The sequence below is a fragment of the Pseudorca crassidens genome, chromosome X (assembly GCF_039906515.1).
Source record: "Pseudorca crassidens isolate mPseCra1 chromosome X, mPseCra1.hap1, whole genome shotgun sequence".
NCBI classification, from domain to species: domain Eukaryota; kingdom Metazoa; phylum Chordata; class Mammalia; order Artiodactyla; family Delphinidae; genus Pseudorca; species Pseudorca crassidens.
In genome coordinates this window covers 29,193,422-29,265,510 of record NC_090317.1, presented here as the reverse complement: position 1 = coordinate 29,265,510, position 72,089 = coordinate 29,193,422, and the positions used below count along the sequence as shown (strand labels likewise).

Below are 72,089 nucleotides of genomic sequence, written 5' to 3'. Positions count from 1 at the left end.
GATGTCTTTCAATGGGAGAATGGTGAAAGTGCTGTATGTACATACCATGGAATACTACTCAGCAATAAAGAGGAACAAACTATTGGTACCCACAACAACTTGGATGAATTTCCAGGGAATTATGCTGAGTAACAAAAGCCAATCCCCCAAAGTTACATACTGTATGAGTACATTTATATAACATTCTTGAAATGACAGCATTATAAAAATGAGGAACAGATTGGTGTTTTCCAAAGATTAGAGACAGGAGAAGGGGGTAGGAGGGAGATGGATGTGTTATAAAGGGGCAAGATGAAGGATTCTTGTGGTGTTGGAACTGTTTATTGTCTTGACCGTGGTGGTGGATACACAAACCTGTATGGGTGATAAAATTGCATAGAACTTAATATACATTCACACAGACATATACACAAAAATGAATGTGAGTAAAAATGGGGAAATCTGAATAAGATCAGTGGATATTAATATCCTGGTTGTGATATCATACTATTGTTTTTGCAAAATGTTACCACTGGAAAACTTGGCAAAGTATACAAGGTATATCTTTGTATTATTATTTACAACTGTATGTAAATCTAAAATTCTATCAATATAATTTTTAATTTTAAAAAAGTAGCCAGAGAGAAAATACAGATCTCCCACAAAGGAAAGACAGACTGCCAGCAGACTTCTCAATAGCAGCAATGAAAATCAGAAGATAGTGCAATGAGGGACTTCCCTGGTGGTACAGTAGTTAAGAATCCACCTGCTAATGCAGGGGACACAGTTCGATCCCTGGTCTGGGAAGATCCCACATGCTGTGGAGCAACTAAGCCTGTGCGCCACAACTACTGAAGCCCACGCACCTAGAGCCTGAGCTCCGCAACAAGAGAAGCCACCACAATGAGAAGCCCACGCACCACAACAAAGAATAGCCCCCACTCGCTGCAACTAGAGAATGCCCATGTGCAGCAACAAAGACACAATGCCGCCAAAAGTAAATAAATAAATAAATAATAAAAAGAAGATAATGCAATGATATCCCCACAGGGCTGGCAAAAGTCTGTCAGTTCTGAATTAATACCCAGGAAAAATGATCTTTTGTGTGCGATGGTGAAATAAAGGCATTTTCAGATAAAAACTTAGAGAGTTTAGTAAAGGATGTACATCAAGAAAATAATGATATCAAAAAGAAGGTCTAAATCACAAAAAGAAATAGTGAGAAAGAATTGGTGATCATGTGGGTAAATCCACAACAAACAAGGCAAAACAGTAGTGTACAATTGGTAATATTTTAAAAAATAATACAATGAAAATACTAAGCAATAATTGCATGAAAATAATTAGAGGTTTAGCAAGGTTGCTGGATACAAAATCAATATACGAAAGTTATTTGCTTTACTCTACTTTTGCTAAATAATACAGCCATTTTAGGGGCTGGGAGTGGAGGGAGAACTAACCCAAGAAACTTTTGAACACAATATATTGACTATATAACCTAGACTTAAAAGCAAAATAATTGTAAACATATAGTGTACTCTAGGTAGTGGGTATGTTTTTTGCAGTGGTATGGGTTAAAAATTCTGGAGCTGCTTTATGTGTGCTGTCTCCTTCCTTCACTATCCATCCTAAATTCCTCTCACCCTCAGATACCACCTCTGCTAGTCCTGGTGGCTTACTTGGTGTTGTCAGTAAAACCCTCATTACTGCGAAATCTGAGCCCTTGGCAACCATACACACCTCGGTTTGGGGTTGCTGCACTTGTCCATTCACAGTTAAAATGCAGCAAGGCAAAGGAGTACCAGGAGTCGTCCAAATGGATTATGTAAGCTCCATTCATATTTCATCTTGTCCCCATTTTGTAACAGCAGCCCACTGGGACTTGGCATAAACTCTACAATGCATATTTTCTCACTCCTTATTCTTCCCACTCCATAGGGTCTGCTGGATCATATGGTTTGAGCAGCAGCGCTGCTTTTACTTCCTGGATCTGTTGAAAAGAGCCCTTTCCTGCTCTGTGACTTATTCAAAGGCGGTAGATTTCCATGTCTCCAGGTATATGAGTGGATCGGTGTTCTTAGGTATGGAATGGTTTGCTCTAAAACCCAAACAGTTCTTCCTGGTACTGTGCTTTTCTTCTTTGTAGTAGGCATTATAAGATGCCACAATTTGTCTTTTACTTTGGCAGGGATTTTCCTGCATGCTCCTAACCACTGGATCCTTAAAAAAACTTCATTAAATCTTTATAGGTTTTATCTCCTACAATGTGGAGCACATGTGTCTTACCAAGGCCTCCAGAGCACTAGCCATCTGCTGCTGTCCTGCTCAATCAGCATGATGCGGTCATCGATGTAATGGATAAATGTGATGTTTTTGTGGCTGTTCAGAGAGGCCAGATCTCTTTGAACTATATTATAACAGAAGGGAGAAGAAGTAACATATCCCTGGACAAAACTTTAAATGAATATTGTTATACATTCCACATAGATGTGAACTCGTTCTGATCCTCTCTCGTTTGGAATAGCAAAGAACATATTTGCCAAATCAGTGGCCATATATCATGTACCTACAAGCCAAATTAATATGCTCTAGTAAAGATACCATGACCGGCATAGAAGCTGAGATTGGCTACTACTTGCTTAAACTTTCGGTCATTTCCAGTCATCTTTCAAGTTCTACTCATTTCTGCATGGTCTATACTGGTGTATGTGTGAAATGGGGAACACCATCCCTTCATGCTTGAGATCCTTAAGGTAGCACCAATCTCTGCCATACCCCATCCTGGGGCAGGGGATGGAATACTGATTTTTATTTATTATCTTGACTGTCAGCTGCAGCTTTAGAAACTTCAACCTGGTCTTTCCACTACTGTAGCTCTTACACCACAAGACAAAGACCCAATGTGAAAGTTACTCCAGCTGTCGAGTATGCCAATCCCAGTGAAGACACAGTGACCAGGGAAATGAGCACCTAGTACGTGTAAAGACCTAGTGGACCTTCTGTAAGGTGTCTTTTTGCCAGGACTCTATTTATTATCCGGTCTCCCTATAATCCACTCTCTAAAGGGAGCCATGATGACACTTTCAGTCTCTGGGTATCAATGTCCAGTATTCCTCTAAATGTCTCCCCTTTCCCCAATGTACAGTCACCCAAATAAACGGCAATAGGTCCCTTTGGGAAAGACCTGGGGTTAGTATTATGGTCTGTAATTGCCATAGTGATTTAGGGTCCTTCCTCCTGGGGACCTGGCCACCTTTTCAGCCAGTGGGTTCTAGGTCTGAAAACTGAGTCAGGTGCAGGAACTTGGCAAGGGATCATGGTTTTCTCAGACTGCTGCTCATTCATTGCAGATATATATATATGTGAATGAGTACTCAGCTTCCTAGTAATGCTACTGCCTGTCTCACTAGCACTTTCCTCATGGCCTTGCTGAACAGTGTGTTCCCTGAGCCCTTGCATGGAACATAGTCTCCAGTGGGTCTTTTGGTCTCACATAACATATACACTGCAGCATGCCTACTTCCTTGTGCCTTTTAATCCCTTCCTCCACTGTCTCCCGTAGCAACTCAGGCATTTTTACCGCACTCAGTGTGGGTCACCACGTTGCCCAGGCTCCTAGGAGTCACCCTAGCAGCAAATGTGCATCTTTCTCCTAGGGTCCTGGCTGGAGTATTGCCTCAATCCGTTCAGGCTGCTATAACAAAATACTACAGACTGGGTATCTTATAAACAATAGAAATTTATTACTCACAGTTCTGGAGGCTGGGAAGTCCAAGATCAAGGTGCCAACATGGTCGTGTCCTGGTGAGCGCCCTCTTCCTAGCACACAGCCAGCACCTTCCCACTGTGTACTCACTTTGCAGAAGGGGCTAGGGAGCTCTGTGGGGTCTAATCCCATTCATGAGGGCTGCACCCTCATGACCCAAGTACCTCCCTAAGGCTCCACCTACTAATACCATCACCTTTGGGGGTTAAGATGTCAACATATGAATTTGAGGGGAACACAAACATTCAGACTACAGCATTCCACCCCAGCCCTCCAAAATTAATGTCCTTCTTGCATGCAAATACATCCATTCCATCCCAACAGCTCCAAAAGACAACTCGTTTCAGCATCAACTTAAGTCTAAAGTCCAAAGTCTCATTTAAATAGCATCTAATTGTTTCCCAAAGGCGCATGATGGAGCGAAAATCTGGTATACAACCGTTTCTCCAAATGTAAACTCTTTTGTTATTGGAGAATCTCTAAGAGATCTCTCAGATCCTTGGTTTCTCTCTCTTTTAAATGACAGGATTGGGTTATACCTAGGCTGCCCAATACAGAAGCTACATGTGGTTACTGGGGACTGGAAATGAAGCTATCCCGAATCGAGATGCTCTGTGAGTGTGAAACAGACCAGATTTTCAAGACTTAGTCCAAGAAAAAAAAAAGGGAATATAAACTATCTCATAAATATTTTGATATTGATTACAATGATAATACCACATAGGCTAAATAAAATACATTATTCAAATTAAAATAAAATAAATAGCATCTAAAACCAGATATGGATGAGACTCAAGGTATGATTCATTCTGAGGCAAATTCCCTTCCAGCTGTGAACCTGTGGAATCAAAACAAGTTATGTGCTTCCAAAATGCAATGGTGGGACCAGCATAGGGCAGACGTTCCCATTCCAAAAGGGAGAAACAGGAGAGAAGAAAGGGGTGGCAGGTTCCAAGCAAGTCGAAACTCCAAGGCAAACAATATTAAATCTAAGGCTTGAGAATAATCTTCTTTAACGTAACTCTTTGCCCTCTGGGGCAGAGGTCCTGCTTTCTGGACACATTGGGGTAGGCGTCCTGCCTTCAGGACACACTGGGGCACTCGACCTTCATGGCTTTGATGAACCATGTGGCAGCTCTCTCGGGCTGAAATCACATGCTAGTGGCTCTATCAGTCTGGGTCTTGGGGGTGACCCTACCCCCCATGACTCCACTGAGCAGGGGTCTAGCACCCACAGCTCTGAGTGGGACTCATCTGGCTTGTTGAAACTCTGGAGATGGCCCCCCGCTCTTGAAACCAAGGAGGCAGCCCTGATAATCTCTGAATTGCCTTTGGGTCCTTCTTCTTGAAGAATATTGTACTTTTGTAGGTGAATAGCTCTATGGTCCCGTCCTGCAAAATCTAAGAAGTCTAATAACAACTTTCCTTTCATTCTTTCTTGTCTCCTCCTTCAGTTCAAATTGGCTGTTTTCCTGCTGAGGTGGCTGATTAAGTCCATGGCTGACACCCCTACTAATCCCCTTATCAAAGCATCCCTTGGTCATGCTTATTAGTGTTCTCATCTGAATATGCTTTCTCATTTTTTGCCATATGGATAGGCTGAGAATTTTCCAAACTTTTAATTTCTGTTTTTCTTTTTTTTTTTAACATCTTTATTGGGGTATAATTGCTTTACAATGGTGTGTTAGTTTCTGCTTTATAACAAAGTGAATCAGTTATACATATTAATTTCTGTTTTTCTTTTGATTAACAATTTTAAGCCATTTCTCTCTTCTCTCATTTTACTATGAGAATTCAAGAGAAGCCAAGCTGCTCCTTCAACACTTGGCTTGAAATAGCTTCAGCCAAATATCCAATTTTATCGTTCACAAATTCTGTCTTCCACAAAACTCTAAGACATGAACACACTTCAGTGAAGCTCTCTGCCACTTTATAACAAGAATGGCCTTTCCCCCAGTTTCCAGTAAGATGTTCCTCATTTCCATCAAGACTTCATCAGAATGACCTTCAGTGTCCATGCCGTGACATACTGTGACCAGGCTGTTTATGACCACTTAGGTATTCTCTAAGATTGAAGCTCTCTCTACACTCTTACCTTCTTCTGCGCCCTTATGCAAATTGCCTTTAATGGTCCATTCATGGCAATGTCAACTTTTTCTAGCATGCACCTCCAAACTCTTCCAGCCCCTACCCATGACCCAGTTCCAAAGCCGCTTTCACATTTTTAGGTATTTGTTACAGCAGTACCCCACCCCAAGTACCAGAATCTGTATTAATAAGGGCTCTCCAGAGAAATATAATCAATAGGATATATATATATAGATATATATAAGAGGAAATTTATAGGGATTGACTTACATGGTTATGGAGGCCAGAAGTCCCATGATCTGCTGTCTATAAGCCGGAGACCAGGTAAGTTGGTGCTATAATTTCTTCTGAGTCCAAAGGCCTGAGAACCAGGAGCTCCAATGTCTGAGGGCAGGAAAAATGGACATTCTAGCTCAAGAAGAGAAAAAGGAAATTCGCCCTTCCTTCGCCTTTTAAAATGATGCTTGTCCACATTGGTGAGGGTGGATCTCTTTGTCAGTCTACGGAATTAAATGTTAATCTCTTTCAAAAACACTCGCACGGACACACGCAGAAACCATATTTTATCAGCTATCTGAGCATCCCTTAGCCCAGTCAAGTTGACACATAAAATGAACTATTACAGGCACAGGGATATCGGCTTGGTGCTTTGTGACTGCCTGGAGGGGTGGGATAGGGAGGGTGGGAGGGAGGGAGACGCAAGAGGGAAGAGATATGGGAACATATGTATATGTATAACTGATGCACTTTGTTATAAAGCAGAAACTAACAAACCATTGTAAAGCAATTATACCCCAATAAAGATGTTTAAAAAAAAGAACTATTACAACGATTAGATCTTGTAACCCAAGAGAGTACCCCCAGATCAATAAACTCTCCCTTATCCAGTCTTACGACATGGCCCCCTTGATTCAGCACCCTCAAAATCAAGTCCCATGAATACCCTTCTGACTGCTGCTGACACATTCTAGCTAATTTGTGTGGATCCCTTGGGCTATAGGCCCTGTCCTCTCCTATCAGGCCCATGTCGTTCTTAGATGGGCTATGCAGCTATGCCTGCCCAACAGGAGAAGAGGTGGGGGCAGATCCTGAGGGGGGTCTCCTGTTGCCTTGAGGGAAAGAGGCCTCTGCAGTGTCTTCCCACATGGGGGTGGGCTGGAGTGCTATTTCTTAATAAAAAGGAATGGGGGACTTCCTTGGTGGTGCAGTGGTTAAGAATCCGCCTGCCAATGCATGGGACACGGGTTTGAGCCCTGGTCCAGGAAGATCCCACATGCCGCGGAGCAACTAAACCCATGCGCCACAACTACTGAGCCCGCATGCCACAACTACTGAAGCCCATGCACCTAGATCCAGTGCCCCGCAGCAAGAGAAGCCACCACAATGAGAAGCCCGTGCACCTCAAAGAAGAGTAGCCCCTGCTCACCGCAACTAGAGAAAGCCCACGCACAGCAACGAAGACCCAACGCAGCCAAAAATAAATTAATTAATTAATTTACAAAAAACAATGTGGATAAAATTTGTATTAAAAAAAAGAAGAAGAAGGAATGGGCCATCTGTGCAGGTTCTGAGGGTGCAGAGGGGCCTGGGGTAGTGGTGTCAGATAATTGACAGGATGCTCAGTTAAATTAGAATTTCAGATAAATAAATAAAATTTTAGTATAAGTATGTCCCATGCAATATTCTAATTTTTGTTATATTTTTATTTGTTAAATCTGGCAATGCTAGTCTGGGGAGCTGCTATGATCTGAATGATTGTGTCCCCCCTAAATTCGTATGTTGAAATCCTAATGCCCAATGTGATGGTATTAGAAGGTGGGGCCTTTGGGAGGCGATTAGGTCATGAGGGTGGAGCCTTCATGAATGGGATTAGTGCTCTTATAAAAGAGACCCCAAAGAGCTCGCTAGCCCCTTCCACCATGTGAGGACACAGAGAAAGGTCTGAGACCTGGGAAGAGGGCCCTCATCCAACCATGCTGGCACCCCGATCTCAGACTTCCAGCCTCCAGAACTGTGAACAATAAATTTCTGTTGTTTATAAGTCACCCAGTCTGTGGTATTTTGTTATAGTAGCCCAAACGGACTAAGGGAGACGTCAAAATGTTCAGGGTCACTCATCAACACGTGTCCCAAGTTTTCCCAACCAAGACTCTGATTTTAACAAAATAGACTTGCCTCCGCCAAACAGTCATCTTTGAAGCTGGATTCGAAGTTTTAAACCTGGATTAAAGAACCTGGATTCTTTAAAATCCTGAGTTTGGTCTTGAGATTTTTTTTCTGTTCTTCCACCACAGAAGATAAGAGCTTCGGTGTAAGCTACCAAAGAGACACTCTGGATTTCACAGTATTTGTTTGTTAACGGCCCTCACCTTTTCATTAGCCTTCTGTAGGTATCCATGCAACTAAATGATAGCTGGCAAATCTCATTGTCTTTGTAGGATTCCCTCTTCTCCCCTCCCACCCGCCACCCCGCACCAACCCATTTCCCAAAAGCCTGAATCACTGCACTGACAAGGCATTCCCTTCCACAGAACATTTCCCCAAGACACTGCTTGTGAAAGTTTTAGCAAGTGCGCCACCATCTGGTGCCTGGGACAATCCATACCCCACATACCACTGGGGATGGGGTCTATGGTGACAGCCTGCTAGTGAGTAATCCCATCCCCCAAATACCATTTTACTGCCTGGTTTCTTGGATCACTCCTGGTAGCAGCTGTGTTAGTTTAGGTCCTCTGGTAAGGAGACACTGAATTGGAGTACAAAGTACAAGAGGTTTATTGGAGGGTAATGTTTGAAAGGAAGGGAAAGCAGGATTGGGCGTGGAGAACCTCAGATCGTGAAAGTTTTGGCATCCTGGATGAAGAGTTCATTAGAGGAATCCCTCAATGGGCAGAAAGGATCAGGCCTTAGTACGCCTCCCATGCTCACTCATTGGCTAGGGGCTGCGTGGGAAGAGCTTGGCTTCTGCTTAAATGCTTTAGCGATCTCAAAGGTGCTGCACCTTGAAGCTGACATCTAACTGCACTCCTTGCAGCTGGATGGCAAATTCTTTTTGAAAGAATAGCCAAGAGACACAGATGCTTCTTTTCAAAAATGGTGCTGGGACAATTGGGTACCAATATGGAAAAAAGGAAAGAGATTGGACCCTTACTTCAATTAATACCCCAAGATCAGTACAAGTAGATTATACATCTAAATCTGAAGGGCAAAATTATGCTTTTACAATGTAAATGATTATGTTCACAGCTTTGGAAGTTTAAGAACTTCTTAAACAGTACACAAAACTATTAACCATAAAAGAAAAAACTGATACTTTGATTATATTAAAATTAAACAGTTCATTAAAATATACCATGAAGGGGCTTCCCTGGTGGCGCAGTGGTTGAGAGTCCGCCTGCTGATGCAGGGGACGCGGGTTCGTGCCCCGGTCCGAGAAGATCCCACGTGCCGCGGAGCGGCTGGGCCCGTGAGCCATGGCCGCTGAGCCTGCGCGTCCGGAACCTGTGCTCCACAACGGAAGAGGCCACAACAGTGAGAGGCCCGCGTACTACAAAAAAAAAAAAAAAAAAAGATACCATGAAGAAAATTAAAATTGATCCATACAGTAGCAGAAGATATTTGCAATATATATGTAGCAAATAAAGTTCTAGGACTTGGGACATATACAGAACTGCTGGAAAATGATAAGAAAAATTTTTTAATGGGCAAAAAGTCATAAACAGTTACTTCACAAAAGTAGAAATCCAAATGGCCAATAAACATATGAAAATGTCCTTAACTTTATCAGAGAAATGCAAATTAAAACCATTATGAGATACCACCACACATCTACCAGAATGGCGGCTGGCTTTGTGTGTTTTTTTTTTTTAATCCTTACAATACCAACTGCTGGCAAGGATATGGAACAACAGAAAGTCTGACACACTGCTAGTGGCAATGTAATTTGATTTAACCATTTTGAAAAAGTTTGGCATTATCTAGCAGATTTGAAACGAATGCATTTTCTGTGACCCAGCAATTCCACTTCTATATATATACCCAACAGAAATTTGTGTATATGTTCATCAAACGACATGTACAAGAATGTTCTTAGCAGCACTGTCTTAATAGCCCTTATACTTGAATAAGCCAAAATTCAAGCAGTTGAATTTTGACCAACAGTTGAAAGGGTAAACATCGTGATATTTCCAAACAATGGAAAACTATTCAGCAGTGAAAATTAATGAGCTACAGCTATATGCAACAACATGAATGTACCTTACAAACATGACACTGATGGAAACAAGTCAAGAACAAATATTACATACTGTATGGCTCCATGTATATAAAGCAGAAAAACAGGGAAAACTAATCTACATTGTTTAGGAACTCATACATAGGTGGTAGAACTATAAAGAATACCAAGGACATGATTAACAAAAGTCAGGATATTGGTTATTTCTTGGAAAAGGAAAAATGGGAGTGATCAGGAAGGGACACACTGGAGGACTTCTATTTTTTTTCCAGTTTTCTATTATGGAAAATTTCACAGATACAGGAAAAGTTGGAAGAATAATACAAGTAACATTCATGTACCCTCCAGTTAGATATAACAGTTGCTAACATTTTGGCATTTTGCTTTACATCTCTCCATGTATACTTACATATATTTTTAGCAGCTTTATTGAAATGTAATTCATATCTCATACAATTCACCCATTTTAAATGTACAACTCAATGGTTTCTAGTATAATCATGGATATATGCAACCATCAGCATATTCAATTTTAGAACATTTTCATCACCTCAGATGTAAACTTCATACTTTTGGCTATCAATTCCCTATCCTCCCATCCTCCCAGCAAGCACTAATATAATTTCTGACTCTATAGATTTGCCTATTATGGACATTTCATATAAATGGAATCATATGTGGTTTCTTGTGATTGGCTTCTTTCATTTAGTATCTTAAAGGTTCATACATGTTGTAGCATGTGTCAGTAATTGTATTAGTCTGTTTGGTCTGCTATAACAGAATACTACAACCTGGGAGGTTTAAACAACAAACTTATTTTCTCGTAGTTCTGGAGACTGGAAGTCCAAGATCAAGGTGCCACCAGGGTTGGTTTCTGGTGAGACCTCTTCTTGGGTTGCAGATGGCCACATTCTCACTGTGTCCTCACGTGGCCTTTCTTCTGTGTGCCTGCAAAGAGACAGATCTCTGGTATCTCTTCCTCTTCTTACAAGGATGCTATTCCTATGGGATTAAGACCCCACCCTTAGCACCTCATTTAACCTTAATTATCTCCTTAAAGGTTCCAAATTCAGTCACATTGGGGGTTAGGGCTTCAACACATAATTTTGCGGGGGTGGGGTGGGGCATAATTCAGTCTATAACAGCACTTCACTCTTATTTATGGCCATATAATATTCCATTGTATAGATATGTTACATCTTGTTTATCCATTCACCACCAGTTGATGGGCATTTGGGTCGTTTCTACCTTTTACCTATAATGAATAATGCTGCTATATTATAAACAGTTGTATATAAGTTTTTGTGTGGACATGTGTGTTCATTTCTCTTGGGTATGTACCTAGGAGTTGAATTGCTGGGTCATGTGGTAACTCTATGTTTAACCATCAGAAGAACTGCCAGACTATTTTCTGAAGTGGCTGCATCATTTTACATTCCCACCAGCAGTGTATGAGGGTTATAATTTTATCAAGTCTTTGACAACACTTGTTATTATCTGACCTTTTATTATAGTTATCTTAGTGGGTGTGAATGGCATCTCATTGTGCTTTTAATTTTGCATTTCTCTGATCAATCATGATGTCAAGCATCCTTTTAATGTGCTTATGGGCTATTTGCATTTCTTCTTTGCAGAAATGTTTATTCAAATCCTTTGCCCAATTTTTAATTGGGTTATTTCTCTTGGTATTATCAAGTTGTAAGAGTTCTTTATGAATTCCTTGTTTCGTGTTTCCTTGCATTTCCTGTTTTTGTCTTGTTTTGTATTTACTTACAGTTTATGGAGCTTCCTGGATGTGTAGACAAATGTTTTTCAATAAATCTGTGAAGTTTTTAGCCATTATTTCTTCAAATAATTTTTCTGCTCCTTCCTCTCTTCTGCTTCTAGGAGGTTAGTATTCGGTGGAATGGAGGGCAGTAGCCTCAAGTTTTCTACGCTTGCTTCTCCCAGCACAGAACCACCACCTTACAAGCCAGAACAAGGGTAATGGGGCCCCAGTATTTTCAGCGGTGCCATGCCCAGGGTAGAGTCTCCATCCCACAAGTGGTGGCTGGGTAAAAGAAGGAAGCCTGTGCCTCTTGGACATGGTCACTGGATCTTAGCCTCAGCGACAGGTAGCTAAGGGCAAGATGAGAAAAGCTCACATCCTGCGCCTTCTAAGAAGATAGCCTTCCAACTGGGAGCTAGGGAAAGGTGGAGCCCTGTGTTCTTGCTTGCAATCCGGAGAGGAGTTTCCTTCTTGCAGAGCTAGAAAAGGGGGAGGAAGGGAAAGGGTCTTGGTTCCAATACCACATACTCCCCATGTTCTTATCAAATTTTAGTAGACTTTTTATTGAGTAGATGTTTCTTCATTTTCTGTATGTCCTTAGGATAATTTCCAGAGATTTTTTAATGGTTGTACGTATTTTTTCATAATTTTCACCAGTTTCACTGGAGAGCTGGTCCACAGAGCTCCTCACGTTGTCCTGCCAGAAGTGGAACTTCCATATATATCCATATATATTTTTTGCTGAGCCATATCAAAATAAGTTGCAGACATCAGGAAACATCCCTAAATACTTCAGCATGCATCTCCCCCAAATAAGGACGTTTTCCTATATAACCATAATACTATTATCATTCTTGAATAAATTAACATAATTTTATACATCATCTAATAAACAGTCCATATTCAAATTTCTCCAAGAATGTCTTTTATGGGCCTTTTTTTGGGTGGTGTGTGGTGGGGAACCAATAACCAAACAAGGTTGACATATTGCATTTTGTTGCTTTGTCTCTCTAGATTTCTTTAACTTAAAACAAACCTTCCACTTTTTCTTTTCATCTTATTTATATTTTGAAGAGTCCAGACTAGTTGTCTTTTAGAAGTCCACACAGGAGGATGGTTACTTCTTGAGTGCTGTCAATCTTCTATTTCTTGACCTGGGTAGTGGTTTCCCTATGGCATTAGCTTTTAAAATTTTTTCATTAGGCTACACGATATTATTTTATGCGTCACATTTGTATGTAATCAATACTAAAAAGAAATGAGCTATCAAGCCATGAAAAGACATGGAGGAACTTAAACGTATATACTTTAGTGAGCGAAGCCAATCTGAAAAGGCTACCTACTGTATGATTCCAATTATACAGCGTTCTGGAAAAGGTAAAACTAAGGCGACAGTGAAAAGGTCAGTGGTTGCTAAGGGTTAGTGGAGAGGGAGGGATGAATAGATGGAGGACAGAGGATTTTTAAGGCAGTAAAACCATTCTGTATGATACTGCAATGGTGGATACATGCCATTATACACTTGTCAAAATGCATAGTATGTACAACACCAAGAGGGCACCCCATTGTAAACTAAGGACTTTGGTAGATTCTGATGTGTCAGTGTAAGTTCATCGATTGTAACAAATGTACCCCTCTGTGGCGGATGCTGATAGTGGGGGAGGTTGTGTGTGGGGGAGGGTAGGGGGTACATGGGAACTCTCTGTACTTTGTTCAATTTTGCTAGCAATCTAAAACTGCTCTAAAAAACAAAGTCTATTTTAAAATCTGTATGTATATTATATTCCACAGTCTTTTGTTAAAGGAGGAAATGTCTGGAGAGAAGTGATTACAGTTATAGTGCTCTAAGTTGCTCACATGTTTTAAGAGGTATGTCAATATATTAACTTTAGACTTAATTAAGTACAGTGGGCTATCAAAGTCAAAATTCTATGCTTTCCCCATTACACCGTCTTCCTCTCTAGAACCAAGTAGGAATTATTGACTTTCCAAAGTCTCCTACGTTCAATCTTGATAAGTGAACTGCCAGATTTAGTGCCTGGGCTAATTTTTGCAGTTGTCATAGCTTCTTCTTCCCGTCTTGTGAGGGTCTCCTTACAAGCATTTCAAAGTTCCCTCCAATCTCATTCTCTCCAATGAGTTGGATTCTCCCCTTGACCTCCAAATTACAATAGCTGAGAGGTAACAATCTTCTCTCTCTTGCCCTCCCCTGAAGTTAATCATGGCTTGCCCCCTGCCCTGGGGAGAAACAGTGACAGAAGTCTTGGCATACCGCTTGGAAAGGTCCCTGACTCATGATCAAGGGGATTAGACTAAGAAAGAGACCGAGCTAATGATTAAAGAGAGTTAGGGATAATGTTTCCTTGCTTCTATTCCTAGCAGTACTGTACTAGCACGGGATTGGTTCAAATTAACACCTGACTTTCTATCTGTGAAACTAGGGAGACGGATCTGTTTGGGCTAACAAAATATACTTGGGAAAAAAAAATGTTTTTGCTGATACCATAAGAGTGACTGACCAGAGAAGTCTGGGAATTTTTATAAATAAAATAACCATGAATGTGCTTGTAAACACCATGCCGTTCCACAGCATCATTCCTTTTTTTAGTCAGGTTTTTGTTTTTGTTTTTGTTTTTTGAGAACAGATTTTTGTCACTGAACAGATGCAGGCTTTGCTGGGAAGGGAAAGAGTAGAAGTGGGTTACAAGAGAAGTGTAAGGTACAGGCCTTGCCTTCAAGGTTCTTACGATCCTATTGGAGAAAAAAAAATTCAGCTAGGAGAAGGAAGAGAAAATATCTCGCTGGTTTGGAGTGCATGATCATTTCTTTATATGCCAGAGGTGAAGTTGACCTTTGAAGAAGGGGAGGAAGGTTTGTGTAGCTAATTAATTGTGAAAAATGAGGGCACTGTGTAGGTTCCTTAAAAGTGAAGGCCAACAGATTTGCTTTCAAAAACACCTTTGGGGAATTCCCTGGTGGTCCAGTGGTTAGGACTCAGCGCTTTCAACCCGGGCCCAGGTTGGATCCCTGGTCAGGGAACTAAGATCCCACACACCACGCAGTGCAGCCAAAACAAACAAACAAAGAAACAAAAACCACCTTTGGCAGCTGTATTTTCTCTTAAAGAATGTCTCTTAATGTCAACTGGGATCTGTTCTTTCAAGTCCTCTGCAGATTATAGAAGTCTTATTTCTCTGACCCTACTTTCTATCACCAGTACTGCTGCCTGTCTTGGAAAGTAATAGGACTCCACTCCTTGGACAGTGTTCTACATCCTAGCTGGTCCACAAGTTTAGATTGACCTTTCACCTAGTTAGGGCCCAGGAGTGACGTTGACTCCATCAAGGAAAAGTGGTAAGAGATATGATCCTACGTGGACAGTGTCTCTCAGTGAGGCAGTGCGGATCAAACGAGGGAAATGGGGATAATGCTCTCTTCCATATGTCATGCTTTCTTGGTGACCAATAATTTCTGACTTATCTGTTTAATGTCGATCTCCCCAATGAAAGGGCATGCTCCATGAGGCTGTTGACCGTGTCTTTTTCATTCTTGGTTGTATCACCAGCACCCAGCACAGTATCTGACACATAGTCAGTGTCCTATAAATAGCTTTTAAATAAATAATTAATTAATTAGTTAAGCAGGACTTAAATCCTGACGGGATGTAGATGGAAACTAGAAAATGAGTGAGAAAAGGTGGTGAGAAATAAACTGAAGTCTTCGTTGGGAGCCATGAAGTGACTGCAGGAACAAACCAGGAAGTGTGGAATAGTAGGGCTTTCTAGTAACAGTGGTGAGAAAGTGAGAGTGAGAGGAATGAAATTAACACTTGTTGAGCATCTTCTAGGTGTCTAGTGCTTTAACATGTATAAATTCATTTAATCTTCACAGCTCCATGAGATAGGCAATATTATAATACATGTTTTACAGGTGAAAAAAAAAAGAGGTTCAAAGAGGTTCAATAACTTGCTAATGATCATTATTGTGAGATAATTTCCCATGGATCTCTCATGTTTTTCCACATCTTGTGAACAGAGACACTGACTGACATGGTTCTGGACTATTTTTTCAAGGATACTTGTATAGTGAACAGCTTTGGAAGACACAGTGTCTCCCTGTGGAGCAATGGAAAGGCAAACTTACTGCCCATCATAAAAGATTCAGACTCATTAAGCTCAGTGTTGCTCTCCTGTAACACAACCCACTGCATGTGCAGGTTCACCTGGCCCTTTCTGAGTAGCTCCTATGAGACTTGGGGGCAAGGGGAACTGACACAAGAAAAAGCTTATACTCTGGCTACTACTATTGCTGACCCAGGAGTCTCATGTCTTCTGCCAGCATCCATGAAAAAAATGTGGCAGGCTAACTTGTTAGCTTGCAAGTAAGATAAAATCTCAGAACCATCACAAGTCTTGATGGTTACACAGGTGAAGTGTCAGAAATGGGAACTGTACCCATATCTGTTTGGCTCCAGAACCCACACTCTCTTCCCAGGATGCTGTTGCTTCCTGAGCCATACACAGGAGTAGCTGCTGCATCGTATGATGTCATTCCTCCCTGCCCTTCTCCGGTACCTATGTGTCACTAGACCTGACTTTACTTTTCAAGTTGGATGATTTGGGTGTTCCATTAAGCAGAGAAGAGGTTTAAAGTATCTGATTATAATTGTCTTTCCCTCTGTCTCCTAGATTAATGGAAGTCTTTAATCTATCATCCTATCTGCTTAATCACGCTATTTGCCCAGGGTTATGGTTCTTGTAACAGTCAGGCTTTTGTCAGGCATATTCATCCTGATGAACAAAAGTTCCCAGAGGACACAACAACTGGAGCACCTTAGATACTTCATAAATAACCGGCTAGTTTTAGCTCTTTGGGGGTTACTTGCCAAGCTCTACATCAAAAAGCACTGGGCCTTCTATATCCTTGTTGGGCCACCTAGGGGGTATACAATGGTGGGATCCCAAGATCACATTTTCCATATATTTTTAACCTGCAAATTAATTGTATAAAGTGGTTTCGGTAGACATTTCTAATCTCAGGAGTCCCAAATACCCCTTTTGTTCATATAGGTCTTTTGCTCTTGTTATCTACAAACTCTTTTTAGCTTCAACAATGTTGGGATGTCAGGCAATCATTCTCTCTGTTCACTAAAGCTGGAGCTACAGCTGCCGCTACAGCGTTGGGGAGAGGGGAAACAGGAGGTTGTGGTGGAGTGAGGCCACTCCCCCTTATCATGTCCCCAGAGGACTGCTCTACCAGAAGGTCTGATGATTTGTCTAGCATTTGCACCAGAGTGATCGCATGCTGTCCTCACAACAGCCCTTTGAGGAAACAGGTCCAAAGAGTTTAAGTGACTAACTAGTCCAACATTATACTGTACATTCCTAGCAGATCTGAGGCTAGAATTCCTCTCTATACCTTGAGGAATGCTCCATGAGGCTGTTGACCGTGTCTTTTTCATTCTTGGTTGTATCACCAGCACCCAGCACAGTATCTGACACATAGTCAGTGTCCTATAAATAGCTTTTAAATAAATAATTAATTAATTAGTTAATTAATTTAACTAATTTAGTGAGTTCAGAGGCTAGTGTCCTAGTCTTCAGGTGGTAGAGGAGTAGGATGAGGAATCTTCCTTTTGACAGCTTCTGGTCATCCTGCCATAAGACAGAATCCCCGGAGGCAAAGGGCAGGACAACGTCAACGCCTAGCCACATCATGCTTCCTTCCACAAAGGCAGGGTGGAAGGGTGGTGGAAGGACTGATGTACTGCAAAGAGCTGAGGGCTGGGAGTCCTAAAGTCTGACTGGACCATGAATTTTTCTTTCACCACCCTGCATCCAAAATCTACAATGTGCTGGTGTCTTTGGGTCTGGGAGTCCAGCCAGATAACCAGTTCTCCTTGCCGAATGGCCCACTGGCAGTTTCGAGCAGCAGAATTAACCTCCCCACAGCCTTCGGCTCTCCCCTTCCTGACCCCCTCTAGCAGCTGTTGCTCTTGTCTGAACAGAGGATGATTGTTTCACTTCTTGACTTCTAGGCATGGATTTACCAAGCTGGGCTCCGCTTGGGTTGGAGCCAGAGTTGATGGGAAGCAAACAGTTCAGAAAAGGGCTACATAACTTGGAGTTTCCACCATGGTGAACCAAGCAAGGAGGACTGGGGATAGGAAAGGGAGGCATTTGGGATGCAGGCATGTGTGAAATAAGGAGGGTCTCGAGAAAGTAGACTCGGGGTCTCTTTTCTTGAGCTGTATGTCTGTTTGAAGAGGCAAAAGACAGGGAAACAATTAGCTTATTTCTGTCCTGCCAGCTCCTCAGGTGAGCAGCAACATGCCCCAGAGACACTTTCTTTTTCAGTGTGGGCATTAGCAGTTCTCTAAGAACTGGGAACCTCATAGAAGGCACATTAATTTAATCCTTTTATCACAGATAACAGAGGTCCATTTAGGATACCTCAAGTAAAGAAAGATTATGATGACGATACACATAGCCTGGAAGACCTACTAGATTCCAAAGCAGCACTAATCCTCAGCGTCATGTTCCCTTCCTCTTGTATAACGTCCCTGCTTCCCTCTGTAAGTCGGCTCTATTCTCCTCTTGCCAGGGACTAGAAAATTCTCTCCGTAGTCTATATGAACAGTTCCACAGGTTGCTGGTCTGACTGCCCTAGCTTGATGCCATCAATCCTGTTGGACAGAACTCTTTATGCCTGGCTACCTTATCTGTCACCAAATCTTGCGGCCCATTCCTGGTACAGTCAAGGTCACCCCTATGCCACAAATAGCTGGATTTGCTTTCCTGACCAGGAGGCAGTGAGGAGAGTATTGGACACGGCAGACACCGTGACTAACAGGTCTAGTACAGAGGACTTCCCCTGAAGGTTTACATCAGCCTTGGTGACAATTCACCTATGAGAGATTCATAGGTGAACACGAGAGGGACAGGTCCAGTTCTGTGTGTATGTGGAATAGGCAGCTGCCCACGCCAGTGTTTCCCAAATCATGGTCCTCAAACCCCAGCAGAAGAGTCATCTTCGTGCTTTAAACCTTCAGATTTCTGGGCCCAACTTCAGGCTTACAGAATCACAATTTTGGAGTCGGGATCAAAGAATCTGCATAGGTAACAAGCTCCTCACATGACTCTGTGTCCACTAAAGTTGAGGACCTCTGTTCTATATTCTTCGAGCTTCATTTGAGTTGTTGCCTCTTTCTTCCAGTTCTTCTCCTGCTATCTCTGTTTAGCAAAATCCTGCCCCAACCCTGGAGGCCAAGCTCAGGTGTAGCTGCCTTCATGGAGCTCTCCCTGATTTCATGTCTCCTTAACTCCAACTATTTCCTGATGCTATGCAGCAGGGGATATTAGGCATCTAAGAACTGGGGTGCAAGGGAGTGTTGAGGCTATGAGAAGGCACATGTGGGATGGAGCTGTAGGAAAGAATTTATGTTTTGCTCCCAACTTTTTATTTGGAAAAATCTGAAAATAAACTATGATAAATAACAGCATATCCTTCACCTGGAAATTAACATTTTAGATTTGCACATATGCTGTCTCTCCATACACACATACACACATGTAATAAAAACATGTATGTGTTTGGCTACAACATTTGAAATTAACTTGCAGGTATCATGCCACTTTGCACCTAAATACTTCAGCATGTATTTCCTACAAACAAAAGCATTCTCTTGCATAATAATAACACCATATCACATCCAAGACATGTAACATTGATAGAGTAATATTATTCAATATTGAGTCCATATCAAAATTTCTCAAATTATCTCCAAAACATCCTAGCTGTTTGTGTTGATACAGGATTCAGTCAAGAATCATGGATTTCATTTGATTGTCTTTTCTTTTTAGTCTCTTCTAATCTAGATTCTAGAACAGTACCTTTGGCTTTTTTTCTTAATGAGGCTGATATTTTTGAAGAGTCCAGGTCCTTTGTCTTGTTTACAGTCTGGAGTTGTCTGATTGTTTCCTTACGATTAGGTTCATATTAAACATCTTTGGCAAGAATACTACAGAAGTAACGTTGTTTACTTCCCATTGTGTCACATCAGGAGGTTCACATGCAATTGCCCTGTTATTGGTGATGCTAAATTTGATCACTTATGTAAGGTGGTGTCTTCTAGAACTCTTCATTGCAAAGGTACATTTTCCCTTTGAAATTAATAAGTAATCTGCGGAGTAATCGGGAATGAGCACATTTAACAAGCTCTTATGGTGACTTTTTAGTGCACTGAAGTTTGACCTGCTGTTTTACACGGTGTGGTGTGAATGAGGGTCCTCAAAGGCCTTATCTGCCTCCAAAATACCTCAGGCTTAGCATGTCTGCCTTCACATTTCACCTCTCACTCCACCTCCAAATACCCTCTCCCTCTTGCCTGGCCCCAAATCCCTAGCATGAGAGACACTAGTAGGCCAGATGGGGTCATTGCCTACAACCCGAGGGAGCTTTCTCCCCTACTCTGGTCATTGGCCTTGTGAGGAAGCGCCCTTGAAACAGACAAGGTATTTTTGTTTGGTTGGTTTGTATTATTATCAATAATAATAATAATAATAATAATAATAATTGAGTGAACTAAGCCAAGCACTGTACACAAATTACATCATTTGATCCTATGCCAATCTGATGATTTTACAGATGGGAAAACTGAGGCTCAGAGAAGTGAAGTAACTTCTCTAAGGTTACACAGCTATTAAGAGTGGGAACTGGATTCAAATCCAGTACCACTTATAAAGCTCATGCTTTTAAACACTAAGCTATATACTACCTAATGAGCAATAATTTACCCAACTTCAGAATTCTCTTGCCATTTTCTTCCGAAGAGTTCTAGGCCCACAGCATTCCTGAGAGTGAGGAAGCAGGGACACTGGACTTATTATCTTTAAAGGTGGAGAGATGGTTTAATAGAGAAATCAATTGGCATTCCTGTGGTCTTACAGCAAGTGAGTAACCAAGCAGGGATGTTGATGGAGAGACCTTAAGCTCTTGCTTATGAATTTGATTTTGATTTAAGAGGCCGCTGAGAGCCACTGTGATTTCTGACTGGTGCCTGCTGAATCCAGAGTGGGTTCAGGTTGGATTAATATCATTGTCCTTTGTGTGGGGAAATGCTGCTGCTTGATAATAAACAGGCTTGCAGGCTTTGGTGGAAAAGACCGGTGTTGCCTAACAGCCCCTTTCTGTGCTTTGCACACTTGATTGACTGTCTTTATGTTTACACCTCTCTGTCCAGCCTGTCACAGGGGAAAATGCTACCTCTTAGATTCTAGTTAGCTCAAGAAAACCTCTTCCCCTCAACCTACACCCTCCATTCCCAATAAACAGAAAGAAAAACCTTGTAAAGGTGCTCTGAATCTGTGTAGCCCACAGTTTTCTCTAGTCTGCCAGTTCTCCCATGAGGATGCCCAGTCAAATGCTGCAGTGAAATGGAAAAAAAAACCCCACAAAAACCAAGACTCTCTCCTGCTAGCAAGAGTCATTTGTAATTTGGGGGGTTATTGACCGATTTATCTTTAAGCTTCAGGTTGCCCATTTCTTAGCAACAGGGGTGTCAGGAAAATACCTCTGCACCTGTTGCAAGGTTTCATCTATGGCTGGAGATAGACACAGACAAACACATATAGAGTATCATCCCAATTTTAGCATTTGCGCTGTTAAAGCAAGCACATGTGCATATAAAGTATCACCCAAGTTTAGCATATGTCCTGATAAATTAAACAACATCATATATAGACACACAAGATTTCAAAATTGGAAGAGTCCTACTCTTCACCCCCTGGCTGTGCACGCTTAGAACATCTTAGAACATCTCTATACTGAGAGACCAAAGCTTGGGCAGCTCATGTGACAAGTTACTTACTAAGTTTCAGAGGCAGCTGGTCTCTGTGACCAGCTTCCAGCTTTTTTTTTTTTTTTTAAACAAGGGTCTTTGAGAAAATAAAGTGAAATCCATCCTCCCAGTAACTTCTAGCTTTTGGTGGCTGCTCCCTTCCTCTGGAGTCACGAAGAACGAGGGATCACCTTTTCTACCCAGGCCCTTCCCCCTGACCCTAGAGAGACTGAAACTTCCAGCACCACAGTTCCCAGCCAGGACCTTCTCTGCAGTGACTCTTCTCCCCTTCTGACTGCTCCCTTTGGATGGCATGTGTCTCCAAGGTTCATGCTCCTGGTGGGTGCTGTCCCACCTATATTGCTCTGCTTCTCCCTGCCCACCAAGCAAGCTCAAAGCTCCTGGGAGGCTGGGCCTCTGCCAGCCCACTGCAGTGCCATCGCTCCGCTTGCCAAAAGCCATCTGATGCATCAGGTAAGCAAGTGGTTAGAGAGGTACATTGGGTTTCTGAGAGGCACTAGTCTAGCTAAGGCAGAAACAGGCTCGAACTTAATAATCTGCTCATCACACACAGTAAGAGACACCCTGACTTATTCAAAGACACCGTGGGTGGTGCAGAGGATGAATAAGCATGATTCACTGCCACTCTGGCACCCGGGGCATGAAGAATAATAAAACCCAAAGAATTGTAGCCGCCTGAGTAGTAAATTAAGAGATCCGGGGCTCAGCTAGACTCTCGACATCAATGTTACCATGGCAATAAAGGGCCCCAGCATTCAGCAGCTATTACAGAGCAGACATCTAATAGGCTAGTCTATGTCACAGCCAAAGCCCAAGGGGCTAGCAAAGAAGACCAATTAGCATATCCATTCATTAGGGGCCTCTGCACACTTCTTCTCTTAATTCCAATTAGTTGTTTGTTTGAACCAACGTCGCTTGCCTGCATTATACTCATTAGTGCCTTTTAGCCACTGGAAATAGGCTTGAAACTCCACAAGGACCTCACTATTTCCCAAGCCTTCATTGTTTCCCTAGGGGTCTAAGCTTATATAGTCACCAACTTAGAGCCCTCAGTCCCTCGAAATGAAAGCATCACTCACTGTACAACTGTACTCGACAGATGGAAACTCTGCTCAGGAATGTGATGTGCTAAGGGTTCTTCCTGGAACTCAGCGAAATAAGGATCTGGGGCCATTATCTGGATCATTCAGGTCAAAGAAATCCTCTGGCCTTAGCCAGTGAGCCTGCTGGCCACGCTTGCTGGCCACTACTCAGAGGCTAGCTGTTCAGGAGGGGAACTTTGGGCACTGGGGACCATACTGGCATCATCAAAGTCGAGCAGTAGCTGTTCCAGCTTGAAGGACTGCCCTTCAAGGTCCAGCCCAAACCCCGCCTATTCTGGGAAGCCTTCCCTGATCTTTGCAGTCCCAAATGAGTTTCCCCTCCTCCACAAATTTTGAAGATGACACCCTATGCTGGGCAGCATTCATGGGAAGCCTCAGGTCCTAGGCCAGCCTGGAGTTTCCTCACCAGTGACTTCAGAGTCCTCAAGGTCACTACTTCTGGAAGGGACTGGGGTTCTAGAGAGCACTCAGCAATGCTTGGGTGACTCCAACGGCAAACAACTCTTAAGCTCCACTGCACATGACCTCCTAGAGACTCCCTGAAGACTTAGCCAATCCCTAGGCAGGGAAAGTACATAACCGCTCTTTGATGGCTCTAGGACACTCCCCCTTACACACACACACACACACACACACACACACGATTGTGTAAATAGCCCACAGGAATAGATACCTTAAACTAGCCCCTCTCAGAAGCAAAGAATCTCTCAAAAGTGCTACCTTCTCTTCCTTCCTTTGGGAACAGGAGAACCCAGTCCATAAGACTGTTTCTGTTCCCCGTCAGCCACCATGTGGTTTTCCTGAGGCAGGCAACCAGGAAAAGGGGCTTATAGAAGCAGCTGCTAACATCTGTGCACAAGGACTGGCCATATAGTTTTAGGGACTTGAATCATTTGCCTTTGAACTTGCTATCAAGTTCAAAGCCTCTCCTTTCTCCCTCCTCTCTTGCCTCTGTAGCCACTGCTTCATTTGCAGCCCCATTGGCCACTTCTGGCTCCAGTCTGCTACACTGTTAAGCAGATTGCTTTTTTCCAAAATTGGCAGGAATGGTTTCTCCTCTAGTCTTTTGAGTGTGAGCTCATACAGATTTCTGTCTTTGAGATCCTACGGGATTTTGTTATTTTACCCCACCCAACAGCTGGCATTCCAGAAGCCAGCCTGGGCTATAGTCAAAATACACTGCAAATATATTAAGGATATGGCAAACCCCAAATTACCCAGAATGCTAGGGAATGAGAGATTCTGGAGAATGGAACATTTTGTTACCTGAGTTCACATTGCTCCAAATCCTCTTTTATCTCCCACTCTTAGTTTTTTCTCCCAGTTTTATTGAGATATAATTGACATACAACATTACATAAGTTTAAGGTATACAATGTGATTTTATACACATATATATGTGTATATATGTGCACTATATATGATACACATATATATTGCAAAATGATTACCACCATAGTGCTAGCTAACACCTCTAGCATGTCACATAATTACCATTTATTTTTTATGGTGAAAACACTTAAGATCTACTCTCTTAGCAACTTTCAAGTATGCAGTACAGTATTATTAACCACAATTACCATGCCATACATTAGTTCCCTAGAGCTTATTCATTTCAAAACTAGAAGTTTGTACTCTTTGACCAACATCTCCCCAATTCCCCCACCACCCCCCAGCCTCTGGTAACCGCCATTCTACTCTCTATTTCTATGAATTTGGCTTTTTTAGATTCCACATATAAATGAGATCATACAGTATTTGTCTTTCTTTGTCTGACTTATTTCACTTAGCACAATGCCCTCAAGGTCCATCTATGTTGTCATTAATGGCAGGATTTCCTTCTTTCTCATGGCTGAATAATATTCCGTTGTATGCATATATACCACACCTTCCTCGTCCATTCATCTGTTGACAGGACACGTATCCGTATCTTGGCTATTGTGAATAATGTTACCCCCTACTCCTAGTTTTTTAGATCTTGCTAACACGACTGTACTGTCTTTTCTGCCTTAGTAAGACAAGACCAATTTATCTATCCTCTGTTTGGTTTTTGAGGCTCCCAAGGGCTTCAGGTTTCTTATACTTAACATAAGGAATCACACAAAAATCTCAAGTGGAGAAAGTGTAAAGATAAAGCTCAATGTCTACTGAGACCAGGTTATCCCCTGGAATACATTTTGCTTTTATTAAAATCCAAAAAGAGGAATGAGTTTCTCTTTTCTTTGTCAGTGTTCTCTTTCTCTTCAAATGAGGGTATCGGGGGAGACTCCGTAAGAAAGAATCCTGAGTAATAACGTTCTAATAAATGGAGTCTATATTTAAAATTAACCACTATTGAAGCTGTCTTCATCAGAATAGCCTAGGCTTGGCATTATGAATAAATCTGTCTATCTAAGAGGTTGGGTTGGCTTTCTTGGTTATGAATGTGCCCAGAATCTCAGTACCTGCAACATTCTCAGTCACCTGGGTGTAATGGGGGGGAGGGGATTTGTGAAGGATCTCACATTCCTCCTAGGCCTTTTGGCCACCCAGGCTCCAGTGGGGTGAACCAAACAAACCAAAAATGCTATACAATGTTCTTGGCTGTTTTTACTAATTTTTCTTTTGTTGGATCCCACATTGGCTTCAGGAGTTATATATGTCTGGGAAACTGACACTGCAGAGTTCTGGCTTGTTCCCTGCCCTGATGCTAAGGGATAAATATAGAGCTCAACCACTACAGAAATTTGGCCAGGATTCCAAGGGGTGTGTGTGTGTGAGGGGTAGTGCTGATGGGGTCATTCTGACATGTAGGCTAGAAAAAGGCTTCTTATGTCCAAGATCCTCTTTGGGCAGGGAGGGGCAAAGCAGGAGCCTGGCCTCTAAAATCAGAACGCATAATCCACCTTTAAGGGGCTGGTGGATTGACACAAATAAGGAATATCGTAGGTGGCTTGGTGTGTGTGGAGGGGGAGGTGGGGAGAGCAAAGGGAATCTTTCCTGACACCCTAGATCCTTTTGCATGAGATCAGCCTTATGAAAAAAGAAAGTTATTCTTGGCCAACTCCCCTCACCCCCAACTCCCACCCACGCCCCACCCCCTGCACACACTGATATCCAACTCTCAGTTGAGAAGAACACAACTTAAGATTTCCATTGGGCCCATAGTAGCTCAGGTGCTAGAGAAGAGCAGGGAGTGAGAAGAGACATGAAGTTCGGGGCGGGGGGGTGAGTCGCTCATCCTCGTGACCCAGAATATCTCCCCCTCCCTGTAATGATGAGCTTGCTTTTCCATAAGGGCTTTCCTTTGATTCAGGGAAGGGGCCAACCAATGAGAGAGGGGCATGTTAGATTATTTTGGGGAAGGGCTCATGCCAGGAGGGTTCACTTTTACTAGGCGCCAAGTATCCCCAGCAACCAGTGTCTCCTGTACCAGCAGAAGCTCCAGAGCTCTCAGCCACTTGCCTGCCTCTGCCGCGTCTCTGCCCACTGAACAGCCATGAGAAGGCAGCTCCGGTCCAGAAGGGCTCCGGCCTTTCCATACGGTTATCGCTACAGACTTGTGAGTCCCAGGGAGCAGAATATTTTGCTGTCCCTTTTTAGTGGGGTGGGTTGGGGGATGTGTAGGTGGTGGCTTAGGGCTGCTTCTCCTTAAGATGGGCAGGAACAATGAAGTTTAAGGAAGCCCATTGTTTCAAGCTCGAGCAGTGACTCCCAGTACCCCACTGCACCCTAAATTGCTGGATTGAAAGAGGAAGCCCCTCTTCCTGTGCAACAAACATAAGGGAAGGGGAAGATGCCAGAGAATAAGGGGGACTTCTAAAATTTTTTCGTGGGAGTCTAGAATTTGAACAGACCTTTTGGAGTCTGGGAATAGAGGTTTCATTCCGAGAGCAAGAAATTTAGCCAAGAGAGAAGGGAAGGGGAAGAGGAAATGAAAGGCGCTGCCTACCCAGCTGTCTCAGTCGCTTTGGGTGGTAGCTTCTTAGGAACCCAGCTGCTCTTTTCTAAAGCAGAAATTCCAAACGATGGCTAAAAGCATGGAATCCTAGATAGAAGTTGGGAGCAGTCCTAGACATCATCTCTCCAGAACCCCTCATTATGTAAAGGAGGCTGCTGGGGCTCAGAGCACAGGAGTGACTTGCAAGTTACTGGAAGAGCCAAAGTGAGAATGTAAGTTTCCTGACTTCTGATCCTGTGCTCTTTCCATCATATTTGCAGCATGCCACTCCCTAGCCCTCTGATTCTCCACCACCCATTGCCTCCCTGCCTGCCACCCTGCCCTGCCCAACACTCACGCACCCCGACTTCAATGTCACCATTTATCTCCAGGGTGCGTTAGAAATTTTTTTGAACCCAAAGTTTCTTTGCGTTTACTTTGCTAGAAATCATGAATATATGCCGCATGCAGTAGTTTTCTTTGCGGGGAGGTATATTCTGAAACCTCCCCCAGAGAGGGTTGTGATCTGGGCCCCAGGAAGAAACAAAGCTTAATCCATTTTTGGGGGGGAATGTCCACTTATATAACCAGGGAGCTAAGTGGAGACTGTCAACAGCCAGCAGAGGCAGACACGAATTCCTCCAACCCCGTATCAACCTGCGGAGGGCTTCTCGTAACTTTCCAGCCACAGTTTGTAGAATCTCTCTTTTGACATCCCCAAAGTCCCTACCAGGTCTCAGAGCAGTCACAGTCTGTAGGGCATACATAACTATTCCTTACTCCGCATCTTTTCTCTATAATGCTGCTAAAGCGTTGTGTATAATTTCAATTATTTGTCAACTGGTTTGGATTTTAAATGCATCAGGGGAACTTGCTCTTTATAGGGGCTACTTGATCAAATTTAAAAAGAAATTATTTGATGCAGTGAATAATCGGGTGCTAATGTCTCTGACAATTAACCAACTGTTCGAATGTTTACAGGGTGTTACTCAATGCAGGGCACAAATTTACCTTTCGGGTCATACTGTTTGTTTATATATTTGTTTATATGTTTATATATTTAGAGTGCTCAAAATGGAGCCACCTTCTGCCCTTCAGACTCTTTCCTTTTAGGGCAACACGATGGCCCCAGCACACTCACATACACTATCACATGAGGGCAGTGCCACTTTAGGAAACTGACAAAAACAGACCCTCTCATTACCAAAGGATTCCCTGCTGGATTCCGTTAAATAGTTAGTTGCACAAAAGTGCCTCTCTTGTACAACGTGAGGTTCTCCTATACCTGGAAGCAGGGGAGAGGGGAAAAGATATTTGCGGTTCCTGAAGCTCAGGCAGTGTGAGAGCCGTGGGGAAATTAGCTCTGAGAAGGTTAATTCTTCCCGGGAGGGTAAAGCTTTAATGACAAGCCATCTTTAATGGGATTATCGTGAGAGCTCATATCTACAAATAAGATCAGGCTGAGGCCAAAGCCAGCTGCCTCCTTGGTGGAGGGCAGGCAAACAGGCAACAAGGAGAGAAAAGGAAGTTTTCCAGAAAATATAAAGGGAATATAAATGTCTCCACGTTGAAATGTTATACTTCAAATTCTCTGAGATTCTCAGTTGCATTAGATTCTCTGGGGGCCATGATGACTACCCACTACAGTCCAAATGAGCGCTGAGGCCAGAGCAGCAAGCTCTGTGAGATCATTCCCCCAGAGCTCTGGTTCAGGAGTTTTCAGTCAGGCAGTTATCACTGACGTTTGTTCAGTACCTGCTGGTTACCTAGCTGCGGGCTCCCCATCAAGGAGTTAGAAAATATGGACCCTGCCCCCGGGTGCTCAGAATGTCATTCTGGAGGTCAAATGGGTACATATGTTCAAACACAAGGGAAAGAGATTTAAGAACATTTATGAATCCATTCAACATTGAGTGATGAGGTTTACTTTCCTAAGCCTTACTCTGTGAGTCCTTGTCAGAGTTAGAAATCTTTGACTATAAGCACCTCCAGTCTCTTGGGAACGCAGAATCTAACACATCGTCATCCTCCATAAACCACCTCTGCTAAACCGCCTCTAGGCACTTGTGCTCAGTGTGAGAAGCATCACATTGTCCAGGGTATCAGGAAGCATGGTTCTGAGACTGTCAGCTCTATCATGACCTTGCTGAGTGATTTTGGCTAGATCCTGTCCCCTCTCTGGGCCTCACATGGAGAAGTGAATCTTCAAGGTCCCTGTCAGTGCTGATATGGCACGTGACATAAAGCTGTACATTTGAACAAACTAGAGAGCGATTCAAGAGCGCTTATAATCAAGAGCTAGATAGCGCCGGGCAGACTGAATGCTGAGAGTATAGCCTTGTCACGCTGTATCACTTTTACTGATTCTGAACAATCCAGTTTTCTGACCCTCCCCCCCAGCCATGGCAGCCCTTTTAGCTGAGTGTCCTCTAAACGGCCTTTGAGGAATCAGGCAGGGAGGGTGCAGCACAGAGCCCCTGGCCTCTATCATTTGACACATCCAACCCCAACAGGTGCACAGGCCCCGCCACTCTTCAGATTTGGACAGCAGAGAGAAGGGACGGTGGCCTCAGACCCACAAAGAGCAAAGATCCAACCCTCCAGCCCGTGGCTGGGAGGCATTGGAAATACCATTTGGTGAAGTCTGGGTCTTTCTTTTTTTTGTTGTTGTTTTTTGTTTGTTTGTTTAATTTTCTTAGAACCACTCGGAGAAGATTACAGTTTCAGATCTCAAGTAATGGCTGCAATCAGTCAATCAACAAATATGTGCTGAGCATTTGCTGCGTGCCCAGACTTCTGCCTAGGGTATGGGGTTGGTGGGGGGAAGATGACGTATCAGTTGCCGTGCCAGCCCTCAGGTGGTCTGTCCAACCTGCTTAAGGCAGGAGGAGGTTCCAGTGTGGGCAACAGTCAGAGAAGCAGCAAGTAACGCCCCCATCTCTTGTTTTCTGTCGGGAAGGCAGTCTAAGCTTTGAGGAGGGGTACAGCAGCTGGCCTCTCCTCCTGATGTCTGTCCCAGGCTATTTTTAGCCACAAGTTAGGATGGTGAGGTTGAGCAGCTGAAAGTGTACAGGGTGTTAGGACAAAGCTGGCTTGGACTAAGAATTTGCCATCACGGACACGAGTGTCTAAAACTACTCCATCCTCCAGTGTTGAGCTCAGCTCTGCCCTGACAGGCCAGACAAAGTTAAGTGGGAAGCCAAGACCCCAGGACAGAGTAATGACATGAGCAGTCCTAGGGGAACAGCCCAAATGCCTGAAGCCGATAATAAAACTTGCACCTCTATGGAAAGAATATTGGGTCAAAATGGGTCATAGAAAGGATATTTCCTGCAAAAGAACAGAGAGAAAGAAATCTGCCTCTTGTAACAACAGGTATGTTTATGGGTAAGTGGACATCTGAAGCATCTCCAAATATTGAGTCGTTTTCCATTTATTTTGGCTGGTGGGATGTGCCATTGGAAATCTTCTTCTCCAAAAAGGGGATTGTGTTTTGTCACTGTTTCAGGATGATCAGGATGAAGTGAATCAGAACTACTTAGCAGATGAAGAGGAAGAAGCAGAAGAAGAGGCTCGGGTGATGGTGGTACCTGATTTGGAGGAGGAGGAGGAGGAAGAAGAGGAGGGGAAAGAAGAAGAGGAAAAGGAAGAGGAAGAGAGTCAGGCTCAGGAAACAGGCAGTGCCTGGTGGCGGAAATGGCAGATCGTGAACGAGTACCTGTGGGATCCGGAGAAAAGGATGTCTCTGGCCCGAACAGGTCAGAGTTGGAGTAAGTCCCAGTTGTCCCAATGCCCCAGTCAGGTGTCCTTTGCTTTTGGCTTGGTGTCCAGGACTCCTTTACCATACGTTGGATGGGCTTGTCTGCAAAGTTCTCTAGCACTTCATGTAACAGGATCACTGCCTAGGGAAATTAATGGGGAGATCTCATCAGAACAAACTCCCAAGTGGGTGAACAAACTTGATTGTATAGCTGAAATACACTGGGCTCGATAGCATTTGCAGTGCAGAGAGACAGTAAGAATGAGTTGAAAATGTGCAGATTTCTTTGAAGCCCCAGCCCTGTCACTTTCTATCTGTAACTTTGGGCTCATCATTTATCTTCTCTGAGCCTCAGTTTCCTCACCTGCTTAATGAAGGAAACAGTATCTGCCTTACCTCTCTCACAGGATCAGCCTGAGGCTCCAATAAGATGTTAAAATTGTAAAGTACAAAGTACTATGCAGAAGACTATTCCTAAGATACGAGACCCAAGACCCTGCTAACCTGACCAAGGGTTTGTACAGCCTCACCATTTCACCTCGTAATATCAGTGAAGGAGAGCCACGGCTGCCCCTGGCCCCAGCTTGCATGTGCTTTGCGATCGATCCCATGGTGTATAGAGAGAAATGGGTTAAAGGGATCATTTCTAGCAATTTAAGGCTGAGTCCCCATATTGCTTGATCAATGGCAGAATTGCGGTCCCCAGCATTTCCTCTTTGTACCACATGCTGCCACCACCTTTACTTCACAGCTTCCCCAGCACGCCTCTCCCAGGGTCCTACTCACCTCTTGAACTATTAATGCTGATCCTTATCAGGAGATTCAGCTTGTGGTAAAATTCACACTCGCCATAGTCTCTGAACATCCCAGGAAAAGAGCAGCCGCTGGTTTGAATTCAGTTAACCCACAGAAGAAAACAATAGATAACTCTATGGATAAAATAAGAGTCCCCCAGTGCCAAGGGTCTAGGTTGCTAAAGTCGATGGTCATGCCTTCTAAAGGCCCCTTTGGCTGAGAATTCCCTCCTTTGTAGTTTATGTTTCTAATTCAGCTCAGTCAGGGTGAAACAGCCAGCCCTGCTGCCTGGAATTAGCAATAGCAGGTGTGGGGCTCTGAACAACACCCACCTCCCTTCACCCCTCTTCAGTTCCCAGCCCCACCCCTGCCCATCCCTCGAACTCTCAACTGGAACAAATGTACCATTCAAGGAACATTCCGACGTTCTGGAAGCTGCAGACAAATGCTGGACACTCACTGGGGCTCCAAAAGGGGGCACAGCTGTTTCTCCCTTGCCTAAAGAGGACTGGAAAAACAGGCCTTGTGAAATGCAAGTGTGATTCTGGGAGAGGGAGCCCTACGTTAACCCTTAAACAGCCAGCCATTGGAACTTAACCAGATGAGCTGATCCCAACTGCGCCTGCAGAGAACAATCCATAGGCCAACAAGTGGGGATGAGGGAGGAAGGTGCAAGTGCCCAGGGAATATATGGCAGTGGGGACACTGCACGGTAGGCCGTATCCAGGCCTCGGGGTAGCGGGTCTAAGGAGAGCCCGGGCTACCCCTGGGCAAAGGGCAAATAGTGATGCTAATGCCTAGGCCGCCACATGCCTTGCTGCCCTCCTGCTTGAGAACTAGGTGCCACTTAGCACTTACTAACACTGTCCCAGCCTGGACATCAAAATGACCAACATATTCACCCAGCCTATTATTATATTCTGGGCTTTTCCTCTGATAGCTGGGCAACTTCTATTCTTAGGAGCTTTATGTTATTTTATTGGGTACTGACAAGAACTGTATGAGGTAGTAATATTATTATCCCCATTTTACAGATGCAGAAACTGAGGCTTAGAGAGGGTAAGTAACTTATCTAAAGTCACACAGTTAATAAAGTGGCAGTACTGGGATTCAAACCCAGCTTGGATGAACACTGGAGTTCATTCTCTTGCCAGAACATCATGCTGTCTTCATGAACTCTAGCAATGAGCAAGGCCCTGATGGATAGGGCCTCAGGACTTGATGGGGTGTTTTAGTGGAAGGACTGAAGAGTTGGGATCGTGGGTACCTAGTCTATTCAAGATATAATGGTCTATCCAAACTTGGGTGGGACATTCAGGAGAAAACCCTGGATTACCTAGAGGAGCAGCCCAAGTAAAACTTGGACATTTGGAGCAGAAAGGGTTGGAGGGATCAATGGGTTCAGGTGGGTACAGTGCTTGGTTTTGCCGGGGGCAGGGGGTGGTGTAGCTGAGACAGTTAGCCTATCACAGACTCCAGGGCACAGACTCCTGGGCAAAGCTGAGGGAACTCCTTGCTAGTGCCCTTCTCCCATCTACAGCTTCCTGGCCACACATCCTGGGCAAGAAGGAAGATATCTCCAGGGGAATGTACCTGTATTCTATTGCTTTCCTCTCATCCATGAAACTGAGCCTTCTGGTCCCCCAGGATGGCTCCAGCTGTTGATCGGTTCCCAGGATGGGGATGGGGGTAGAGGGTTGGAGGAGGAGTCACAGGGCACATCCCATCAGGACAGCAGGCGGGCAGCAGCCAAGTATCACAAGCACACGAGGTGCTGCTGTTTCTTCTCCAGGGACTCCAACTGAATCAATGTGTTCATATTCCAGTTCTGCTTTAGTTCATCTTATAAAACATAAAGGTTCACTTCTAGTTAGATTAGTAAGAATTTTTTTCTCCTTTTCCCTACTCCTTTTTTTCTATTTTTTTTTTTTTGGTTCATTTTATTTGGTTCATGGTTCAACTTAAAATTTAATATTTAATAAATAAATAATAATTAAAATGAATATCTGCTTATAAAAAATTAATATTTGGATTTGGTTTGGGGTACAGCAAAGCTATGTGGTTTGTTCCAGTTTCTGGTTCATGATTCGGTTCAAATCTGTAGCTCTGACATCATGTCACTGCTGTGAGTGGAGCTAGATATTATTTTCTGAGAGAGCCCCGAGGAGGACTTGAAAGAGCTTCTCAGCAGCAATCTCATGCTCATTCACTCATTCTGTGCTGCCTAATCCTGGGGCAAACCTAGTGCTAATCCAGCCCACAGAGGAAGAATTCACACAACTGTGCTTCTGGTCCTATGGCAATAATAATATTAATAATAACAATGATGAAGACTGCCACTTACAGAGCACTTAGTATATGCCAAGCTCTGTGCTGTGCTATTTATATGCATTATTCAATGTTAAGAAGTAAGTACTATTATTATCCTCATCTTACAGATGAGGAAATTGAGGCCCAGAGAGGTAAATAGCATGTCTAAGATTAAACAGTTAGGAAGTGGTAGAGTCAGGACAGGATGTAAGGAAAGGCTGAATTTCAGATAGTGTTAGGGATATTGATCAGAATATGAGGTAAGTGCTGAACTTATCCCCATTTTACCTGTGAGGAATCGGGGGTGCCAGGAGGTTCTATAACTTATAGCTCACAGGCTGAGCTCACAGGTAGCAGGTGTCAGTAATTAAGTACAGTTTGCCCCTCTTCCCTTCCCCATCCTGCGTCAGTGTTCTTTTTGAAAAGCAGAGTCACTTAGAGTTTTGCCAAAGATAAAGAAGATTTGAAATACGTAAAGTGAAACCTCACTTTGCCTTCATTAGAGGCACACCCAGTGGAAACGAATCAAAGGTTTGAATTATAGGCTATGTGAAAAGAAATGCTGTTTTCATCACTTGCAAATACATATAATCACTGGAACCAAGCTGCTAGGACTCTTTAGGGCACCTACTTTAATGAATAGCGAAGAATGATTTGTACTTAGGACATCAACCATTGCCCAGAGGACTCCCAGGCAATTTGCCCTCTGCAGTACTTTAAACTCCACGCCCCTGTAATCTCGTTCACGGTCATCATTTGCTCAGCAAGCCCTTCCATCGGAGATGCTGTAAAGGTAAACTGCAATCAGACCTCTGACGCAATTCTCACCAATTTCAAATTGGTGAAACCTGAATAAGCAAGGACATGCTGAATCTGGGGAATTAAACAAAAAGCCATGTCACGTGTTTGGGTTGGTTCTGGTTCATGAGTTCAAATGCAGAGGCAGGGCTTGTTGGCCAGCACTGACCACCCTCATCTGTGATTGTTCTGCAGGCCTGATCTTAGTCATTTACTTCTTCTTCTATGCTTCCCTGGCCGCTGTGATCACCCTCTGCATGTACACGCTATTTCTGACCATCAGTCCTTACATGCCGACCTTCACTGAGAGGGTGAAGCCTCCTGGTGAGTGCCCAAATACCCTGTGCTGTCAGAACTTGCTGGACAGAAATCTGCTTGCACAGCATGTTCAGCTTCAATTAACTTTGGCTCTTCCCGGTAATGACTTAGGGATTCAATTATTAAGAGTAAAAGTAAAATGGTACTTAGCAAATTATGGTCCTTTTCATTTTGATTGCCTGGGGGGAAATGGTTTCATGGGAATCGATACAAAAAAATTATCCCAAGAATGGGTTAATATATCCAAGACCTGTTTTCATTGCCAGGAGTTATGATCAGACCCTTCGCCCATAGCCTTAACTTCAACTTCAACGTTTCTGAACCTGACACTTGGCAGCATTATGTGATTAGTCTAAATGGCTTTCTCCAGGGTAAGTTCCTCTGAATGGTGAGAATCTCTTTGGAAAGGTGATGGGTGGGAACTCAAAATTCAAAATTCACTTGGCTCAGAAATCCCAGTCTTACTAGCACTGCCCATTCTGGTTTTTCCTTACCATGCATCCCCCTCAGCACCTGCAGATACAATCAAAACTGCTGTGGTTTGTGATTGTATGTTGCCTTGCAAGCATATAAGCCAGTAAGATGATAAGTTCATTGGGGCAGAGAACTTGTTTTCTCCTCCTGAACACCCTATAGCACCTAGTTATGTCCTGGGCACATCCAGATGGCTCAATAATGATCAATTATAAAAGATAATTCGGGGGCTTCCCTGGTGGCACAGTGGTTGGGAATCCACCTGACGATGCAGGGGACGGGGGTTCGTGCCCCGGTCCGGGAGGATCCCACATGCTGCGGAGCTGCTGGGCCCGTGGGCCATGGCCACTGGGCCTGCGCGTCCGGAGTCTGTGCTCCGCAACGGGAGAGGCCACAGCAGTGAGAGGCCCGCATACCGCAAAAAAAAAAAAAAAAAAAAAAAAGATAATTCAGGGGGAGATAGTGGTGAGAAAAGAAGAGTGTTCTCCAGAACAGGAAGATTCTTGCCTCCTATGTTTTCTCAAGGTAAGAGAATTCATTTCTTGGAGATGATCCATCTTAAAGGAGGAGAAAAAGTGTCTTCATTTAAATAGCAGTCCAAAAGGGAGTTAGAGGAAGAATCTCTGGGTGGCACTCACTCCAACATTTTGATAGCAAGTGTTTTCTATAGCATCATCAGATACATTTTCAGGGGTGAATGAATGGCTCTCTGAGAAGCCCTTACACAGGGTGAAAACTGAGGTAGCAGCTTGGTTAAGGTTAAACACAGAGCACACAGTCTCTGTATTTATCCAGCTATCAAAGAGGAGCCCCCATGGGTTTACTGCACCTATTATTTGTGGAAAAAAAGCCAGGTTTGGTTTCCCTGGCCTGGCTGAAGTGGGGTGATGGGGGTGGCCAACAGAATGTGCACTGAATTAAGAGGATTCTCTTATGTGATAGGAAGTGTTATTTAAATGTGTAAATGTTGTCACTGAACTTTAACCCTGCATAGCAGAGTCTATCGTCCCCATTGGGGGAACTAAGGCTCAGAAAGGAGAAGAAATGTGATCAAAGTCTCCCAGTAGCAGTAGTGTTTAAATTTAAACCCTTGTTTCTGTTCTCGACACCCTTGCTACTCAAAGTGTGACCCATCAGCATCACTTGGGAGTTTGTTGGAAAGGCAGAATCTCAGGCTCCACCCAGACCTGCTGAATGGGGATCCGCAGGTGATCTGTATGTCCATTAAAGCTCGAGAAGTTCTCCTTTTCATAATTCTTTGTTGCTGCCACATGACCAGGAGTTAGAAACTCAGCTTTGTATTGGTAATGCTCAGTGTCATCTTGCTTAAGTCTGAGCTTCAGATTCCTCACCTGTAAAATTAGAGGGGCTGGGTTCTTTTTGAATCCATGTAGTTCCACTTTTGGCTCCCCAAAATGTTTTGGGCATCATAGGCAGCACAATATCTTCTTTTCTTTCAAAATGTTTGTGAGCTATTGCAAATGTACTGCCAGAATCTCTGGCGAGGAAATTCCTCTGAGAAGGTAGTAGATGCAGAAATATCAGTTCTGACCTGATGACACAGGTGGGGAACATTAGGAAAAGCATTGGGTTTTTTACTTCCTAAGTGTAGATAATATGCCCTGTTAAAAAGGAACACATCTCTGAAATAGACATCCCAGAGTATCAATTTCATTCCCATGAGGACAGGGATTTTGCAATAAGGGTCATGTCCATGTCACAGTATTTTTAATGGAACTACCTCAAGAGAAACAAGGAGCACATGATTAGAGCTTCTATTTAGAAAGTTGCTATTTGAACATAGTTTACTCTAAAAAAAAAAAGAGAGAGAGAGAGATTAAAACAAAACCTTGAATTGAATGTAGCTTTGTCAAAGGACAAATAAAGGCTTAGCCATAATTAGAACAGATTTAAAATTCCCAGTTACGTTTGGAGTTTCAACACTGGTGGATTGTAGGTGCACAATCTCCTCTAAAAAACTGAGCTACTTGGAACATGAATGCACGGGGCTGGATCTAACAGGACTAACTGGATTCCATCATTTAGAACCAAACTGGAAATAATGCAGTAATTTCTAAAGCCCAGTTCTCTGGCATCTAGTAGCCCAAAGAGTCAGCTCACAGATAGCCCTTTTCAGCTCTCTCCCTGATACATGTACCTTGGGCACATGTTAAATTCCATCCAATGTAAAGGGACACTAACTCTGAGTGCCTCAGGTCTCAGTAGACAAGATCTCACCCCCTCACCCTCTCAGTGGAGACCCTATGGTTGTCATTGTTTTCTGTCTTTCAACCTAAGCTTCTATTTTGCAGTGCTAACTTCCCTCTGTAAAGAATGAGGAGCTGGTTTATCTCCTCCTCTTTGTCCTCCCCCTTCCTCCTGTCCCACAACACACACTCTTCACTGTCTTGCATCGGGTGCCTCTCATTGACCTCAAAGAGAGATGTTTCCCTAGGCTGAACTTAAAGATATTTAACCCAGGGGCTTTGCCTCCTTATATATGCCATGCCTCGATATGATTCAATCCTTCTTCCAAAATCCATCTACTATTTTGCCTATTCCTCTCCTAGAAGTAGGAAAGGCAGCCCTCCAAGTTTACAATTTACCGTATCAGAAAAGAAATAATGAAAAATAGAGAAAAGTTATAAAGCGATAAACATACAATCCAGAGACAGATATCGAAGAAGTTCAAGGGAATGAAAAGCAAGGGGACAAGCAATCAAAGTGGGCTGAGGGGACCAGCCCAGAAGGCTTCTTGGAGGGAGGTTGCTGATGAAGGGCCTTGGGCACCTGATGCCAGGTCACAGGCCCTAGGACAAACTGAGTGGGCTTTCAGAGGAGCACAAGCAAGTTCCTGGAGAAAGGAAACTAGGGAAGAGAACTACTGAAAACATGGCCTTCCTCTGTAGTACCTATCTAACATGACCCTTTGCCGCCCACACTTTAGGTTATAACGACAGTCTTCAAGAGGAAATGAACGTAGATTGCCCCCCGGGCCAATACTTCATCCAAGATGGTGATGAGGATGAGGACAAGAAGGCCTGCCAATTTAAGCGCTCCTTCCTGAAGAACTGCTCTGGCCTGGAGGACCCTACTTTTGGCTACTCTACTGGACAGCCCTGCATCCTTCTAAAGATGAACCGGGTATATTGGCCCTTGTCACTCTGTCTATGATAAGTGGATGAGTTGGGTAGGAAGGCTCTGGCCGCTACATTTCTCTTTGGGCTCTGTCTTCATACACTGTAAGTTTGGCCATTTTTACCAAGAGTGTCACTAATACAAACAACCAGACAAAACTACCAAGCAATAATTCCTTTTCTCCCTGAACACTTTCTATTTTGATTCTTCTCCAGCACCCCTAAACCTTTGATGCTCTGTCAGGAATGAGATCTTGAGCTGTTTGGAACAGGGGACTGACATGGGGGTGGCATGGGGGACAATTCTTATTTTTTTATTTATTTTATTATTTAAAAAAATTTTTTTTTGCGGTACGCGGGCCTCTCACTGTTGTGGCCTCTCCCGTTGCGGAGCACAGGCTCCAGACGCGCAGGCTCAGCGGCCATGGCTCACGGGCCCAGCCGCTCGGCGGCATGTGGGATCTTCCTGGACTGGGGCATGAACCCGTGTCCCCTGCATCAGCAGGCGGACTCTCAACCACTGCGCCACCAGGGAAGCCTGGGACAATTCTTATATCACAAGAAATGCATTTTCCTTCTCTCCTGCCATGCCTCAGGTGTGGCAGAGCCTTACCAGGCATACTCCTCTTGACCCAGTACGTTCTTTACATTTTCAGGGTAATCCTGCTGCAGTTACCACTGTATGAATATCAGGCACAAATAAAATAAGAAGTAAGCTGAGCTGAGCAGCTCAGAAGATACTTTGCATTTTCTGCTTTCTGTAACATTTCTGAGAGGGCAAAATAGATCATGTTTATGCCTAAAGAAAGGACAACTCAAGGGGGATTTAGAAAAGCCATATTTTTACTGTCAAATCTGTTTTGGTTTTTGTTTTTTAAAAACACGCTGGTTTTCTTTTGCTAGATTGTTGGCTTTCGTCCTGAGCCTGGAGACCCTGTGAAGGTTTCCTGCAAAGTTCAGGTAAATGCCCTTTTGAGTAAGTACTGTTAGCACATCTGTTTCATGCAAAAGGGTGGGTCATCCCTTCCAAGGGCTTTACCATGGATGGTTTCCTAAGGGTTAGGGAAAGGGTTAATCTTTTCATAACTACACCTCCATTTATACCTTCAGGCCTCCCTGTTTCCAGAAAGCATTCCATTCATGTGTATTCGTGTGTGTAGTGTTTGTGTGTGTGTGTGCTGATTTATACCTGTGAAAGCCAAAGACTGAACCTCAGCTGAGAGCCACAGCAGGAAACAACAATGTGCCAAGTCATTAACGGAAATTCTGTTTACACTTTTGCTCTAATTACTTGTTTCTTTGAACTAAACAAGCAGCTTTCATTAGAGTCATTAGTCCCTGCTTTTAAAACTGATTTCACAAAAGAAAAGCAAGGGAATGATATCACAAAAGTGAGGTAGTGTTTGTGGAAAGACAGGCTCTGATCTGTTTCTTAACTTGGGTGGAGGTCTTCAGGGGTCAATTTTCTTCTTCTTTAAATCGTGTGTGTGTGTGTGTGTGTGTGTGTGTGTGTGTGTAGCCTCCATACTCTTTGACATATTTTACAATATAACATATATAGCAATACAAAAATAAATAAATAAATAAAACTGATTTCACTTTTTGCAGCAATGACCAGTGGCACTGGGTGTTGCAATAACAAATGACTACAAGGGAAGTATAAACAGAACTCCATTAATATGCTAATTAACTGTCCTTCAAGGGACCATTAACTCCTATCTCATTTGTGCCAATTAGCTCCTTTGTAGGAAAAAGCCTACAAAGATCTTGGGTTTGCTGGGGTTTGCTTCTTAAAGTTGGCAGTAGCTCCCTCCTGTTTGGTAACACCTACTACACCCCCAGTCCTGGACGGTTGTCTTGCAAATGTGTGAAGCCGGGTAACCCCATTCTCAGTACCAGAAATGCTGCTCAAAACTCCAGTCTTGATCGTGGCAGATCAGAAAGCAGCAAAAGGCAGCATTTATTCAGTCAATAGTTCACATTCAGCAAGAATTTATGGATCACTTATTAAGTACCAGGTACTTTGCTAGGTGTTGGGGGTGCCAAGATAAATATGATTCCGTCTCTGAAATCAGGGCCATCAAGTAATACAGGTGCTATGAAAGGTGCAGTGTGGGGCTTCCCTGGTGGCGCAGTGGTTGAGAGTCTGCCTGCCGATGCAGGGGACACGGGTTCGTGCCCCGGTCCGGGAAGATCCCACATGCCGCGGAGCGGCTGGGCCCGTGAGCCATGGCCGCTGAGCCTGCGTGTCCGGAGTCTGTGCTCCGCAACGGGAGAGGCCGCAGCAGTGAGAGGCCCGCGTACCGCAAAAAAAAAAAAAAAAGGTGCAGTCAAGACATTAAAGAGGGAAAGGTTAGTTCCACATGAGAGGTGGTGACACTGAAGTTGAGCTTTGAAAGGTCAGGCAGTGCTTGCTAGGTGAACAAGGTAGGAAGGACATTCATTCTGGTCACATATATGTGAGCATGTATAAACATACACACGTGAGGTGTGACTGCAAACTGGTGGAACTGATTCCACACACCATTCACAAAAAAATGAATTTCATTACTTTTTACAAGAATATATAAATAAACCATAAAGTCTTAAACCAGCATATTAATTGGATTGAGTCCTGCTTATAGTTCCCTAGTGAAAGCCATTCATTTTTCAGCTTACGGCGAACCTTGCTGAGAACTGTCCTTTAAAAAAAAAAACGAAACACTGAATCATTATACATTGTATAATAATCAACACTGGTCAAATCCACACCCACTTGTGGAAATCAAGCATGATGAGGTAATTATTAGAATAAATTAAGGAGAGCTCGGTTTATACTAAGAGCCATTATACTATATCGATAGAAGTAATCACATGACCCGAGTGATTTGCTAGTAGTGATGCACTATTTGCCCCCAGTAACCTCTAGACCTCTGCTATTTAGGGCAAGCCTAACGCATGGGCAGAATGGGCAGTCCCCTACCCGACATGATATGATTAGGGTAGACTTGTTTATTTAATCATTTCCCCCCTTGCTTATCCTCCTGACCCCACCTCCTGTAATTAAGCACCTCAGAGAATGTGGTCAGAGACGTGCATTTAGGTGAGCCAACTACAGGCTGTGTCCCTATGCATCAGGTCCCTGTGCACTGGGTCTGACCTCAACCAGAAATGAGCACACCGTGTGCACGTTGTTGTGGAGTGGGATTTACTAGGCATGTTCCAACTTACACCTGCCTCAGCTCCAAAGTCCAAGACTGGGTACCAGGACCAGTGTGATTCTTTGGAGAGGTGCTGGCATGGTAGGCCCTCTTGCCAGAGCAACACTGGGTACTGCAAGCCCTTTGGAGCCCTTCTGCCTGGGTCCCCTAGGAGCCAGCATAGAGCCATACTGAGAACCTTCAGCCTCCGTGGTCTGGGCCTTCTATTCAGTGTTCTTTGCACTGAAAAGCCAAAGCACAGTCTCTCCCTGGAAACACTCCTCTGGGGATAAGTCTGGGCTGAGCTATGCCCCATTCTGCTTTCGTGGTCTTCCTGAGACAGTTGTGGGTCACACAGTGATTTCACCTGGGACACAAGCCCCTTTAGCTCAGGCTCCAACTCACTGAGTGACCCAGCACCTGATATGTACTTGCTTTTACTTACAGAGAGGTGATGAAAACGACATCCGATCCATCAATTACTACCCAGAGTCGGCTTCTTTTGACCTCCGTTACTACCCTTACTATGGCAAACTGACTCACGTAAGTCTGTATTCCCTTCAGTCTTTGCTGTCAGAAAGGGCTCAGAGACAAAGGAAGGGCTGGCTGGGATCTATGAGAATTAGGGAGCAGCAGGTAGTAGCAAAGGGGTGAATAGCTGCTGGCCCAGACTAGGAGTTCCCTCTACCAATTCCTATCCCAACCGCTCCTTTCCAAATCTGGAGGAATCTCAGACACGTCTGGCCTAACTCCTTCAGTTTACAGATGGAGAGATTAGGGTTCAGAGAGAGGAAGTGACTTGCCCAAGGTCACATAGCTAATTAGTGGCAGAGCCAGGAGCAGACAAATCACTTGCCATTGCACTAAATTATGCCCAAATAATCACTTTCCTGTTTCTCCCACTTAGAGAGTTGGGGCAGTGAAAACTTCATCTCCAGCATGGAGACTTGATAAATACTAGTTCTGGTTTGATTCATGGTCTGATATCTAGAAAATCATATCACGCTGAGCTAGAATTGGTTTTCCCCAGAGGACAATCAGACAACTGACACTGACTTATGAGAGAAATATGTCATTTCTCCACTGTCCCAGGGCAGAGAGAGCATGTCAGTTGCTTTAGCCATTTGTGACTTGGCATCATGGGATTTACTCAGTTCCTTTTGTGGAGGTTGTTCCATCCTCCTGCACTGATTATCTGATCACTTCCATCCTATTGCCGTCCCCTACATACCCTCCCCTCCTGACACTTAGAATTCATTGTTCTTCCACCTACAGGTTAACTACACCTCCCCGCTGGTGGCAATGCACTTTACAGATGTAGTGAAGAACCAAGCGGTGCCTGTGCAGTGCCAACTGAAGGGCAAAGGCATCATAAATGATGTCATCAATGATCGTTTTGTGGGTAGGGTAATCTTTACTCTGAACATAGAAACCTAAGAACTTCAGGGGGCCACTCCCACCAGTTCTGTTTCTGTTTTATTTCATGTTACCCTGGTAGCACCTGAATTCTTTTTCTTCAGTTGGGACACAGCCAAGTGGACACCTGAGACAGCAGATCATCTTTCCTTGCCTTTGACATATGTTCGAAATGGCATTGTGGGAGCTATTTGATTTTTAAAGGTAGTCTCTCCTGATGACAAATAGCTTATATTAATTTCCTTTTCTCCCACTTAAAACTAAAACCCATTCTTGCTGCTAGAAGTCTCATTGTAGTGTAACATAGTATCTGATAAAATTCACAATAGCCATGAAGGAGAATTTCCGTAATGATTATAAATTCATCATGTTTTCTAAAAATTTGTTGTTTTTAGAGGTAAGATTCCTCCCAACCAGGCTGATAACTAACCATTTTTGTTAACCTGCCTGGCAAGGTCCTTCCCTGAGAATCACCAACCAGACCAATCCAGAATACACCTAGGGCCACCATACCTAGGGAACTCTACATCCAGGGGTGCTTGTGAAACTGGCTGCCTCACATGGGCAACTAAATACTGATTCACAGACTAGGTTATCTTCAACTGGGACAGAAGTCAGTGATAACTGGATATTGTCCTGGGATAGACCAGAACATAGACCTTCCCTATAACTTTTTTTGGGAGGTGAGGCCCACTGCAACTGGGGAGAACACCTACCATGTGGACGTGACTGGTATTAGATTCCTTGCTTTATGGTGTAATCCAAAGGCAAATGTTCCTGCAGAAAGGTTTGTCTCAGCTTCAGACACAGGAAGAAAACAAGGAAGATCTCCACCAACTAATTCTTGAGCTCTTTGTTTGACAGTAGTGTGATGTTCTTTGAGACCATCAGGGATAGATGTGTTGACCGTCCCCGCCCACACCTCGTTACAGCGCTGGGGATTGAAATCAGGGTCTCCCAACTGATACGTGGTAAGACAGAAAGCTCCTGCCAGGCCACCCTAAATTCAAGGCCCATTAGCCAGCTTTGCAGTTGTTTAAAAAATGATAAGAGGCAGATGTTTATCCAGGTTGTGGATCAGCCAGGCTGCTTTGTCTTATCTTTGGCCATGTGACCATTCCACTGTTCCTTAACACCTCCACCAGGGGGAGGGCTGGGACAAGGAGAAAAAGAAAGCATCAGAGAAGAGCATAGTGTCTCAGGGTCCAAAGCAGGGTTAAATGCCACCTAGAAGTATCCAGAGTCTGAATCTCCTCTACAATGTTTACCTTCTCCCAAAACAGGGAACTGACAGTATGGTAGTGAAGAAAAACAAGTAAAGAAGTAACTACAATATAGCGTGACAAGAGTTATAATACTAGTATGTGGAAATGCTATGGGAACATGAAGAAAAGTAAGCTGAGAAAGTAGCAGAGGAAATTTCACATGCAAAGTCACAATCACGAAAGACCATGGTGTGTTTGGGTAACTGAGCAGTTCATGTAGCTGGAGTGTAAAGGGCTCAGAGCAATGGCAGGGAGCGGCAGTGGATTGGGCTAGAAATGTATACAGGTACTGAAAGAAGACTTTGAGTTTTATCGAGTAGGTGAAAAGGAGTCATGAAAGCATTTTATGCAGGGAAGCTCTGTGATCATATTTACTTTTTAGAAAGAGCACTTTGGCAGCCACAGTGTGAAGGGTGGATTGGAGAAGGGCAAGACTGGGGAATGGGCAACGAGGGAGAAGAAGGAGTCAAGAATGACGCCAAGGTTTTGAGCTTGGCTACACCCAGTGGGATAGTGATATTGTTAAGACTGGAAATACACGAGTGAAGCAGGATTGGAGAGGAAGATGTTGAGATCACTTCTGGACATTTTAGGCTTTTGATTTCTATTGGTCAGACATTGATGTGGAGATGTAAATATAAGTGGGGTTGGGAAGAAGGAAATCTGAGAACAAAAGCAGCATTCGCTGAAGTGAACTCTCTTAATAAAGTCTAAGCTATTTAATCATGGGAATTTGAGCCACTTATGTAAAGACACCACAGCAATCTAGTCTCTCGGGTAGTGCTTCTCTCTTGGCTTATGGCAGAAAGGACTGCTGCTGCTCGTTGGAATCTCCTTCCCAGACACCTTTCCAACTTTTAGTGACAGAGTAAAGGGGGGTTGACTGCTAGTAACAAGTGATTAAAAGACATGCGACAGCAGATTTGTGGAAAATACAAAAAACAATGAAACTGTCTCCTCCCAACGCCTTTCCTTACCAAATTCCATTTTCAAAGCTAACCTTTAAAAAGAAACAAACTTGAAGATAACAACTTTAAAGCCACCTAAAAATTACCTCAAATAACCAAACTCTCGAGATTTAGTAGTAAAAGGTAATAGAACATTAGATCTGGAAAGGATATTAGAGCGTTTAGTGAAAACAACCTGCGTTGCATCTGACTCCAGGTCCAGTGCTCTTTCTACTCTGAGCTGCTGCTTACCAGGAAGTACCATCTTTTTAAAAATCAATGAATGATATCCCAAACATTTTAAAACATATGTCAAATTTGAGTTAGAATAGTTAACATTTCACAGGAATTCAACTGGTGCTATATATTATACATAATACATTATCCTGTTAAATACGTTGACTATTAGACAGACAAGGAATTATGAATCTTTTGTCATACAGTATTTCTCATTCAGTGGAATCCATCGTGTCCACAGTTTCAAAGCAGTAATGAATAGTACGAGGGCAGTTGGGGATGTCAGCTGGGACATTTAAAAATAGCTTTATTATACAGAACTGGATATTATAATATATTCACTAAAATTGAATTCTAACAATTCAATAAACTTCAAATGGATTAATTTAAATAGTCCCCCAAACTGTGCTGTACCAGGATTTGATTTGTATACCATCTGTTGCAGTGCACTTGGTTTTACTTGATTGTCAATGAGAAATACTACTTTCAAATGCCTTCATGATTTTGTCCATGCTAGACTTAGGATTTTTTACTTCTTATCCCTCTGAAATTATTATCCTGAAGTTACCTTTCTTAGGCATCTGTTTGCTGGGAATCTTCATATAGAAGACATTAATATTGTCTTGGGGAGTTGTTGACAGCAATAAATTAAAATTAAAAAGGAGTGTATGATTTCCTCTTTCTAAACTGTACCACTGATTTTCCCATAGGAATACTGGGCAGACATGTGGGTGGAAAACTCGACAACTGACAGCCTATTAGTTTAAGACTTTTTTTCTTCTTCTCCCTCCCACTTTTTTTTTCCCAATTCCTGGGATTTGGCCACAGGAGAATGAAACTAAAACTTGTTTCATTCCCATTGCCCAAAATCAACCAAAAGTCAGAGGGCAAGGAAGCCCACCGATGTGGTCCATACAGGTCAGCCTCCCAAGGAAGAAAGCAGGGTGGAAAAGGGTAGAAAGTGCATTTGGAGGGGCAAACGAAATACCTAGCACAGCCACCAAGATTTTGAGATTCTGAGGACAGACTCCTCAGAGCCTGATACAGTGCTGGAACTATCTAAAAGGAATTTACTGAATCACATAACTGAAAAGTCCAGGAACTCTAAGATGTCATTAGGAACCAGTCTCTCTCCATCTATCTATTCTGCTTTCCATCGCATTGGCTTCATTCTCAGGCTCCACAAATCAAGATATGCATGATGGCTGCCAGCATTGCCAGGCCGACATCCTTAAAGGCTAATTCCCCTTTGAAAAGATAACTTCTCTTCCCTGATAGTTCAAATAAAAATTCTGAGTCTCTCATTGGCTTGAATTGGACTCTGTGTCCATCCCTGAACCAACCTCTGTGGCCACAGGGGGAAACTTCTCTAGTTGGCCAGGCTTGAGTCACATGCCCAGCCCTGGATCTTGGGGTGATATCAATACCACTCAACCTGCCTGGAATGGAAGTCAGGGAGAGGTGATCCTCCGGAGGAAAACTGAAGTGTTGTTACCAAAGAAGGATGTACGGATGGGAAGTGGAAGATAGAATAGATGTTCACTACATTTTGTCAGTGTCCTGTCAAATCCTATACCTACATATGGTTGTATCTGAACTTTTAGACTAAAATCTTTTCAAATTTTTAACATTAAGATATCCAAAGAACAGTCCTTTCACTCTACTCTGGCATTTTGTCAACACCTTTTGCTTGGAAGAAAAGGAAGGTGGAAAGAGAAAGAAAGAAACCATCTTGATTTGTTCTACTTTGTCTTTACCAAAGAGAATTCCAAAATTTAAATCTGCATTCAGAGTCTGGCTTCCATAAAACATTTTCTTCCCGGAATAGAATGATATAACCTTCATAAAACAGTTAACTTGAATCATAAAAGTATCTGACTTGAATCAGAACAAACATGTTCACAAATGAGATGCAGGAGGAGGGTCACATCCTTTCCCTCCTCTCCAGTCCTCTGGCTGATGATATCATCTTGTATATAGAAAATCCTAACCTCCTAGAGAAATAGAAATAAAAACAAAAATAAACAAATGGGACCTAATGAAACTTAAAAGCTTTTGCACAGCAAAGGAAACCATAAACAAGAACAAAAGACAACCCTCAGAATGGGAGAAAATATTTGCAAATGAAGCAACTGACAAAGGATTAATCTCCAAAATTTACATGCAGCTCAATATCAGAAGAACAAATAACCCAATCCAAAAATGGGCAGAAGACCTAAGTAGACATTTCTCCAAAGAAGATATACAGATTACCAAAAAACACAAGAAAGAATGCTCAACATCATTAATCATTAGAGAAATGCAAGTCAAAAGTACAATGAAATATCATCTCACACTGGTCAGAATGGCCATCATAAAAAAATCTACAAACATTAATTGCTGGAGAGGGTGTGGGGAAAAGGGAACCCTCTTGCACTGTTGGTTGGAATGTAAATTGATACAGCCACTATGGAGAACAGTATGGGGGTTCCTTAAAAAACTACAAATAGAACTACCATACGACCCAGCAATCCCTCTACTGGGCATATACCCTGAGAAAACCATAATTAAAAAAGAGTCATGTACCACAATGTTCATTGCAGCTCTATTTACAATAGCCAGGACATGGAAGCAACCTAAGTGTCCATCGACAGATGAATGGATAAAGAAGATGTGGCACATATATACAATGGAATATTACTCAGCCATAAAAAGAAACGAAATTGAGTTATTTGTAGTGAGGTGGATGGACCTAGAGTCTGTCATACAGAGTGAAGTAAGTCAGAAAGAGAAAAACAAATACCGTATGCTAACACATATATATGGAAACTAAAAAAAAAAAAAGGTTCTCACGAACCGAGGGGCAGGACAGGAATAAAGACACAGACATAGAGAATGGACTTGAGGACACGGGGAGTGGGAAGGGTAAGCTGGGACAAAGTGAGAGAGTAGCACTGACATATATACACTACCAAATGTAAAATAGATAGCTAGTGGGAAGCAGCTGTATTGCACAGGGAGATCAGCTCAGTGCTGTGTGATCACCTAGAGGGGTGGGATAGGGAGGGTGGGAGGGAGACACAAGAGGGAGGGGATGTGGGGATATATGTATACATATAGCTGATTCACTTTGTTATACAGCAGAAACTAACACAACATTGTAAAGCAATTATACTCCAATAAAGATGTTTAAAAAAAAAAGACTATTACAGCTAAAGAACAAGTTCACTAAGGTCTCAAGATAAAACATCAGTATAAGAAAATCAGTTGTGGGACTTCCCTGGTGGCGCAGTGGTTAAGAATCTGCCTGCCAATGCAGGGGACATGGGTTCGATCCCTGGTCCAGGAAAATCCCACATGCTGCGGAGCAACTAAGCCCGTGTGCCACAACTACTGAGCCTGCACTCTAGAGCCCGTGAGCCACAACTACTGAGCCCTCGTGCCACAACTACTGAAGCCCGCATGCCTAGAGCCCATGCTCTGCAACAAGACAAGCCACTGCAGTGAGAAGCCCGTGCACCACAACAAAGAGTAGCCCCCACTAGCCGCAACTAGAGAATGCCTGTGCACAGCAACAAAGACACAGTGCAGCCAAAAATAAATAAATAAATTTATTTTTAAAAAAAAATAATAAGATTTTTAAAAATTTAAAAATAAAAAATCAGTTGTCTTTCTCTACACTAGCAGTGAACAATTTCAAAGTGAAATTAACAAAATAATTCCATTTACGATAGAATAAAAGCAACAAAATACTTAGAAAAAGATTAACAAAAGAAGTGTAAGACTTGTACACTGAAAACTACATAATATTGTTGAAATAAATTAAAGAACTAAATAAATGGAAAAACACTGGTGTTCATGGATTAGAAGATTAATAGTGCTAAAATGGTCATACACCCCAAATTGATCTACATAGTCAATACAAACTTTTCAAAACTCCAACTTCCTTTCTTCTTTAGAAATTAACAAGGTGATCCTAAAATTCATATGGAAATGTAAGGAACTCAGAAAAAACGAAGTAATCTTGAAAAACAAAAATCTGGAAGACTCATACATCCCAATTTCAAAACTTACTACAAAACTAGAGTAATTAAAATAGTGTGGTATTGTCATAAGGATAGGCATATAGATCACTGGAATAGAACTGAGAGTCCAGAAACAAACCCACACGTCTATGGCCAATCGATTTTTCAAAATGGTGCTACATCCATTCAATAGTCAAAGAATAGTCTCTTCAACAAATGGTGCTGGGACAATATACATACAAAAGAATGAATTTGGATCTTTACCTCACACGATATACAGAAATTGGCCCTAAATGGGTCAAAGATATAAATGTAAGAGCTAAAACTATAAAACTCTTAGAAGAAAACCTAGACTTAAATCTTTGTGACCTTGGATTAAACAATGGTTTCTTAAATATAATGCCAAAAGCACAAGTGACAAAAGAAAAATAGATAAATTTGACTTCATCAAAATTAAAAACTTTTGTGCTTCAAAGGACACTATCAAGAAAGTGAAAATACAACCCACAGAATAGAAGAAAATCTTTGTAAATTATATATCTGTTAAGGTAGGGGTCCACAACCTCCAGGCTGTGGACTGGTACCAGTCCTTGGCCTGTTAGGAACCGGGCTGCACAGCAGGAGGTGAGCAGTGGGCAAGTGAGCAAAGCTTCATCTGCTGCTCCCCATTGCTTGCATTACTACCTGAATGATCCCCCCCCCTTCCGCCCCTGGTCCGTGGAAAAACTGTCTTCCAAGAAACCAGCCCCTGGTGCCAAAAATGTTGGGGACCGCTGTGATAAGGGACTAGTATCCAGAATATATAAAAAACTCTTACAACGCAACAGTAAAAAGACAACCCAATTTAAAATGTGCAAAGAATCTAAATAGATATTTCTCCAAAGGAGATATACAAATGGCTAATATGCATATGAAAAGACGTTAAGTATCATTAGTCATTAGGGAAATGCAAATCAAAACCACTATGAGATACCATTTCACATCCACTACAATGGTTATAATAATTTTTCTTTAAAAAATAACAGTAAGAAGTGTTGAGGATATGGAGAAGTTAGAACCTTCATACACTGTTGGAGAGACCATAAAATGGTGAAGCCACTTTGGAAAAACAGTTTGGCAATTCTTCAAAAGGTCAAACATAGAGTTTACCAAATGACCCAGCAATTCCACTCCTAAATATACATGAGAGATAATTAAAAACATATGTCCACTCAAAAACATGTACACAAATGTTCATAGCAGCATTATTCATAATAACCAAAAAATGGGAAGAACCCAAATGTCCACCAACTGATGAATGGATAAACAAAGTGTGACATATCCATACAATGGAATATTATTCAGTCATAAAAGGAATGAAATACCGATGCATGCTACAGCATGGATGAATCTCAAAACATTATGTTAAGTGAAAGGAGCCAAACACAAAAGGCCACATGTATGATTCCATTTGTATGACATGTCCAGAACAGGCAAATCCGTAAAGACATAAAATAGATCCGTGGTCGCCGGGGGGCTGGAAGGAGGGGCAATGGAGAGTCACTGTTAATGGGGATGAGAATATCTAACTATCTATCTGTCCGTCTATCCATCTATATATAGAGAGAGGGAGAGAAATTTCTGGGTCATATGGTAATTTTATGTTTAACTCTGAGGAACTGCCAGACTGTTTTCCAAAGCAGCTGCACCATTTTACAGTCCCACTAGCAATGTATGAGGGTTCCAATTTCTTTACACCCTTGGCAACACTTTTACTATTTTTTTTTTTTATTAGAGCCACCCCACTAGGAGTGCAGTGGCATCTCATTGTGGTTTTGATTTGCATTTCCCTGATGACTAATGACGTAGAGCATTTTTTTTTTCTTGTGCTCATTGGCCATTTGTATATTTTCTTTGGAGAGCTGTCTATTTAGATCCTGTGCTCGTTTTTTAGTTTGGTTGTCTTTTTACTCTTGATTTGTTAAAGTTATTTATATATTCTGGATACTAGACCTTTATCAAATATAAGATTTGCAAAAATTTTCTCCCATTTTATGGGCTGTCTTTTCAATTTCTTGATGGAATCCTTCGAAGTACAAAAGTTTTAAATTTTGATAAAGTCCAATTTATCTATTTTTTCTTTTGTTGCCTGTGTTTTTGGTGTCATATCTAAGAAACTCTTTCCTAACTGAAGGTCATGAAAATTTACTCCTATATTTTCTAAGCGTTTTATAGCTCTAGCTTTTACATTTAGATCTATGACCATTTTGAGTTACCACACTCTTAATTACTATAGTTTTGTAGCAAGTTGTGAACTCAGGAAGTGTAAGTCTTCCAACTTTGTTCTTCTTTTTAAAGATTTTTTTTTCTTTTTAAAGATTTTTTTTTTGGCTTTCCTGCATCCCTTTAATTTCCATATAAATTTTTTGATCTGCCTGTCAATTTCCGCAAGAAAGGTTATATTTCAATGGTTGCTTTAGAGTTTATACCAGGTTTTCTTAATCTCAGCATTGTTAACTTTTTGGGCCAGGTAATTCTTTGTTTTGGGGACTGTCCTGTGCATTTTGGAATGTTTAGCAGCATCCCTGGCCTCTATCTAATAGATATCAGTAGTATCCCCTTCACTTTTGGAAACCAAAAATGTCTCCAGACATTCCTAAATGTCTTCCGGGGGTCAAAATCACCCCTGATTGAGAACCACTGGTTTAGGGTATATATCTTTAACATCACAATCCACCTTCAAGTTATATTATACTACTTCACATATTGTATGTGAACCTTACTGTAGTATACTTCCATTTCTCACCTGTGGGCCTTTCTGCTATTGTTATCATACATTTTACTTATTCATATATCATAAGCCCCACAACACATTGTTATTATTTTTATTTAAACAGTAAACTATTTTTAAAGATTTAAATAATAAGAAAAATTCTTAATATTTAATTATGTAGTTACCATTTCCAGTTCTCTTTATTCCTTTGAGTAGATCCAGATTTCATTTCCAGATTCCATTTTCATGCTGCTTGAAGGACGTTCTTTAATGTGTTTTATAGTGCAGAACTGCTCGTGATGGTTTGTTTCAGCTTTTGTATGCCCGAAAGTCTTTATTTTTGCCTTTGTTTTTGAAAAATATTTTGATGAATATAGAATTCTTGATTAAGAGTGCTCGCTTTCACTTTAAAGATGTTGCTTCACTGTCTTCTGGCTTGTTTCTTTTATAAATTTATTTATTTATTTTTGGCTGCGTTGGGTCTTCATTGCTGCATGCAGGCTTTCTCTAGTTGCAGCGAGTGGGAGCTGCTCTTCGTTGCAGTGCGCGGGCTTCTCATTGCAGTGGCTTCTCTTGTGGAGCACAGGCTCTAGGAGCACGGGCTTCAGCAAGGGCTTCAGTAGTTGTGGCACGTGGGCTCAGTAGTTGTGGCTCGTGGGCTCTAGAGCACAGGCTCAATAGTTATGGTGCATGGGTTTTGTTTCTCCATGGCATGTGGGATCTTCCCGGACCAGGGCTCGAACTCGTATCCCCTGCATTGGCAGGTGGATTCTTAACCACTGCACCACCAGGGAAGTCCCTGGCTTGTTTCTTCAAGAAATCTGATGTCAATCTTTGTACATAACATATTTTTTCTCCTGCTGTTTGTGAGATTTTCTCTGTATCACTATTCTTAAGCAACTTGATATTATGTGCCTGGCATAGTTTCCATGTTCCTTGTGCTGGGAGTTCATTGATCTTGGATCTGTAAGCTTATAGTTTTCATTAAATTTTGAAGTAACTCAGCCATTATTCCTTCAAATATTTTTTCAGCTTCCACTCCCACCCCATCCTCTCCTTCAGGGACTCCAAATACACATATATACTGGGTCACTTAAAATTTTCCCACAACTCAGCACAGTGGTTAAGAATCCACCTGTCAATGCAGGGGACACGGGTTCGATCCCTGATCCAGGAAGATCCCACATGCCACGGAGCAACTAAGCCCACGAGCCACAACTACTGAGTCTGCATTCTAGAGCTCACGAGCCACAACTACTGAGCCCGCGTGCCATAACTACTGAAGCCCACGCACCTAGAGCCTGTGCTCCGCAACGAGAAGCCAACGCAGTGAGAAGCATGCTCACCGAAACGAAAAGCAGCTCCCACTTGCTGCAACTAGAGCAAGCCCTCATGCAGCAACAAAGATCCAAGGCAGCCAAAAATAAATAAAATAAATAAATTTATTTTTAAAAAGATGGACTGAAAATAATTTCCCACAACTCACTGATACTCTGATCTTTTTTCAGTCTTCTTCTATCCATGTTTAATTTTGAATATTTTCTATTTTCATAACTTCACTAATATTTTCCTTTACAACTGGTAACCTATAGTTAAGCTAATACAGTGCTTATTTCATCTCAGATATTGTACACTTGATCTTAGCCAAAAGGCCGAGAAGCGATCATCTCAGATATTGTAGTTTTCATTTCTACAAGTCTGATTTGGGTTCTTTTTATATCTTCCATGTCTCTCTTTTTATGTTCAATATTATGTTCATAATATTTCTTTATAATCCTTTTAATGTCTGCATGAATCCATAGTGATGCCTTTTCTCTCATTCCTGATATTAGTAACTTGTGTCTTATTGCTTTTTTTCCCTAGAATCTTGCTGGAGGTTTATCAATTTCATTGATTTCCTTAAATACCAGCTTTTAATTTCATTGATTTTCTTCTATTGTTTTACTGTTTTCTACTTCATTGATTTCTGTTCTGATTTGTATTGGGGTTTTTTTCGTATTATTTTGGGTTTAATTTGCTCTTATGTTTTTGGTTTCTTAAAGTGGAAGCTTAGATCACTGAATTGGGAACTTTATTCTTTTCTCGTGTAAGTGCTTAGTTCTATGAACGTCCAAGGATATTTAGATTTAAACATGTCATGTTTACATTTCCCTCTAAGTAAGTTATGCTTTAGCCACACCTCAAAAATTCTAATATATTGTGCTTTTATTTTCATTCCCTACAAAACACTTTCTAATTTCCCTTTTGATATCTTCCTTGACTAATGAATTATTTAGAAGTGTATTATTTAGTTTCCAGATACTTGGGGATTTCCAGATATCTTACTGTGATTTCTAATTTAATTCCATTGTGGTGAGACAACATACTTTATATTATTTAAATAATTTGCATTATAGGTATTAATAAAAGTGTTGAATAAATTAATTTCAATTAAATATACCTGACCAAAAAAACCTGCAAATAAATAAATAAATAATTTAAAATATATTAAGACTTGTTTTATAACTCAGAATATTGTCTATCTTGGCAAATGATCACTTGAAATATGTATTCAGATGTTTGTGGGTGTAGAGTTCTATGAATATCAATTAAGTCAAATTGATTAATCATATTTTTCACGTCTATATGTTTATTGATTTAATAATTGTTTAATAATTGTTCAGTTATTACGAGAGTGGTGTTGAAATCTCTGACAATAATTTGTTTGGATTTGTCTATTTTTCCTTTCAGTTCTAAGTTTTTGCTTCATGTATTTTGAACCTCTGATATTAGTTACATAAAGATCTAGGAATGCTATGTCGTTTTTTTCCTTTTATTTTACTTTATTTTTTATTGAAGTGTAGTTGCTTTATAATATCATGTTAGTTTCAGGTGTAGAGAGGATTGTTATGTCTTTTTGATGAATTGATCCCTTTACCATTATGAAATGACTTTGTTTTTCCCTGGTAATATTCTTTACTCTGCTATCTACTCTGCTTGAAATTAATGCAGCCATTTCAGCTTTATTTGATTAGTGTTAGCATGGTGTAATTGTTTCCTATTCTTATACTTTAGCCTATTTGTGTCTTTATATTTCAGGGGCTTTATTGTAGACCACACATAGTTGGGTCTTTCATATTTTTCATCCTGACAATCTCTACCATTTAATTGAGTTGTTTAGACCATTTATATACAGTATGATTATTGATTTGGTTGTATTTAAATCTACCATCTTGCTATTTGTTTTCTGTTGGTCCCATCTGTTCATTGTTCCCCCTTTCTATTTTTCTGTCTTCTATTGGAATTGTGTTTTTAAAATGATTCTACCTTATTCTGTCTTCTGTTGGAATTAACTGAGTTTTTAAAATGATTCTACTTTATTGACTTATAGCTATATTGCTTCATTTATTTCTTGTGTGTTTTTTTAGACATTGCTTTAGGGTTTCATAGTAGATATCTTTAACTTATCACTGTCTACCTTCAAGTCATATTACACCACTTCATGTATCGTATAGGAACTTTACAACGATTAACTTCCATTTCATCTTTGTGTTATCATACATTTTTCTTTTATGTATGTTATAAACACCACACTTCATTGTTATTATGTTTGCTTTAACCTTTATCATTTTTCTGTTCTTAACATGACTTTTAATAGCTAAATAGTATTATGTACTATCCAGAGTATGGATGCATCAAAATTTATTTAATCAATTCCAAATTGTGCATTAAGGTTTTTACCTGTTTTTTCCTTGATATTAAAAATTATATAGCAATGAACATTCGTGTGCTGAAATCTCTTTGCACACTTCTGATTATTTCTTATTTTTTTGCTGTGGCAAAAAAATACACACAACATAAAATTTCCCATCTTAACCATTTTTAAGTGTATAGTTCAGTACCATTCAGTAAATTCCCATTCTTGTGAAACAGATCTCCAAAACTTTTTCATCTTACAAATCTGAAACTTTGTGCCCATGAAACAACAACGCTTCTTTTCCCATTTCCCCCAGCCTCTGGTAACAACCATTCTACTTTCTGTTTCTATGAACTTAGATATCTCATATAAGTGAAATCATACAGTATTTGTCTTCATGTGGCTGGCTTATTTCACTTAGCATAATGCCCTCAAGGTTCATCCACGTTGTAGCATGTGACAGAATTTCCTTCCTTTTTAAGGCTGAATAATATGCCATTGTATGTATATTCCGTATTTTGTTTACCCATTCATATGTTGATGAACATTTGGGTTATTTCCACCTTTTGGCCATTATGAATAATGCTGCTATGAACATGGATGAACAAATATCTTTTTGAGACCCTGCTTTCAATTTTTCAGGGTACATACCCAGAAGTGAGATTGTTGGATAATATGGTACTTCTATTTTTAATTTTTTAAGGAAACTCCATATTGCTTTCCATAGCAGTTGCACCATTTTACAATCCCATCAACAGTGCACAAGGGTTCCAATTTCTCCACATCCTTGTCATCACTTGTTATTTTCTGTTTTGTGATAGTAGCCATGCCAATGAGTGTGAGGAAGCTCATAGATCTGTGCTTCATTAGGGTTGATGTCTAGAGTTTTATTTTGTTTCTTTGATTGGGCCATGTTTCCCTGTTTCTCTGTATACCTTGTAATTTTTTGCTGGGCTTTGGGCATTTGAAAAACAACCACTTCTCCCTATCTTTAAGTGCTAGCTTCTTGCAAGGGAAGACCTTCACCAAGCATCCCTGCAGGAGGTTCTAGGACCTCTCAAACCTTTTCTGATCTCTTGCTCCCCCCTGTGTCTACCTGCAGAACTACAGCCCTAATATGCTGTTCTCTATTCTCAGAAGCTTCCAAACTCTGGTGCTGGTCCCATCAGTGTTCTGAGTCAGGCAAGAGAGAAACTAGTCCCTCTGGCAGTCCCAGACAAGTCAGAATGTTGGACATATGGTCCATTTTTATTCCTTCTGGAGGGAGGAGCTCCAGTATGGAGGGTTTCCTCCTGGTTACTCTGTACTATGCAGAACAGGGGGAGTGACATGAATGAGTAAACAAAAATGCCACGAATTTTCCTACCCTTTCACTGGAATCCCTCTTGTTTTTATAAGGGCCTAGTTGCTGTAGCTTCTCAACTGGTATCTAGAGTTCTCACAGAGGTATTCTGGTCTGTGTGTTATTGTTAACGCAGTGTCTCTGTGGGGAAAGGAGGGCCTGTAGCTTCCTAGTCCACCATCCTGTACCCTTTGCCAATTTTATTTTAAGTGTGAGTCCCCCTTCTGCCTCAGACCTTCAGTTCCCCTTTGCAGAGACAATCACTGTGGTGGTTTTTTTTTTTTTAATATTTATTTATTTGGCTGCACCGGGTCTTGGTTGCAGCACGTAGGATTGTTAGTTGTGGCATGTGGGATCTTCAGTTGCAGCATGCGAACTCTTAGTTGCAGCATGTGGGAACTAGTTCCCTGACCAGGGATCAAACCTGGGCCCCCTGCACTGGGAGTGTGGAGTCTTAGCCACTGGAACACCAGGGAAGTCCTCTTGTTCCCTTTGCCCTTTTTTTTAAAAAAAAAAAACATCTTTATTGGAGTATAATTGCTTTACAATGGTATGTTAGTTTCTGCTGTATAACAAAGTGAATCAGTTATACATATACATATGTCCCCATATCTCTTCCCTCTTGCATTTCCCTCCCTCCCACCCTCCGTATCCCACACCTCTAGGTGGTCAAAAAGCACCGATCTGGGCTTCCCTGGTGGCGCAGTGGTTGAGAGTCCGCCTGCCGATACAGGGGACACGGGTTCGTGCCCTGGTCCGGGAAGATCCCACACGCCGCGGAGCGACTGGGCCCGTGAGCCATGGCCACTGAGCCTGCGCATCCGGAGCCTGTGCTCCGCAACAGGAGAGGCCACAACAGTGAGAGGCCCACGTACCGCAAAAAAAAAAAAAAAAAAAAGCACCGATCTGATCTCCCTGTGCTATGCGGCTGCTTCCCAGTAGCTATCTATTTTATGTTTGGTAGTGTATATATGGCCCTGCCACTCTCTCACTTTGTCCCAGCTTACCCTTCCCACTCCCCGTATTCTCAAGTCCATTCTCTAGCAGGTATGCATCTTTATTCCTGTCTTGCCCCTAGGTTCTTCATGACCATTTTTTTTCTTAGATTCCATATATATGTGTTAGCATATGGTATTTGTTTTTCTCTTTCTGACTTACTTCACTCTGTATGACAAACTCTAGGTCCATCCACCTCACTACAAATAACTCAATTTCGTTTCTTTTTATGGCTGAGTAATATCCCATTGTATATATGTGCCACATCTTCTTTATCCATTCATCTGTCGATGGACACTTAGGTTGCTTCCATGTCCTGGCTATTGTAAATAGAACTGCAATGAACATTGTGGTACATGACTCTTTTTGAATTATGGTTTTCTCAGGGTATATGCCCACTAGTGGGATTGCTGGGTCATATGGTAGTTCTATTTTTAGTTTTTTAAGGAATCTCTATACTGTTCACCATAGTGGCTGTATCAATGTACATTCCCACCAACAGTGCAAGAGGGTTCCCTTTTCCCCACACCCTCTCCAGCAATTAATGTTTGTAGATTTTTTTATGATGGCCATTCTGACCGGTGTGAGATGATATCTCATTGTACTTTTGACTTGCATTTCTCTAATGATTAATGATGTTGAGCATTCTTTCATGTGTTTGTTGGCAATCTGTATATCTTCTTTGGAGAAATGTCTATTTAGGTCTTCTGCCCATTTGTGGATTCGGTTGTTTGTTTGTTTTTTGATATTGAGCTGCATGAGCTGCTTGTAAATTTTGGAGATTAATCCTTTGTCAGTCGCTTCATTTGCAAATATTTTCTCCCATTCTGAGGGTTGTCTTTTGGTCTTGTTTATGGTTTCCTTTGCTGTGCAAAACCTTTTAAGTTTCATTAGGTCCCATTTGTTTATTTTCGTTTTTATTTCCATTTCTCTAGGAGGTGGGTCAAAAAGGATCTTGCTGTGATTTATGTCATAGACTATTCCTCCTATGTTTTCCTCTAAGAGTTTGATAGTGTCTGGCCTTACATTTAGGCCTTTAATCCATTTTGAGTTTATTTTTGTGTATGGTGTTAGGGAGTGTTCTCATTTTATTCTTTTACATGGAGCTGTCCAGTTTTCCGAGCACCACTTATTGAAGACGCTGTCTTTTCTCCACTGTATATTCTTGCCTCCTTTGTCAAATTAAGGTGAGTATATGTGCATGGGTTTATCTCTGGGCTTTCTATTCTGTTCCATTGATCTATATTTCTGTTTTTGTGCCAGTACCATACTGTCTTGATTACTGTAGCTTTGTAGTATAGTCTGACGTCAGGGAGCCTTATTCCTCCAGCTCCATTTTTCTTTTTCAAGATTGCTTTGGCTACTCGGGGTTTTTTGGGTTTCCATACAAATTGTGAACTTTTTTGTTCTAGCTCTGTGAAAAATGCCAGTGGTAGTTTGATAGGGATTGCATTGAATCTGTAGATTGCTTTGGGTAGTAGAGTCATTTTCACAATGTTGATTCTTCCAATCCAAGAACATGGTATATCTCTCCATCTATTTGTATCATCTTTAATTTCTTTCATCAGTGTCTTATAATTTTCTGCATACAGGTCTTTTGTCTCCTTAGGTAGGTTTATTCCTATTTTTTTCTTTTTGTTGCAGTGGTAATTGGGAGTGTTTTCTTAATTTCACTTTCAGATTTTTCATCATTAGTGTATAGGAATGCAAGAGATTTCTGTGCATTAATTTTGTATCCTGCTACTTTACCAAATTCATCAATTAGCTCTAGTAGTTTTCTGGTAGCATCTTTAGGATTCTCTATGTATAGTATCATGTCATCTGCAAACAGTGACAGCTTTACTTCTTCTTTTCCAATATGGATTCCTTTAATTTCTTTTTCTTCTGATTGCTGTGGCTAAAACTTCCAAAACTATGTTGAATAATAGTGGTGAGAGTGGGCAACCTTGTCTTGTTCCTGATCTTACTGGAAATGGTTTCAGTTTTTCACCATTGGGGACAATGTTGGCTGTGGGTTTGTCGTATATGGCCTTTATTATGTTGAGGAAAGTTCCCTCTATGCCTACTTTCTGCAGGGTTTTTATCATAAATGGGTATTCAATTTTGTCAAAAGCTTTCTCTGCATCTATTGAGATGATCATATGGTTTTTCTCCTTCAATTTGTTAATATGGTGTATCACATTGATTGATTTGCGTATATTGAAGAATCCTTGCATCCCTGGGATTAATCCCACTTGATTATGGTGCATGATCCTTTTAATGTGCTGTTGGATTCTGTTTGCTAGTATTTTGTTGAGGATTTTTGCATCTATGTTCATCAGTGATATTGGCCTGTAGTTTTCGTTCTTTGTGACATCTTTGTCTTGTTTTGGTATCAGGGTGATGGTGGCCTTGTAGAATGAGTTTGGGAGTGTTCCTCCCTCTGTTATATTTTGGAAGAGTTTGAGAAGGATAGGTGTTAGCTCTTCTCCAAATGTTTGATAGAATTCGCCTGTGAAGCCATCTGGTCCTGGGCTTTTGTTTGTTGGAAGATTTTTAATCACAGTTTCAATTTCAGTGCTTGTGATTGGTCTGTTCATATTTTCTATTTATTCCTGGTTCAGTCTCAGAAGGTTGTGCTTTTCTAAGAATTTGTCCATTTCTTTCAGGTTGTCCATTTTATTGGCATAGAGTTGCTTGTAGTAATCTCTCATGATCCTTTGTATTCCTGCAGTGTCAGCTGTTACTTCTCCTTTTTCATTTCTAATTCTATTGATTTGAGTCTTCTCCCGTTTTTTCTTGATGAGTCTGGCTAATGGTTTATCAATTTTATCTTCTCAAAGAACCAGCTTTTAGTTTTATTGATCTTTGCTATCATTTCCTTCATTTATTTTTCATTTATTTCTGATCTGATCTTTATGATTTCTTTCCTTCTGCTAACTTTGGGGGTTTTGGTTCTTCTTTCTCTAATTGCTTTAGGTGTAAGGTTAGGTTGTTTATTTGAGATGGCTCTTGTTTCTTGATGTAGGATTCTATTGCTATGAACTTCCCTCTTAGAACTGCTTTTGCTGCATCCCATAGGTTTTGGGTCGTTGTGTTTTCATTGTCTTTTGTTTCTAGGTATTTTTTGATTTCCTCTTTGATTTCTTCAGTGATCTCTTGGTTATTAAGTAGTGTATTGTTTAGCCTCCATGTGTTTGTATTTTTTACAGATTTTTTTTCCTGTAATTGATATCTAGTTTCATAGTGTTGTGGTCGGAAAAGATACTTGATACGATTTCAATTTTCTTAAATTTACCAAGGCTTGATTTGTGACCCAAGATATGATCTATCCTGAAGAATGTTCCAAGAGCACTTGAGAAGAATGTGTATTCTGTTGTTTTGGGATGGAATGTCCTATAAATATCAATTAAGTCCATCTTGTTTAATGTATCATTTAAAGCTTGTGTTTCCTTATTTATTTTCATTTTGGATGATGTATCCATTGGTGAAAGTGGGGTGTTAAAGTCCCCTACTATGATTGTGTTACTGTTGATTTCCCCTTTTATGGCTGTTAGTATTTGCCTTATGTATTGAGGTGCTCCTATGTTGGGTGCATAAATATTTACAATTGTTATATCTTCTTCTTGGATTGATCCCTTGATCATTATGTAGTGTCCTTCTTTGTCTCTTGTAATAGTCTTTGTTTTACAGTCTATTTTGTCTGATATGAGAATTGCTACTCCAGCTTTCTTTTGATTTCCATTTGCATGGAATATCTTTTTCTGTCCCCTCACTTTCAGTCTGTATGTGTCCCTAGGTCTGAGGTGGGTCTCTTGTAGACAGCATACATACAGGTCTTGTTTTTGTATCCATTCAGCCAGTCTATGTCTTTTGGCTTGAGCATTTAATCCATTTACATTTAAGGTAATTATCAATATGTATGTTCCTATTACCATTTTCTTAATTATTTTGGGTTTGTTCTTGTAGGTCTTTTCGTTCTCTTGTGTTTCTTGCCTAGAGAAGTTCCTTTAGCATTTGCTGTAAAGCTGGTCTGGTGGTGCTGAATTCTCTTAGCTTTTGCTTGTCTGTAAACGTTTTAATTTCTCTGTCAAATCTGAATGAGATCCTTGCTGGGTACAGTAATCTTGGTTGTAGGTTTTTCTCCTTCATCACTTTAAATATGTCCTGCCACTCTCTTCTGGCTTGCAGAGTTTCTGCTGAAAGATCAGCTGTTAACCTTATGGGGATTCCCTTGTGTGTTATTTGTTGTTTTTCCCTTGCTGCTTTTAATATGTTTTCTTTGTATTTAATTTTTGATAGTTTGATTAATATGTGTCTTGGCGTGTTTCTCCTTGGATTTATCCTGTATGGGACTCTCTGTTCTTCCTGGACTTGATTAACTATTTCCTTTCCCATATTAGGGAAGTTTTCAACTATAATCTCTTCAAATATTTTCTCAGTCCCTTTCTTTTTCCCTTCTTTTTCTGGGACCCCTATAATTCGAATGTTGGTGCATTTAATGTTGTCCCAGAGGTCTCTGAGACTGTCCTCAATTCTTTTCATTTTTTTTTCTTTATTCTGCTCTGCAGTAGTTATTTCCACTCTTTTATCTTCCAGGTCACTTGTCCATTCTTCAGCCTCAGTTATTCTGCTATTGATCCCTTTTTGAGAATTTTTAATTTCATTTATTGTGTTGTTCATCACTGTTTGTTTGCTCTTTAGGTCTTCTAGGTTCTTGTTAAACGTTTCTTGTATTTTTTCCATTCTATTTCCAAGATTTTGGATCATCTTTTCTATCATTATTCTGAATTATTTTTCAGGTAGACTGCCTATTTCCTCTTCATTTGTTAGGTCTGGTGGGATTTTATCTTGCTCCTTCATCTGCTGTGTTTTTCTCTATCTTCTCATTTTGCTTAAATCACTGTGTTTGGGGTCTCCTTTTTGCAGGCCACAGGTTCTTAGTTCCCCTTGTTTTTGGTGTCTGTCCCCAGTGGCTAAGGTTGGTTCAGTGGGTTGTGTAGGCTTCGTGGTGGAGGGGACTGGTGCTTGTGTTCTGGTGGATGAGACTGGATCTTGTCTTTCTGGTGGGCAGGACTGCATCTGGTGGTGTGTGTTTTGGAGTGTCTGCATCCCTGCGGCTCTGCTCTCCTCCACGGCCCCGAAGCTTCCCCCCTCCGCCACCCGCAGTCTCCACCCACGAAAGGGCTTCCTAGTGTGTGGAAACTTTTCCTCCTTCACACCTCCCTCCCAGAAGTGCAGGTCCTGTCCCTATTCTTTTGTCTCTGTTTTTTCTTTTTTCTTTTGCCCTATCCAGGTATGTGGGGAGTTTCTTGCCTTTTGGGAGGTCTGATGTCTTCTGCCAGTGTTCAGTAGGTGTTCTGTAGGAGTTGTTCCACATGTAGACGTATTTCTGATGTATTTGTGGGGAGGAAGTTGATTTCCACGTCTTACTCTTCCACCATCTTGAAGCTCCCTCCTTTTGCCCATTTTTTAGTCGGGTTTTTTAAATCATTCAGTGTAGGAGTTCATTATATCCTCTACATATTAACCCCTTATCAGATACATGACTTACAAATATTTCTCCCTTTCCATGGGGATTCCTTTTCAATCTGTTTTGTGTCCTTTCATGCACAGAAGTTTTAAATTTTGATATAGTGCAATTTATACTTTTTAAAAATTTTGTTGCCTTCATTTTTGGTGTCAGATCCTAGAAATCATTGCTAAATCCATTCTTTTACTTTTAAACTATTTGTGTTTTTATATTTAAAGTGTGTTTCTTGTAGGAAACTTAGAGCTGGGCCTTGGTTTTAAATCCACTCTCTGAGAATCTCTGAGTTAATTGGGGTGCAACCTCAATGGTGTATTTGCCCCGTTTATTTTTTTCTCCTTTTTTGCCTTATTTTTTATTAATTCCATGTTGTTTATGATTTCACTTTTTTACTTTTGTTGCTTTTATTAGCATTAGCTTTCTTTTGTTATTTTAAGGTTGCTTTAGAGTTTACAGTATACATTTTTAAGTTATCACAGTCTACCTTAATGTGATATTATACCATTTCATATATTATATGAGAACCTTACAATAGTACATTTCCATTTCGTCTCTCCTAGCCTTTATGTTATTTTTGTTATGCATTTTATTTTACATATATTTTAAACCCTACACTAGATTGTTAATATTATTTTAACAGTCAATTAAATTTTAGATATTTAAATAACAAGAAAAAATCATATATATGTATATATCCTTGTTGTAACCATTTCCGGTGTTCTTTTTTCCTTTGTATAAATCTACATTGCCATCTATCATCTTCTTTCTGCCTGAAGAAATTCCTTTAACACTTCTTATAGTATGTGTCAGCTAATGATGCATTATTTCAGCTTTTGTATAGCTGAATAAGTATTTCACCTTCTTTCTTGATATTGTTAAAAACAAGACAACAGGTCACAAATGGAGTCACTTATGCTAAGCCCCATGTCACCAAACCGAGACTTAATTAGCTTCAGCTTTCCCAGAAATGGAATCTTAAACCAGTCAGTCAGGAATTACCTGATCAGCACTAGTGAGGTCATCTTCCTGATAGACCCTGCCTTCCCCTAAAGGAAAGTGACCTTGCCACAACCAATTTCCTTGTTCCTGCTCCCTTCTGCCTATAAAAGTCTTTCATTTTGTACAGCTCCTCAGAGCTCCTTTCTATCTACTAGATGGGATGCTGCCCAATTCATGAATCATTGAATAAAGCCAATAAGATCTTTAAATTTTACTCAGTTGAATTTTGTTTTTTAACAATATTTTCACTCGGTATAAAATTCTAGGTTGGGGCTTCCCTGGTGGTGCAGTGGTTGAGAATCTGCCTGCTAATGCAGGGGACATGGGTTCGAGCCCTGGTCTGGAAGGATCCCACATGCCGCAGAGCAACTAGGCCCGTGAGCCACAACTACTGAGCCTGTGCGTCTGGAGCCTGTGCTCTGCAACAAGAGAGGCCGCGATAGTGAGAGGCCCGCACACCGTGATGAACAGTGGCCCCCGCTTGCCACAACTAGAGAAAGCCCTCACACAGAAACGAAGACCCAACACAGCAAAAATAAATTAATTAATTAATAAACTCCTACCCCCAAAATCTTCTTTAAAAAAAAAAAATTCTAGGTTGATAATCATTTTTTTAATTTCAAGACTTTAAAGGTTTTGCTCCTCTGTCATCTTACATTATTTCTGATATGAGATCTACTATCATCCTTTTATGTAACCTATGTCTTGTTCTGGTTGCTTTTAAGATTTTCTTGGGGAATTCCCTGGTGGTCCAGTGGTTAGGACTTGGCACTTTCATTGCCATGGCCCGGGTTCAAACCCTGGTTGGGGAACTAAGATCTCACTTCCCACAAGCCACGCAGCACAGCCAAAAAAATATATATATTTTTTTCTCCTCATTGTGAGCAACTTAATCATATATACCTTTAATCATATATGTGAGGTAGAGCAGGTGGAAGTCTTGTGACATTCAGGTAGGGAGAGGAGACCTCATGATGCTCAGCAGAGGAAGGGAGGGTAGACCTTGGAGTCTCTAGTTAGCAAAATCTAAAAATTTTATTTGGAAGGACGTGTTGATAACATACATTTCAAAGAGTCACAATATTTGTCCAATAAAATATTAAAGAACTAAAAACAAAAGAGGGACTTTCTTGGTGGTCCAGTGGGTAAGACTCTGTGCTCCCAATGCAGGGGGCCTGGTTCGATCCCTGGTCGGGGAACTAGATCCCACATGCATGCTACAACTAAGAAAACATGCCACAACAAAGATCCTGTGTACCGCAACTAAGACCCAGCGCAGCCAAAATTAATTAATTAATTAATTAAAATAAAAACAAAACAAAAAAATCATACATGCCTTGGTGTAGTGTTCTTCAATTTTTTGTGTGTGCTTGAGGTTCTTTGAGCTTCTTAGATCTGTGGGTTTATAGTTTTCATGAAATTTGGGGAAATTTTCAACTATTTTCTGTACTCCCTTCATTTGGGAACTCCAATTACACAAATACAGTTTTCTCACAGCTCAGTGATGCTTTGTTCATTTCTTTGGATGTTTTTTCTTCTGAGTGTGTCATTTTGGATAGTTTCCATTGCTACAGTTTCAAGTTTACTAATTTTTTTCTTGTGCAATGTCTAATTTACTGTTAGTCCCATCCAGTATATTTTTATTTCAAATTGCATATTTCTCAACTCCAGATATTTGATTTCTTTTTATATTATACATGTCTTAACTTTTGAAGATATGGAGTTATAACTGTTTTAATAGTTATAGTAACTGTTTTAATGCCTTTGCTGCTAATTCCAACATCTGTGTTATTTGGGGGCTGCTTTTGATTGGTTGATTTTTTTCATCTTATTATGAGTTATGTTTTCCTGCTTCTTTGCATGCCTAGAAATTTTTGATTGGATACACAACACTGAGAATTTTAACTTGTTGAGTGCTAGTTGTTTCTGTAATCCTACAAATATTATTGAACTTTTTTCCTCAGAAACACTTAAGTTACACGGAAGCAGTTGAATCCTTTAGGATCTTGCTTTTATGATATTTTAGGTGGATTGAGAGCAGTGTTCAGTCTGAGTCTAAATATCCTCCACTACCTAGGCAAGAACCTCAGTATTCTATCCAATGTTCCATGTTTTACCAGTCTGGATAAAGGGAACAGGCACTATTTCCACGTCTATTTGTGTTCCAATCCTTTTGTGTGATTAATTCCTTAGCTTTGGGTAGTTTCTTCACATGTGTGAGCACATCAGTACTTAAGGGAACCCTCTGCAGGTCTCTGGAGTTATATATATGTATATATGTATATATATTGATAGGTATCTATATCTATATATAGATATAGATATAGATCTTACTCTGTCTTCCAAATCATAGCTGCCTTAGTTTCCGCAGATTCTTCACTCCATCTCCTCAACTCATAGAGTTTTTCAGGTTCCACCTTGTTCCCTCTCCTTATACTATGTCCTGGAAACTCCAGACAGCATGCTGAGCAAACATGGGGCTCACCTCATTTGTTTCCCATTTCTTAGGGATCACTGTCCTTCATTTCTTGATGTCCAGTGACTTGAAAACTATTATTTCATATCTGTTGTCCATTTGTAAAAGTGTAGTTTTCTTTTTCTGATAAGAGAGTAAATCCAGTCCCTGCTATTACCACCTTGGCCAGTAGCGGAAATCTACCTCCTTTTTTGTTAAATTTTATTTCAAAGTATGCCAATCAGGCTTCAATCAAAGTAGCAGGACTACACTGTGTATGTGTGTGTGTGTGTGTGTGTACGTGTGCACACGTGCACACATGTAAGTGTGCATGTGAGTGTATGTGTGTAATTTTTAAGGGATTTGTTACAGAGATTTTACCTTACAGAATTGTGGGAACTAGTTAAGAAATCTCTGTAAGGCTGTTTTCTTCACATCTGATGCTGGAACTTGAAGTCCACAGTGCAGATAGTCAGGAAGGCAAGATGGAAATAGATGTAAAGTGGGAGAGAACAAAAACAAACTGGAACCCACAAGCATGAGCTAGCGCTCCCAAGGACGAACTGAAACCTGCGTCAGTTTCTTGTTTCCTCCGACCCTGATAGAATGGGCATCCAGTAGAGGCCAAGACACCGTCTCAAAACTAAACTTACACACCTGACCCAAGAGTCAGAGGAGTTAAAGGAGAATCCAGGGGAAGGTGGGGGCAGTTCCAAACCCAGTTGCTGCCTTGTGCCAATGAGGTGAGTCAGCAGAAAAACAGCAACGTGATCAAGCTACAAAATGGCTACTGCTTCACTTCTGTCCTCTGAGTCTCCACAATAATCTCTCTTGTGTCCCACCCTAGCTGGAAACTTAAAGGGAAAGGAATTCTGGGAAATGTAGTTGAACCTAAAGAAATTAATGCATTATAAACCTACCGTGAAGTATTTTATAATCTAAGTCATTTTGGTGAATGAAGTACTTCCTCCATTTCTATTTATACTCGTTTATTCCTACTATAAAGAAAATTTAACTTTTAAATATTTACTCTGTATCCAACAACCTTAATGATGCTATTAATTGTATTAGTATTTATTAGTGTCTCTTGGATTTTCCGGGTATATCACACCAGAAAAAGTTACGGTTCTTTTTTCAATATTTATTATGTTAAACCATTTTATTCCTTTATTGCATTTATTAGAATATCTAAGAATATGTGGAATAATAATTATAATAGCATTCCTGTGTAATGCTTGGTTATCTGGGAAATGCTTTTAGTGTTTCATTCTTTAGAATGATATTTGTTGTTAGTTTTTAGTAAGGAGCCTTTAGGTAGGTGCTTTCTAATCCTCTTTTACCTTGCGTTTTTATTAGAGACAGTTACTGGATTTTATAAAAGCATTTAAAGTATATTATTAATATGTCCTATGATGTTCTTCTTTAATTCATTTTGTTATGAATTACAAGTATAGATTTATTTATGTTGAACAACCTTTGTATTCCCTTTATATATCCAAAATGATAATAATGGATTATATCTTCAGTTCAGAATTATTTTGACTGCAAGTAACAGAAAGCTTAATTAAAAATAGCCTCAACCATAAAGACATTGAATTATTCAGCAACACTAGAAGTCTGGAGCAGGTGGTTACAAGGTCTTTTGAGAGGCTGAATAAACTCATCAAGGAACCAGCTATCTCACTTTTCCATAGTGCCATCAGAAGTATGCTCTAATAGAGTCGAATCCCTTTTACAATGTTTGACTGCTGACAGCTTTTAAGCTTCATCCTCCCTCTTCCCTTTGTGCCTCACATCTTGGCAAGCTGATAAGAAAGCCTGGGTTCTCCTTCCTTTGGCACCAGCCATAGATTCAACCCCCCAGGCCCCATCCCATGCACAGGAACCTTCACTCCAGCCCACCCCCTGACCACCATAAAAACCCCAAGCCAGTCTTCTTTCCTTGCTCTCTCAAGTCATTTCAGATCAGTTTGGGATGCCTGCCCTGGTTGCCCCAGAAAGCCTCATTATGTAAGCAATAAACCTTTCATATCCTCTAGATATGTGTCAGTCTTGACATCAAAACCAAATTTGGGGTGGGGGTCCATTCTGTTTCTGTAGGGCGTCCACAACTGGTACTGTGAGCAGAATGCTGAGACAGTGACCACCACCACCAGGGGTCTGTCTTCTCTTGCTTTGACTTGCTAACTGACTCTGATGCCTGCTGGCTAGCTTGCGCTTTGAGCTGTGCTGCTTTGTGCTGCATTTGCTGAGTCCTACTGAGCCTCTGTTAGTGATTTAACTGGCTTAAGTCAGAAGTTTCAGTAATTAATTGGCATTTAGGGATAGAAGTATAGGATCAGGGCCCTCCTTAAAGTGACCCTGGGTTGTGTCTTGGCCCAGACCTATCTGTGCGTCTTAGAATGAATCATCTGTCTTGATTCTAGCACAAGCTTTGACTAATGCTAGGCTCAGGAGAAAGAGATCATTTGGTTGTGTGTCTCAACAGCAGTACCTACTGTTCTATAGAGCAGTCATGGGAAAGACTACACCCTGTGCAATATACAGGCCCATTGGGTGGTTGCTCATGTGAAGGAAGATCATTCACTATTTGAAAAGGAGTTACTACCTGAATTTTTTTAAGATTTTATTTATTTATTTATCTATTTATGTTTGGTGCGTTGGGTCTTCGTTGCTGCACGCGGGCTTTCTCTAGTTGCGGCTGGGGGGGGCTACTCTTCGTTGCAGTGCGCAGGCTTCTCATCGCGGTGGCTTGTCTTGTTGCAGAGCATGGGCTCTAGGCACGCAGGCTTCAGTAGTTGTGGCTCGCGGGCTCTAGAGCACAGGCTCAGTAGTTGTAGCACATGGGCTTAGTTGCTCCGCGGCATGTGGGATCCTCACGGGCCAGGGCTCGAACCCGTGTCCCCTGCATTGGCAGGTGGATTCTTAACCACTGCACCACCAGGGAAGTCCCACTTGAATATTTTAATTATTGAATCCAGATACCTAAAGGCAGAGGGCTCACTAGGACCCTGCAAGATGCTTTTTTTGCTGTTGCTGTTGCTCCTGCTGCTGCTGCTTATGCCACAACAAAGATCCTGATCCACAGGGTTATAGGGAAAATCACCAATTGTACCCTCATGGCACAACAAAGGGGTAAATTCAAAGTCAACTTTGGGGATGTAATGTACAACATAGGGAATATAGTCAATAATATTGTAATAACTTTGTATGGTGACAGATGTTAACTAGACTTACCGTGGTGATCATTTTGTAATGTATAAAAATATCAAATCACTATGTTGTATACTTGAAACTAACAAATATTGTAAGTCAATTATACTTCAATAAAAATTATTTTAAAGAATCAGTAATGTTTCAGGCCAAAAAAAATATAATCATCCTCATCAGTTTGAAAAAAAAAAAAAGCTCAACTTAAGCCTGAGGTCTTTAAGCTGTATAAAGTAACCCTTGCTATGGGAGAGACCCTAACACTGATGATGCTTGTCTGAGGCTCTCTGGAGGAAGAAATGTATAAATACAAGCAGGGTAGAGAGAACTTCGCCAAAGTATATCCAGTAATCATGAAAAAAGGAAAGACAGAAAGCAAGCAAGGAAGGAAAGAAGGAAAGAAGGAAGGGAGGGAGGAATCTGGATACAGGGGAGGAAATAAAATAATGAAACAGAGGTCCACAATTTGAGCCAACTGGAAATCCGAAATTTACTAAAAGTATTTATAAAACAAAAAGATTGGGACTTCCCTGGTGGCACAGTGGTTAAGAATCTGCCTGCCAAGGCAGGGGACACGGGTTCGAGCCCTGGTCTGGGAAGATCCCACAAGCCATGGAGCAACTAAGCCCATGTGCCACAGCTACTGAGCCTGTGCTCTAGAGCCCACGAGCCACAACTACTGAGCCCGCGTGCCACAACTACTGAAGCCTGTGCGCCTAGAGCCTGTGCTCTGCAACAAGAGAAGCCATCGCAATGAGAAGCCTGCGCACCGTGAGTAAGAGTAGCCCCGCTCAAGGCAACTAGAGAAAGCCCGTGTGCAGCAATGAAGGCCCAACGCAGTCAAAAATAAATAAATAAATAAAAATTTTTACAAAAGTGTGCTGATTCGCTTTTGCACCTCTACAACATAGTTTCTGAATTAATTTTAACATCTGCTGAAATGCACCAATTGGCAAAACTTGATGGCCTTAATCAAGAGTTGGGCTCAAATTACAGTAATACCTGAGGATTCTTCTAAATTTGAACAACACAGCCCCACTAATCTTAGGGGGAATTACTGTAATATAAAGTAGAAGACAAACAGTTATGCCTCACCTTAACTATCAGAAAAATAGCCTTTCCTAAATTCTCCATGATGGTAGCACCCATTGCCCTAAAATATCCCATAGTGGGGGCATGGATGCACTGACCCAATGGGTAATAAGTTAAAACTAAATCTGTGGCAGACATTGAGAACATACTTGTGGTTGCCAAGGGAGGGGGAGGGAAGGATTGGGAGTTTAGGATTAGCGGATGCAAACTGGCAAATATAGAATGGATAAACAACAAGGTCCTACTACATAGCTCAGGAAACTATATTCAATATCCTGTGATAAACCATAATGGAAGAGAATATAAAAAATAATATATGTATATGTATAACTGAATCACTTTGCTGTACAGCAGAAATTAACGCAGCACTGTAAATCAACTATCCTTCATGTAAAAAAACCCTAAATCTGTGGCACTTACAAATTGGCTTTTAAAAATGGGACCACATGGACCTTCTCCCCTCCCCATCCCTGTTAAAACAGCTAATAAGGTCCAATGTAAATTTAAATAGGGGCTTCAAGAATTGAAACCCATTATACAGGACCTATTTAAAGAAGGAGTGATTGTTACCACTGCTCCTCCCTTTAAAAATCCAATTTGGCCTGTTTTTTTTTTAATTGAGGTAACATTTGTTTATAACATTGTATAAGGTTCATGTATACAACATTATATTTCTACTTTTATATACCCTACAGTGTGCTT

The 72,089-nt window shown here is 41.4% G+C and overlaps 1 protein-coding gene, 1 long non-coding RNA gene and 1 other non-coding gene across 7 annotated transcripts; 2 read left to right on the top strand and 1 right to left on the bottom strand.

Annotated features, from left to right (window-relative positions):
* The first annotated feature begins 26,155 nt into the window (after nt 1–26,155).
* On the top strand, nt 26,156–44,891 carry ATP1B4 (ATPase Na+/K+ transporting family member beta 4). 5 transcript variants are annotated; one of them, XM_067722277.1, is made up of 8 exons: nt 26,159–26,338; nt 30,225–30,474; nt 34,575–34,703; nt 34,964–35,068; nt 38,119–38,315; nt 39,212–39,268; nt 41,935–42,030; nt 42,763–44,891. In XM_067722277.1, the coding sequence occupies exons 1-8, from the start codon at nt 26,276–26,278 to the stop codon at nt 42,922–42,924; spliced, it is 1,059 nt and encodes a 352-aa protein (XP_067578378.1). In that variant the 5' UTR covers nt 26,159–26,275; the 3' UTR covers nt 42,925–44,891. The 5 variants fall into 5 exon arrangements, with proteins under 5 accessions (XP_067578379.1, XP_067578378.1, XP_067578377.1 ...); XM_067722276.1 differs by having other exon boundaries at nt 26,160–26,338; nt 30,225–30,486; XM_067722279.1 differs by lacking the exon at nt 26,159–26,338 and adding an exon at nt 29,953–30,091 and having other exon boundaries at nt 30,225–30,486.
* Nucleotides 30,062–31,548, bottom strand: LOC137216332 (uncharacterized). The gene is made up of 3 exons (XR_010939707.1): nt 31,263–31,548; nt 30,435–30,618; nt 30,062–30,306 (listed from the first exon to the last, which is right to left on the bottom strand). It is a non-coding gene; the product is annotated as an uncharacterized lncRNA (long non-coding RNA).
* Nucleotides 44,892–65,370: 20,479 nt separating the features above from the next.
* TRNAE-UUC (transfer RNA glutamic acid (anticodon UUC)) lies at nt 65,371–65,442 on the top strand. Its single transcript has one exon. It is a non-coding gene; the product is annotated as a tRNA-Glu (tRNA).
* The last annotated feature ends 6,647 nt before the right edge of the window (nt 65,443–72,089 follow it).

Excerpts from the sequence above, each read along its gene's own strand:
- ATP1B4 (XM_067722276.1), top strand. The coding sequence starts at position 26,276 with ATGAGAAGGCAGCTCCGGTCCAGAAGGGCTCCGGCCTTTCCATACGGT. Across the intron at positions 30,487-34,574 it reads CCGAACAGGTCAGAGTTGGA|GCCTGATCTTAGTCATTTAC; the intron begins GTAAGTCCCAGT and ends ATTGTTCTGCAG. Across the intron at positions 34,704-34,963 it reads TGAGAGGGTGAAGCCTCCTG|GAGTTATGATCAGACCCTTC; the intron begins GTGAGTGCCCAA and ends TTTCATTGCCAG.